This window comes from Bos javanicus, chromosome 18 (assembly GCF_032452875.1).
Source record: "Bos javanicus breed banteng chromosome 18, ARS-OSU_banteng_1.0, whole genome shotgun sequence".
Classification (NCBI taxonomy): domain Eukaryota; kingdom Metazoa; phylum Chordata; class Mammalia; order Artiodactyla; family Bovidae; genus Bos; species Bos javanicus.
The window spans coordinates 37,501,801-37,573,889 of record NC_083885.1 but is presented as its reverse complement, the minus strand read 5'-3'; the positions used below and the strand labels follow the sequence as shown (position 1 = coordinate 37,573,889).

At 39.8% G+C, this 72,089-nt stretch overlaps 1 long non-coding RNA gene across 2 annotated transcripts; it reads left to right on the top strand.

Moving 5' to 3' along the window:
- Positions 1 to 30,979: 30,979 nt before the first annotated feature.
- On the top strand, positions 30,980 to 44,428 carry LOC133230377 (uncharacterized). Of its 2 annotated transcripts, XR_009730833.1 has the most exons (3): positions 30,980 to 31,273; positions 38,008 to 38,099; positions 44,193 to 44,428. It is a non-coding gene; the product is annotated as an uncharacterized LOC133230377 (long non-coding RNA). The 2 variants fall into 2 exon arrangements; XR_009730834.1 differs by lacking the exon at positions 38,008 to 38,099.
- The last annotated feature ends 27,661 nt before the right edge of the window (positions 44,429 to 72,089 follow it).

The window sequence follows — 72,089 nt, the reverse complement described above, 5'->3', positions numbered from 1 at the left end:
CCTTTCTTACAGGCAGGAGACTACCTATCTCATAAAGACTCTGTTCATTCAATGCCTCTTTGGGGAGTTTAGGGCTTTACTACCAGATGGGAGCCCAAGTCCCAAGTCTCCCTTGATTCTAGCTGCCTTGGAACAATTCTAGCTAAGTGTTCCTATGTGTCAAGACTATGCTTAGGTTTTTATCTGCATTCCACCCTTGCAACAATTCATTGTTAACAGATGAGAAAGCTGAGGCACAAAGAGGTTAAATAAATCCCCCAAGGTCATATGATTACTAAGTGGTTGAGTCTGGAATTCTAACCTAGACAGGTTGATTGCAAGCCTATGGTAGTCTTCATCACCAAGGCAGTGGAGACACTTCCAAAGGGATGAGCTAAATTTCCCATCAGTGGAGGCATCCAAGCATAGGCCGTGTGCTGTGCTTAGTTGCTCAGTTGTGTCCGACTCTTTGCGACCCCATGAACTGTAGCCCACCAGGTTCCTCTGTCCATGGGATTCTCCAAGCGAAAATACTGGAGTGGGTTGCTGTGCCCGCCTCCAGGTGATCTTCCCAACCCAGTGTTTGAAACTAGGTCTCCCTGCATTGCGGGTAGATTCTTTACTGTCTGAGCCACCAGGGAAGCCCAGGCTGGGCCTCTAACTTGCCTTCAAACTTTAAGATATCATGGTTGTAAATCTCTTCAAAGCCCTCTCAGCTTCCCCTTGGGTGCCTGTATATCTATTCCTAACACCCTACCTGTGTCCTCCTGACATAATGAACTGTCCTCTCCATCTTCTCACGACACTGTTTATACTTCTATTAGAGTATTTGCCACACTGCACTATAGCAAATAATGTTCTTCCTCCTCAAGCTGGCTTCCTGTGAAGAATCCTAATGACTGGTGCATTTGTTTGGGGCAATTACCATGTTATAATAAACAGATGGAGTAGACACCTCCACTTTGCCAAAGTCCTCCTCACTCCCCACTGTCTTATCCACCTGCCCTCTGACAGGATTTAAGATTTAACACCTATAAGAATTATTCCTTTTTTGATAGTATAGACTATGCCTGTTCATTTTCAAATCCTCCATGCAGCCTACTGCAATACCATAAAACAGCTCAATAGGTGTGTGATGAATAAATAATTGAATAAACATATGGACATATGATGACTACCAATTAGCCTGAAGATCCACTGAGTGCAAGGGTGGCAGGAAAGGCGGAAACTCATTGGGTAAACTTCCGAAAGAGGAGCAACCTGTATCTCTTTATGCCTGTTAACTCCATTTATAATGCAGGTATGATAGTACCTACCTACTTCTTGGTACGGTGCCACATGAAATAATTAGTTAATGTCTGTAATGCATGATCTGCACTGCTGCTGCTGCTGCTGCTGCTGCTGTTGCTGCTGCTAAGTCGCTTCAGTCGTGTCTGACTCTGTGCGACCCCAGAGACGGCAGCCCACCAGGCTCCCCGTCCCTGGGATTCTCCAGGCAAGAACACTGGAGTGGGTTGCCATTTCCTTCTCCAATGCATGAAAGTGAAAAGTGAAAGTGAAGTCGCTCAGTCGTGTCCGACCCTCAGTGACCCCATGGACTGCAGCCTACCAGGCTCCTCTGTCCATGGGATTTTCCAGGCAAGAGTACTGCAGTGGGGTGCCATTGCCTTCTCCGTGATCTGCACTAAGTGGTAGATATTAGTCTGACTGTGCATGCTCAGCTTTGGGCCTCCAATGAATCTACTTTAAACAAACACCAGGAGTTTGAGTCTTTCCTTCTGGCTCTACAAACATCTAACTTCCAAGCTAGGAATTTGTAACAGCTTCCCTCAGAGCTAACCAATCTCTCTCTCTCCTTTCTGTTGTTTCTATTTTGTGGGTGTGTTTTACAGAGAGAGAGAGACACACACACACACACACCCCTCTGTCTCTATCCTATCTTCATCTTTGTCATTTTAGGCTAATATTTGAGTGGGAAACAAGATTCACTTGTAACTGAGCCAGGATTCTCAACCGGATAGACAGCAATGGCAGAGCAGCAAGGCAGTCCATGACATGGGGGTAGTTGGGACTCCCTCTACTGGGGTAATGCTCTCTTTCTTGATCTGGAAGTTGGTTGCACAGGTGAAAATCTTTTGAGTTTCACACTTATTTGTGTACTTTCTATATATGTGTTACATTTCAATTTTTTTTTTTTAAATTTAAGGAAAAAAAAGGCAAATCATGCAGTTCAAAAAGCAGTGAGCATGACACCTGTCTTCCCTTGTTAGAACCTAGAGCCTTTTCCTCCCACTCATTTCTGTACTTTTTAACAACCTCAAGCTCTTTGAGATAGACTCTCCTCACAAGCCCATTGTGTAATGGTTATGTAGGTATCCATGGCTCTTGCACTGAACCGGAAGTCTCCCTCATTAGCCATGCATGAGGTTCTCTGCACAACTTCCTTCCTTTTCCTGTATCCCATACCCATTGGTCTCCCACAGTCGGGGACTCCCTCCCAGAGCAAAGACATATCAAGGCTATCAGCTGGTTCCCTTGTCAGCTCAGCTCCAGGCAAGATTTGTTCCCTTGTTTGTCTGGAGCTTTGGTTTTAATTTGTAATATTTGCTTAATCTACTATTAGTTGTGCTGAATTTAATTTAACTCATTGCAGCAATTCATTTCTTTCAATCTTCTATTATCGGTTATCACGCTTAAGTTGTAAGTGATTTTGCCTTCTCTAATCATCAAGTAGGAGTCTTTTGACCCAGCTGGTTTTCCTTGTAAGTAATATATATAAATATAAATATATTTTACTGCAAAGGGGCAGGATGATGGCAAAGCTAATGGGATCTGTAGCCTCAATTTTTTCAATGGCTTCTATATTCAAAATGAAATCAGATCAAGTGATGATGAGGAGTTACTTCTTACCCCTACCATTGTCAACTGGCAGATACAGAAACAACAGTCGCCAGACAGATCTTCTGTCTATAAGTCTACAAAACCAATACCACACAGTAATTATTTTTAAAAATTAAAACCAAAAACAAACTATACCTCTAGCTTGCTTAAATACGTTGGATGAAGTAATCTTGGGATCTCCATGATTTAATGAAAAAGTTGCTCACCCTGTAGACTCTTGCAAAGATAGCTTTCTAAACAATTTTAAAAATAGTTAAAAATGTATGATGGGTGTATTTTTCAAATGAAACTTAACCCTTCTTTTTATGGAAGGTGTTTTGACTTTATGTAGTTCACAACCACTAGAAAGTATCAATCACATCCCACGTATATGTTCCTATTCTGTTGTAATCAATTCAGCTTATTCCAAAATCTCCACTAAAAAAATCATCATACTTAAAGGTATAGGGTGATAGACATCAATTTTATTTCTCTAATATAATGGGGAAATGCCAAAGAGTACATAACATGAGAATGAATGCAGCCCAATGCCTGGCCTATAGTAAGCACTCAACAAATACTAGAACAATGAAGACAACAGTGACCACAACATAATCTATTATTATCTGTAATATCCCATCAAGTTTGACTTCCTTTTCTCTGTGGTAAAACATGCCACCAGAATGTGTCTATCCGAAGCTCCCACTTCCAAGCAGAGTAAGTGATCCTTCTACTCTAGGTATACCAAAATGCTTTTCACCAGGATTGCTGACTTCTGGAGCCAAACTCAATCTTAGTGTAAACCTAAATTTAGCAACAGAAACCCCGTGCAGGAAGTGGCTTCTAGGAAATCCTTAAAAGCAGTCCTCACACATCCAAGGTACATAGGAAATGTTTCAACTAGTTCTCTCTCTAAAGAGAACATCCCACATTGTGTCAATTGTGCAGAATTTATCTGGAAGAACCTTACAAGGACCCAACTCCAATCTACTGTTTATCCATCTTTTAGTCCCCAAAGAAAACAATTGTCATCAGGTTTTCAGGTGTTTGGAGACTTAGGGAAAGCTACTACTTTTCAAGTAACTAAAATGTGTGACCCTAGCCTTTAATGGGCTCAATACCTATGTCTTCACATATAGAATAAAATGCTAAAGGACATGTTTGACAGGAGACACTCAGAATCTCGATCTACAAAATCAGTCAGCCCAAAAAGACAAAACAGAGAAAAAGAAGAAATAGTTACAGATGACCTAGGTGTAGAAGTAGATATAGATACTGACATAGACTTAGCCATGAAATGGTGGGACTAGATCTCTTCCAGCTCTGTTATTCTATGTTAAACTGTCAAGTTGATACTTGTAAAAGATATATTTAAAATCTAATTATGGAGATGACAGAGTCATGAAATATAAATAATCTAACATAATCTTCATATCAAAAGGAAGTATATGAGAAAGGTTTAAATGTGTCATGTGAGCTCACTGGAAAGTGGTTTCACCATGTATCTAAGTCAGGAGTCAGTGGCTGTGCTCTAGACCCACAAGCAAAGTCTATCCCATCCCCTCATTTTGTAAATAAAGTTTCCTGATACACAGCCACTCATTTATATACTGTCCTCAGCTGCTTTCACGGAGAAGGCAATGGCACCCCACTCCAGTACTCTTGCCTGGAAAATCCCATGGATGGAGGAGCCTGGTGGGCTGCAGTCCATGGGGTTGCAAAGAGTCGGACACGACTGAGCGACTTCACTTTCACTTTTCACTTTCATGCACTGGAGAAGGAAATGGCAACCCACTCTAGTGTTCTTGCCTGGAGAATCCCAGGGACAGGGGAGCCTGGTGGGCTGCTGTCTATGGGGTCACACAGAGTCAGACACGACTGAAGCGACTTAGCAGCAGCAGCAGCTGCTTTCATCATATAGTGGCTGAGTTGAGAAGTTGCAAAGAGAGTGTATGGCTCACAAAGCTGAAAATATTAACTACCTTGCCTTGTACTGAAAAATGTTTGCTGACCTCTGATCTTTTTAAAAAGGTGTCACAATGGATTTTTTAAAAAGAGCTGAGTCTTGAGGGATGAGTAGAAACTGAAGAGGCAAAGGACTCTCACAACCGGGAGGCTGATGAGGTGGGTGAGGTGAGGTGAGTGAGTGGAGGTGAGACTGGGCACTGCAGGGCATAGAAGATGCCACGGGCTGAGAGGCACATGCCAGATAACCATGGACATCCAGACAAAAAAGACTGCACCTGATTCTGCACACAGTCAGTCATTACTAAGCTTTCTGAGCAGAGAGTTGACAAAATGAAAGTGAAGATTTAAGAGAAAACCAATCAGATATGGATTGAGATGCCAGGCAAAAGACATTTAAGGCCTAAGCAATGCAGAAGCTGTGGCACGGGCTTGAAGGCATGAGTAAGGGAGACAGCAGGAAAATGACCTAGTGCCTGTTGGGTTTGGGGATGGGAAAGGAGGCAGGCATGATCAAGGCTGCTCCAGGGCTTCCAACCAAGGCAACCACACAGCTAACCAGCTTGCACGAGGGCACACACACATTCGTGCACACTATCTCTTGTGGTGACAGCAAAAAGCATATCTGAAAGCTTCATGCTATGAATCAAGCCCAAAGCAATTCTTAAGTACAGGGTCAATGATTTCAGTGATTTTTATTTTCTTTTTTCCCCCTTCTACTAATCAATGTAATACACTGACTCATTCATCGTATTGCAGGGAAGGAGAAAAGCATTTGCTGCTTCTCAAAGTTGCTCTGACAGGTCAATACTCTGTCATCACTAATCCTACAAACCACCACAGGCTCTCTTTTAAAGACCTCAAGCAAAGAGGTGACTATTATCATCTTTGGGGGGAGTTTCTCTACCTATTTTCCTTTTCACGTTACAGACCCCCTAACAGTAAGTCTTAAAATCTCAGTTTTGACAGGCAGATTGTGAAGTTCAAGTCGATTCCTCATTTTTCTGCTCTGGCTGCAAAGGAGGAGTTCCTACAGCTTGGGAACATTCATTTGGTTCTCTTGAAAACAGACAGGCTGGCTCCCCATGACTCCTATGTTACAAGGCCCTCCGCTCCCTGGTGACAAGCAGCATCTTCCATTGCAAAGTCCTGGACATCGTTCTGGGAACCCTTTGCCCAGATACTCATTAGTACTGCATTAGTCTGTAAACTCAGAGTGAAACGCCTAGTTCAACTCGCTCTTACTTGATGTACTTGAAAGGTCTGGTGAATTTATGGCAGGATAATGTGGAGCCCAGCACCTATTTATGAGTTGATCATTTGTACCGAACCCCCCTCAAAGTGCCGAAGGTTACCATTCAACCAGGCCCTGCACTAATGCCGCTCGAAGGCCAACAAAGCCAAGTGTATGAAAGTTAAAAGCATTAATAAAAGTGTGACTTATAAATTACTTCATCTTTGTCACCCTTTTTGAAATGGGGTGAGAGAGGCCAGGGTAAATTTATTTTTTAAGTGCTTTCCGAGACCCGAACGGGTCAGGCTTGAAATGCTGTAGTCTATAAATCATTCTTTGTAGATCTGAGGGATGCTGCTGCATCATAACATTAACAAATATTGATTTATTCTATCATTTGCAACTGTTTATGGAAAAACTGAGATCTGACTGAATGTGGGAAAAAAGCAAATACTTATTTAGGGGCAATGCAGCCAATTAACACCTCTAGTTGCAAGAGAGAAAAAGGAAAATGGCTTATAAGGAAGTTCATGGCAAGGTGATATTCATCAGGGTAGCTGACATTAATTCAGTCCCCACTCCAATACCATGGAGATGGATGGATTCCATGCTAAGCAATTTTAGGTACAAATTACATGTATAAGAGGTCTTCTCAACAACTCGGCATCATTATATGATACCAGCCAGAGCTCTTACAAGACTCAGAATCTCAGCTCTTTCAGGAAAGGTTCAGTAGGGGTTTCAGACATATGGCAACTGCCAAACTTTATATCAAAGCATTAAAGAATCAGACACCCACGTACAATTCAACTACAAGTTCTAAGGAGATTCTTTCTGGGTCCCTGCTAGTGCAATGAAGGACGACAAACACCAAATGGATTCAAGGAAAGGCAGGTAAAGATGCACACTGTAGTGGAGAGGGCTCATGCCTCTGAAACTGCATTCCAAATCTGTTTTCAAACTTTACTCGCTCACAGTTTGACCAGTAATGAGATGGACATCGACTATGCAGAGCAGTTCAGGAAGCTGCAGAGTTTCACAAACAATGACAAAAACACACGTGATGACTAAGAAGACCTGACTTGAACTCCTGACAGTGACTAATACATATGACATATGCAGGGATAGACTCTGAAATAACCATAAACTGGTAGATTGGTTCTGGGAATCTATGCAATGAACTCTATCTCCATGCCCAAGTAACTCTTCAAGTACCTCATGCATCTCCTTGTTTCTGGTGATAAAACCAGTTCCGTAGTACACCATGCAAGCAGCCGTTGCTCTGCAGTGAATTACCAATGGCATAGCATAAGTGAGACTCCCTCTTAACTATGTAGCCTAGGAAAATATTCTCCCAATGCCAACAGTAGCTGAGGTGAGATTGGAACAGAAGGTTGCTGTCAAATGTTACTCAAGGAACCCCATCAGATAACTCCATCCTGTGATCACAGATTTCCAGCATCATACAGTCAGTCACTGTTCTCCCCCCGGGCTCGTCTGTTCTGAGGTGTGGCCAGCAGCACACTCAGCAGGTGCATGGATCAGGAGCACTGATGATCAGAAATTCCCAAAAATCTTTCAAGAAATCAATCCTTACACTTCCCAATGTCTCTGTAGTTTAACTGTGTCTATTAACCTGTTAGATGGCCACAGGTAAATCACAAATCTCCTGAGCTTCAGAGTCCTAGCTGTAAGACGGGAACTACCTCCATTGTTCAGAATTATGACAATTTGAGATAACGTATTAAAGTGCCTGGCATAGTGCTGGCAATGTATGGGGCTCTTGAAAGTGATAGGCTGTCCAGGACCTATATCTGGTATGTGAGGTCTAAGGGATGAGGAGGCAAGATTACAATGTTTTCATTTAGCCTCTGTCTAAACTAATGCCTAGAAATTTAGAGGCATGTTGGGCATATACATCCCTTTTACTATCCACAGCCAACATAAAACTGAGGGAAGATATTTGTTAGAGTGCTGGGCTCAGTGGGAAGTCAAAAGTACTGTAGTGTGAAATGCGCGTTCGTGGGCTGACCTTTCCAAGTGCAGCACTCACACACTTCTGAGACGCCCATACATCCCAGGTCATGCACGTTAGAGTGGATGCAGCCCAAAGACCCCACAAGAAGGGATTCCTGATTCTTGGAGGCCCATTTCAAAGGGATCTGCCCTCTACGTATGCCTTTGAGCACAGCTAAGGTGCTGCCTCCTAAGGGAGTGCCACACCTGGCCCTTCATGAAATCTTGAGCCACAAAAAGGACCATCTCTGCTGGCATTGCCACTGACCAGCACAACGTGTAACCAAAATTTTCTAACAGGATCCAATGCCAACCTGGGTGAGATTTCTCTTTCCTGTCTGTGCCCCTCAAGCGTCTGTTTTCTCTTTCTCTTTGAAGCTCTCACACATCAGGGGAGGAGCTGGGAATGAGAACCCAGAAATGGGGCTCTGATCTCCATTCACTGCACCACCCCAGGCTGAAGGCTTTCTTCTCCAGAGGTCCAGGAAACACACTATAGTTCAGTCACATTAGGTTTCTGCCAGCTAACTTCCCTGAGTTTCAAAGGAAAAACACCTATTCATCCCAAATTCACCATGTTATGACTTTTGTAAAAGACCTATAACACAATTAATAACACAATTGCATCTTAACTCGAAATTTTCCACTTGGTAGCTTTTCTCAGGTCGGCTGTCATTGAAAAGGCACCCTTTACTATCTTTTTTTTTTAATTAAAAGAAATACTAAAGGATGCTATCATGCTTTATTCTTGGTTGCTAATGTCCAGTTGAGTTCTGCTCAGCACAGATATTAAAGGTTCCCCAAGTAGGAAGAAATCACTGTCATTTATTGTAAAGTTTGTGCCTGGCAGTTGATGCTGAGCTCAATTTTAAAAGAAATCAAATACTTGGATGAAAGTACCACAGTGTGGCATGTGGCATAACCTATAAATTTCTAACTAATGCCAGAGGGAGTCACAGCTGGAAGTCTATGTTACTTTCAGATATTGAGAGTAACAGTAGCCATTAATTTTTATTCCTTAAAATATTTATTAAGCATATATGTGCAAGCTCTTAGACAAAACACTGAATCTACCATAAGTGACTGAATGAGTCCAATCATTCAAGCACTGATTTGCTCATGCACTCATTTTCTTTTCCAGTACATTTTTCTTGAGCATTTACTATATGTCAGTTCTGGGCTACATGCTAGGGTTGTACACAGTGAGCAAAACCAAGCCTGATTTCTGCACTCATGGTCATTAGAGGCCGGTGAGAAAGACAGACATTAAATACCTAGTCATAAAAATTAATAGGAAATGGCATTTCAGCAAAGATCTATGAGGTGTGTGAAGGTTTCAGTTCTTATAATGGGGGAGTTTCACCAAGTCCATGAGATCAAGAAAAGCTTGTGTAGGCTAAGACCTTATGCCAAAGTAACAGCTAATCAGGAATGGAGAAACGGGGGAGGAACACTGCAAGCAGTGGGAACAGTATGCTCAAAGAGAGGGAGTGTAGTGTGTGTGAGGAACCAAAGGATGAAGAGATGAAGAGAGAGGCCACAGTGGAGGAGGGAGGGAAAGCCTGACAAGAATGATGAGACAGGGACACAAGGCCATCCCTGGGTCCCTCCATCCTTCGGGATAACATAACTGATTAGACAACAGATACCACAGCCAGATAAAGATTCCGACTAAGGTAGAAACAGTAGCTAGAACCTCAAGAAAGGCTCCAGAAGGGGTTCACCCCTCAAAAGAGTCTAGCATGAGAGCTGGCTAAATTCTGCCACTGCCTGTTTCAATAAGTAAAGTGGTTCTGGAACACAACCAGACCCCTTCGTTTATAGTGTTAAAGGCTGCTTTATCGGTATGATGGCAGAATTTGGCAGCTGCTACAAAAACCACCGGGCCCCCCAAACTGAAAATATTTACTCTCTGGCTCTTTACACATAAAATTTGCTGAGCTCTTTTGACTGAAAGGATGAGGAGGATTTGGAATCAAGGGATGAGAGCAAGTGTGTTAGTACCTATTGCTTCTGGCACCTGGAAGAAGGAAACTTGGCAAGCCCTTTTGTGGATGCTCTGATTGACTAAAAGAACCAGAGAGGGAAAAAAGCACATGGCGCGTATGTTTAAGGACACCTCAGAAATCACACAAAACAAGATTCATGCACTTAGGCTCATTTTGCTTCAAAAAAAAGTTATATTCCAGGAAAATTGACTGCACATTGGCATCTCTCAAAGTTTGTTCCCTGAAAAGAATCACACATAGACATGATCCAGAAAAGAAACAAATAAAAGCACTGTGCTCAAATAAGTTTGAAAAATGCTAAATAAACAAAATTGAACCAGCTTATTCATTGCAGGACTTATCAGAGCCTTTAGTTTACCATGTGCTTTGTAAATCTCCAGGAGAAAGAAAAATTTACGCTGTGTGTCTCAAGTTTATTTCATCACAGACTCCATTTTTCCAGCAATGTGTTATCAGGCCAGAGTTGCTCAAAGTATTCTTTGAGAAACACAGCTAAACTCTGAACTAAGCAAATCCTCTTAATTGTCTCTAAAACAGTTTCAGAAAGGTATTTCCTCTCAAATTAACCTCAAAACTGTCAGAAGAGGAAAGGAAAGGCAGCAACCTAAAAAACTGTGAGTATCCAGGAAGTTAAATCCCACTCCCTCAACCTCTACAATTCCTCCCACATGAACCCTTATATTTTGTTCCCATTTCCTGCTTTAAAAAAAATCTCCAATGTTCTGTGACTCAGTTTTTAACGCTACAAGAATTTGCTTCTTTTAACTTCTATAAATTGACAACATTAATAAGTTGTACTGGGCTCAAAACTTAATTCAAAGCATCAGTTTATGAGAAAAAACGAACATTTCTAATTTTTTTGAATAGACTGTCTCACTGCATTCTAAATTCTGTATTCCAAGTTACTTTTGAATACTATAAAAAATACTGTCCCTCCCCACCAACCCCTAATTATTCAATATGCAAGTGAACTATAGGCTGCAAGGCCCAAAGTCTGTAAGAAATCAGTCATGGGCAAGACAGCCAGCTGCACTCCCTGCTCTCAGGTCCACCGTCTCCACGCACTGGAGAAACAGATCCAGGCATTGGGCAGGCCAGTAACAAGCTCAAAGACTGACATTACCCTCAAGAATGCGAATGTTAGCTATTTCTCTTTTCTTTCAGTCACCTCCAGAAGACCCAATAAAAGGCCAATAAACATTTTCAAAGGCAACCATAAATATCTACAAACATTCTAGACCCTCTGCTGGCAAGCAACTCCCAGGGTATTCACAGCCCTGGAGAAATAGGCCAAATTTTCCATTCCCAAGGCTAAAGGGATTTGAAAAGGGCAGTGGAAAAATCACACCATTGATGGTGAGCATCCCTGAAGGCAAAGTCCTATTTCAGAGTCTGGTACTGACGTCCAGAAGCAGCAGGCCATGTGTCCACTCTGAGGTCATCACATATTGGCAGAGAATCCCTGCAGGGTTGGAGCAGCCCTGGGGGCTCTGATGAGAGGTGTTAAATAAATTAGTGCTATCGTTTATTAGAGCATAAGAAACAGATGGGAATGGGTGAAATGACAGCTGGAAGAGTGAGGCTTCAGCAGATGAGTGTGTGCAATGCTCGGAGATTCATCTACATGATGTCTATTAACGGTAACGGGAACTGCTTTCCTAGCAACGTATCTACATGCTACAACTTCTTGCAAATTCATTCCTTGACTTTCTCTCCTTCATACAGATGGTTAATCTAGTACCTAATTATAAAATAATTAGCAATCCCACAACTTTCTCTTGTAAAACTCTCCCACCAAGAATGATTATTTTCAACTCGCTGCTCCTTGAACCTGCAGGGGAGGGCAAATGAAGACAGAGGAGGAGGCAAAGGGGCAATGGATTGGGAAGAGGGAGGGAGGGAGGAAGTTTTCTTATTGTACACCTTCCTTCAGGGACAGGGACAAGCAGTTGGACATCCATTTTCTCCATCTGCCCAGCACTGACCCTCCCTGGTGGCAGTTTCAAGCTATATAGCATTCTGGAAGCCATTTGTTTTTGTTCCAGATGGCACCAAGCCTCTGGATCTCTGCTAGTTGTCCATGTTACTCCCCAGTTCTTAAAGAGTCAAATTTACTTGGGGCTGTTTGGACATAAGCCCCGATGCTCATGTCATAAAAAACACTAACCTAAGAGCCTAAGAAATGGGATAAAGAGCCCACAGTTGCCTATTCTTTAAAGACTAGGGTAACAGGCATACATAAACATAAGACACAATATATTCAATAAGCATATTTTGATATCTAATGTCTAATAAATGGAATTATTTTAAGCAATGTCCTTTTTAAGCTTTTAACCTATTTTGTTTTTACCATGTGTCCACATGCTGATGTGTGCATGCTGGTATTATACATTAAATATATATACATACACACATCTGTTGTTCCTTTGAGGAATGTTGCTAAACATGTTTTTTCCTCACAAATTCTCTCTGTTACAGTGTCTGATGATAAGTGTTAGATATTTTGGGAGAATTTCAAAATGAGAAGGCAGGCTGTCTGACACACACATTTATTATTTTACTACCATCTAAGTCAAGGTCTAAATGCAGACTTACACATAGAAAGTATAATGGAACAAAAGTAATTCCTGCCCAAACTAGATTTTTAGAAGTTCTCAAAAATAGGTTTAGATCAGTTTTATGTTGGCTCCAAGAAATGTTTTCAATAATTTATTTAGAATTGGTTACCAAATCCTTGCAAACTAGGAAAAGAAATATAAGGCATAGTTCTCAAGGAGCGCAGGATCTTAATCATTTGAGAAATAAAATTATGCAAAAATACAAAGACAATAAGAACAATATGTATTGAACACCTACCAAGTGTCAGGTAGCTTACTGTATGTGTTTGGTGATGTTTGTATGTGTATATATACATACATAGACATATAATATTTATTATGTACATATAATCTCAATTGCCTTACCCTAAAAATAAACTGTGAGGAAGCTACAACACTCTAAAATGAAGAAATGAACCTCAGAGAATTTTTTAAATTATGCCATAATATTCCATATAGTCTACTGATGCTCTGGAAAGTAGGAGGAAGGAACGATCAGTAATGAATCTGAGTCACAAAAGAAGTTTTCTGGAAAAACTGGCCTCTAGAAAATAAAGGAAACAGGGTTGATTCTGGAATGGCTGGATGGGTCCACTCGCTGCCTAAGGCACTATCTGTCTGGCCTTTAGTCATGAAATGCTTTTCTTAATCCCTTGGTGTGATGGGGTTCAATAAATAACACCCCTCTTTCTCACCTCACTCCTAAACAAAAAGATAAATAGTAGAATAACAGCGGAGAAGGCAATGGCACCCCACTCCAGTACTCTTGCCTGGAAAATCCCATGGACTGAGGAGCCTGGTGGGCTGCAGTCCATGGGGCGGCTGGGAGTCGGACACAACTGAGCAACTTCACTTTCACTTTTAACATTCATGCATTGGAGAAGGAAATGGCAACCTACTCCAGTGTTCTTGCCTGGAGAATCCCAGGGACAGGGAAACCTGGTGGGCTGCTGTCCATGGGGTCGCACAGAGTCGGACACGACTAAAGCGACTTAGCAGCAGAATAACAGATGAATGTCCAGACATCAACTTTACTAATGAAAAAGGCTAAGTTGGAGGACATACAGCCAAGCAAATCCCACAGTTAGGTGGACATCACAGACCCACAGAATGGTAGCATATCAAGTGCTCTTGGAGGGAAGGTGCATCCCAAGAGGAAAAACCATAGAGCCGAGTAAACGCCTTGCTCTTTCTTCCCAAATGTAACAATCAGCTAAATACCTGTCTACTGACTCAGAGTGAAGCCAGGAGTTACACTAGCAGAAACCTCTTCTCATGGAAGGAAACAGAGGAGTGGGGAAGAAAAGTTTCCCCCAATAAGCTCTGGTATTAATACTACATTTAACAATGAGCACATTACCTGTCTCCTTAGAAACCTGTATTCAGGTCAAGAAGCAACAGTTAGGACTAGACATGGAACAATGGATTGGTTTAAAATTGGGAAAGGAGTATGTCAAGACTGTATGTTGTCACCCTGCTTATTTAACTTATGTGCAGAGTATATCATGTGAAATACCGGGCTGGATGAAGCACAAGCTGGAATTAGGATTGCCGGGAGAAATATCAGCAACCTCAGATATGCAGATGATACCATACTAATGGCAGAAAGCAAAGATGAACTAAAGAGCCTCTTGATGAAGTTGAAGGACAAGAGTAAAAAATCTGGCTTAAAACTCAACATTCAAAAAACTAAGATCATGGCATCCAGTCCTATCACTTCATGCCAAGTATCTGGGGAACAAATGGAAGTAGTGACAGACTTCATTTTCTTAGGCTCCAAAATCACTGCAGATGGTGATTGCAGCCATGAAATTAAAAGATGCTTGCTCCTTAGAAGAAAAGTTATGACCAACCTAGACAGTATATTAAAAAGCAGAGATATCACTTTGCTGACAAAGGTCTGTCTAGTCAAAGCTATGGTTTTTCCAGTAGTCATGTATGGATGTGAAAGTTGGACCATAAATAAGGCTGAGCATTAAAGAACTAATGCTGTTGAACTGTGGTGCTGGAGAAGACTCTTGAGAGTCCCTTGGACAGCAAGGAGATCAAATCAGTCAATCCTAAAGGAAATCAACCTTGAATATTCATTGGAAGGACTGATGCTGAAGCTGAAGCTTCAATAATTTGGTCACCTGATGCAAAGAGCTGACTCATTTGAAAAGACCCTGATGCTGGGAAAAACTGAGGGCAGGAGAAGGAGGTGACAGGGGATGAGATGGTTGGAAGGCATCACTGACTCAGTGGACATGAGTTTGAGCAAAATATGGGAGATAGTAAAGGACAGGAAAGCCTGGTGTGCTGCAGTCCATGGGGTCACAAAGAGTTGGACATGATTTAGCAACTGAACAACAACAACAAATCTGACCTATGTTAGATTTTGCAGACAATTTTCAGAATAGGCAAAAACACAAAGACATACAACAGTGAATAAGGATCGCTCTGAGAAATTATCAAGAAAGGTGTTCTGGTTTCAAAATGGTGCTACTCCTTATTACAAAAGCCAAAATAGGAATGAAGGGAGGGACAGAAGGATTCAGGGAGAGAAGCAAGGAAAGGAAGGAAAGAAAGAAAGAAGTAAAAAGAAAGAAAGATCTTAAGCATCTTCTGAAGTACTGGAGAAGCCATAAGACAAAGTACACCAGAGATGATACCAGTGAGATGGGGAAGTAAGATGAGCTAAAGTTTCCTCGGTCTGGTTTGCCTGAGGAATCTAGAATGAAAACTGAAAGAATCAGGGTAACCTCAGTTCTAAACTGCATGAGAGCTGATTCCCCCAAGGAGTCAAGGAGACTATGTTTAATTTCCCAGTTTTCCCTTGAAGTAAACAAAGGTGTTTTCCAGTAAGCCTGGTCTTTGACCAAATGTGCCTTATTTCTGTCGTTTTCATCACTTTCCCCAAATCCGGGTTGGGAGCAAGGTAGAATTCAAAAAGGACACACGGGAAAAGAAAACTGATTCATGGAAATGAAAAGAACTGCACATACTTTGCATAGAGAAGATGATGCAGGACATTGGAATACTGTTTATTTCAAGGACATGAAAGCTTTCATTCAAAGATGTTAACAATTTTCAGTCCAGAATGAGAGGGAAGAGATACAAAGTATAGCTTAACGCACTTTCTCTCAATATAAGTAGACCGTCTTGAGTGTCCCAAGCAGACTGAGGAGCACTTCGCCATTAATCTCCTTCTACACTGAAGCCATCTGCAGAGGAAGAGTCTTCTACACTGCAAGGGTCATCTGTAATGTTCGTCACCCCATGAGGCAGTAAGCAATTACAGCAGAGCATTTAATATAATAAGTACATCAGAAAAAATGAACATTTGTAGGCTTAGTCAATTTAAAGTGAGATTCTTACATACAAAAATAAGTTACTAACTTGTTCACTTTTGGAGGAGGGGGAAAGATACTTTAAATGGAATAGATACTGGTATGAGAAGAGAAGAATAACTTCTTAATACAAAGATAAATAAATAACAAATGATTCTTAAGTCCCAAATATATATATATGTGTGTCTGTGTGTGTGTATATATATATATATAACTAAATTAATTTTCTGTACACCAGAAAACAACACAACCATGTAAATCAGCTATTTGTTGTTGCTATCGTTCAGTCACTAAGTCATGTCTGTCTCTTTGGGGCCCCATGGACTGTAGCATGCCAGGCTTCCCTGTCCTTCACTACCTACCAGAGTTTGCTTAAGTTCATGTCCATTGAGTCTGTGATGCCATCTAACCATCTCATCCTCGGCCACCCTCTTCTTTTGCCTTCAATCTTTCCCAGCATCAGGGTTTTTTTTCCAGTGAGTCAGTTCTTCACATCAGGTGGCCAAAGTACTGGAGCTTCAGCATCAGTCCTTCCAATGAATATTCAGGGTTTATCAACTATACTGTAACTAAAGATCAACTATATCAACTATATATACTCAACTAAATCAACTATACTCCAATTTAAAAAAAAAAAAAAAGATGGAGCTTCTGACAAATCAGGTCTAGCCGTGGCAACGATAATCAGAAGCTCACTGCTGTGTGGTGGACTGTGAGCACGATGGAATGAGTGTTTTGCCCCCTCATTCAAATGCTGAAGCTCTTGTCTCCAATGTGATGGTATTTGGAGGTGGAGCCTTGGGGAGGTAATTGGGTCACGAGGTTGGAGCCCTCATGAATGGGATTAGTGCCCTCATTAGGAGAGAAACAAGAAAAATAATCTCATTCTGTCATATGAGGAGGATACAGCAAGAAGACAGCTATATACAAACCAGAAAGAAGACGCTCATCAAAACGTGACCATGTACTTCCAACCTCTAGAACTGGGAGAAAATAAATTCCTATGTTTTAAGCCAACCAGCCTTTGTGTTTCTGTTGCTGTAGCAGCCTGAACTAAGACACTGAGTAAGCATGAGTTAGAACCGAACTTGTGTTATCTTTGGATGGGTTGTTTGGTCTAACCCAACCAGTTTGATACCATCTCCCCACAAATCAAACCACTCCTACTCAATTTCAACTCTTTGAGCTTCATCAGAACAACATGATGACTGCCTTTCTGGCTAACAGGTTGTGATCATCCATGACTGAGACCCATTCATCTACTCAAGTATAACCCTGGAATTACTGGAATAGCAGTGTAAAGACACTAACCACTTAAAATATTTCAATGGCCTTCTGCTTTTCAATCTCTGCAACTTCTCTCAAACAGCTAACACCCACACTCTAGAGTCACGATGAGCACAAGAATTTTCAGAAGTTTTTCTGTTTCCCCATTCCTGCTATTTCTGAAAGAAATTTCTCTTCTAGCAATGGCGGTATGACAGAAGACTGTCCGTAAAGCCTCAGTGTCACTGCCACGTGCGCTTGAACATGACCTCTCAGCTATTTAGCTTTTCCAGGTCTCATTTCAACTTGACCACTTGCCATCGAGTGTTTGTTTCACTAGACATTTTTGAGTGTTGTCAGGTTGTGATGAAATTTGGCAAATTTCTAATGTACATGGAGTACTCCAAATAAAGGCCCAGAAAGCCTTTCTTCCATTAGGACTTCTAGTCTTCTTTCCCTATTTTGGGGTGATCTGACCAGAGCTATCATCAATATATGGATTCACTGTGTTGTGCAGTTTTGTCTGTTCTCTTGGAAAAAAATGGCAGATAAAATATCTTCAATATGAGTATATTTTCTTTCATTTTTAGTAAATTTTCATAAAATGAGACACAGGGGCAAATCAAAGAGAAAACTGCTCAAAGCAAAATGCATGTTTCCAGTTTAATTTATACCAGGTGAAAATCAGGTACATGAGGCTTAATAATAAGGTCTGCAGCTCAGAGAACCCCCATGAATCCTAATATACCTTTCAGATAACTAAAAGGTCCAATGAATTTGAAAGAGTTTCGGAAAGCATACACTGATACATTATTGTCACTCAGTCATATCTGACTCTTAGCAGCCCCACGTACTATAGCCCTCCAGGCTCCTCTGTCAATGGAATTTTCCAGGCAAGAATGCTGGAGTGGGTTGCCATTTCCTTCTCCAGGGGATCTTCCAAATCAGGGATCAAACCTGAGTCTCCTGCATTGGCAGGCAAATTCTTTACCACTAGTGCCACCTGGAAAGCGTAAAGTGATACTTTAAAGGGAGATTTTCCTATTTTCATGTCAAGTGTCAACAACGGGGTTTTTTTTCCCTAGTCTGATTAACACAGATGTTTCCAAACATCAAGTTATACAGAAGGGCAGTAAGAGCAGAGTGTGTGCTTTAGTAAGGTCCTTCAGGCCAGCTTCTACTACTGTGTATGTGTATCTGTGTGGTATGTGGACAGGGTGTGTTTGTGGTTGCTGGCATGCATTAAGTGTATCATGTTATGTGTGGTATGCACTGGCAGGTCAGAAATTGAGTTCTGTCAAGACAGGGGTTTAGCAAGGAGCTTCCTACAATGTTTCACTGACCTGAAAGAGCAGCTCAGGTAAAAGTTCATGGGGAAAACCTAAAGCTAAAAGACCAAGGAAGGACTGGGGTCTCAGAGACCCCAGTTGAAGACACTGGGGCAAATCCTCTTAGGACCTCTCTACTAATGATCACTACTAACATCAGCAGAAAACTGCAGCTTCCTGCGCTAAGCTGGCTGATGTAGGGTATATTGGCTTCACTTTACAAAAGCAGAAAAAAGTTAGGTCTTCATGGACAATGAATCCAAAGTATGCTTTGGAGTATTTTGGGTAAATATTCTGAACCTTTCAGGGGACACAAGTGTATTCTTGCATGTCCGTACTAAAAATATCATTATAAATGCAAAAAACTAGCCTTGGTAAAATTCAGTTGAATGGAATACATATGCATAGTTGAACAGAATAAAATATTCAAGAACATTTTTAATGTCCATCCTTGTGAAGCTACCTTGAGTCCAGCATAATACATTTGCAGGATTAAATGTCTCTTCATGTCTCTGAGTTAGGAAAAAGAGGAAGCCCGCACCCACGAAGCTCAAATGCCCTGCAAGCACCAATGCAGGGTGCTAACCTCTCTTGGTGGGCTGGTCCCAAGAAGACACGCTGCCTCCGTTCTCACGTGGCAAATGAGCGCATGATTCCAGTCACTTCCATCACTTTAACCCTATCCTTGGGAACCATGGTCTAAACCAACCTTTAAGAGAGATGCTCAGCACTTCCTGCTAATTTTGCTAACAATATTTCCCCCATCCCGTCTCTTCACTGTTTCCCATGGCCACGGACTTTCCAGCATCCTCCCAAAGACATCTTCCCCCCACAGTCAACAACTCCCTCAAATCCCATTTTGTACAAGTCAGTTCTCTCGTCTAAGCCCTTAGGTTGAACAGAGACTTGATTTTTGTTTCTCTACCACCCAGCCCAGTATCTGACACACAGCTTCTATGTCAAAGGCAAGTTAAGTATGTGTTAGTTTCTGGGTGCCCTGTGGAAGGTCCCAGAAGATAGCTGATGGATTTATAAGGGAGAGGATGCTCACAGCAGAGACTGGGTGATTCTGAGAGTCATGGACTTCAGGAGAGACAGGCAGGGTTAGGCTTTAGGAGGGGCTGAGTCAGCTGGAAGGCCAAGCTGAGAGAGAAGGCACCATGATGTCAGAGATGTAAATTTCAGAACTAGAGCCAGGGGTTCAAAATCAGGCAGATTCAGAACATGGACATGGCCACAGAAGGGGACCTGCATGTGTAAGTGCGAGATGTTCCCTCACCATGAGCTGAGATACCTCCACCAGCCACCTAGGAGCTCTCTTGGAGAACAACAGAAACAGACGAAGAAATCAGAGAAACTAAACCTTTACCGCAAAGAGGCCTTTACCTAAGAAGCTATCTAAATAATTGAATCGGACCACATTTTAGTTTTACTTGAATCCCAGCAGTATGGGGGCTACCAGGGAAGAGTAGATCTCTTATGAAACATTAAAAATTACATTTTCTTTGCACATCAGTATACAGTGTGTAATTTTACAATCCAGCTTCATGAACTTTTTGTAATCTGTATGATAATAAATTATTACAAGCCATCCCAAATTGGCACTGTCTGCTGCTACCAAGACAAAAGGTGGCAGAGAGAGGTTAGGTCCTTGAAGAGCTACCAGTGCCGCCTGCGTAGGACCTTAGGGGAAAAAAGCATCCCTCTAACCTTAAGCTCCAAAAACCACAGCTGCAACAAGCTGACTTGAACAGCTAGACCACCCAAGTCAGAAGCGAGACATTGAGAGTCTGGCTTTTTCACTAGGGATGCAGTCTCCTGCCTGAGAAATGGAATATTTCCTGCCGAATCAGTAAACAAAGATGTCACAGTCATCAGAGATTCCAGCCCTCCAATGTGTGCCAAAGGGCACTCAGGAAGGAGAAGAATACCTGCCATCACACAGCCATCAGATTGTAGCCATTCCCTAAGGTGAGCTCAGGATGTGAAAAACACAAGATACTGGCCCTAGACAGCTGAGATGCATATGCAAGGAATGATTTCAGTGAGCCCAGACTTTTGCATCTTCCCATACATAGAAAAGCACTAAATTCCTTAACTTGAGATATCTCAGTTCAGTTCAGTTCAGTTCACTCAGTTGTGTCTAACTCTGCAAGCCCATGGACTGCAGCACAACAGGCTTCCCTGTCCATCACCAACTCCTGGAGCTTACTCAAACTCATGTCCATCGAGTTGGTGATGCCATTCGACCATTCTGATATTCTTTAATTAACAATATTCTTTTGATGTTCAGACTACCTGCCCTTTGTTACAAAACTTCTATATAACCTGGCTCCTCTCCTTTCCTCCTTCAAGCAGTTCTCTCAGGGTTACCTGAGATTCTGTCTCTTGGGCCTGAAGTCCTAAAAATTCCCACCAAATAAAACATAACTCTCACCTTTTAGGCTGTGACTATTTTTTAAGTCGACAAGCCTGCACCCCTTACTGGTCTCAAATCTGTCCCCTCCTACCTCACCAAGGTTCTCCCTTTGGGAAACCATCAGGCTTCACATGTGCATATCCTGGACCCAGACAGACAAGGCTCTGTACTGCTAGTAATATGATAGGAGAAATAAGAGGGGATAAAAGATACTTTTATCTCTGCTTTTATTCATGGACTCTAACACATCCATTTGTATAGGTTCCAGGTTAGGGGCCACCTAACTATCAACCACAAGGCTTCCCAGGTGGCTCAGTGGTAAATAATCCATCTGCCAACAAAGGAGATGCAGGTTCTACCCCTGAGTCAGGAAGATCACCTGGAGGAATAAACAGCAACCCACTCCAGTATTCTTGCCTGGGAAATCCCCTGGACAGAGGAGCCTGGTGGGCTACAGCCCATGGGGTCACATAGAGACGGGCATGACTAAACAACAGAGCAGACAACCATCAGCCTCAACAGGGGAGATGCTTGGCTCAGTTTCCTTAAAATCCAGCATGAGCTGTCACCTCGGTACCCAGTGCCACCTCTCATGCCCCTGCTCTCAGGACCCAAGGAAGGCATAATGTGCCCAATCAGCTTTGGGCCTCTTGTGACATTTAAAAAAAATTCTCCACAAATGGAGCCCCCACTGCACAACACAGGAATTGATTGCATAACTCTTGGACAAGTTTTCAGGAATACATTATGTAGAAAACAAAACAAAAAAAAACTGCATGATCTCTTTCTGCCTCGTTTTGTTATTTAGATTTCTCTCTTTGTTTTTGCAGAATTTTTCCAGAATAGGTGTCAATTTGCATTGTAAACATTGTGCTTAATTGTTTGCCAGACAACAGACTAACTAGCACAAACTCAAGTTATTTTAGACTCGAACAAAACAATTTTAATATGGCAGTTAGTGGGGAACTGAGAACAAAGGCTGTGGTTTTATTTAAAGAACAAGTCAATCACCCCAATAGAAAGACAATGGCAGGCGCTCCTTCTGCTTGCACGGCTGAAAAGCCTGGAGTTTCGCCGTTTTAAAAACGTGTGAAGATATTCGTGACAAAAGGCCGGCTTTTGAACATCAGTAGAAGAAATTCAAGGAGAGCCACCATAGTTCACAAAGAAACAAAGCTTTGGCCATTGAGGAAAGGGATTGTGTTCTGTGAAACCCAGTACTCAAAGATGACAGTGTCTGGTTTTACCGCCAGGCAGAGAATCAGGAAGCTGACTTGACCCAGAAGTTTTATGCAAACTGACTTAAAACACACACCCCATCAAATATGCTAAATGTGCCAGACAAGGAATAGGACATACTGAAAAAGCAGGACAACAACTACTCAAAGACAACTCCCCCTGAAGTAACCTGCTTTCAATCCCCTACTTCTCACATCAGGATATTCTCTTTTCTCACCATTATTCTACTTAGAACAAAATTCCAAGTCAGTAGTCAGCAAACATTTTTTACAAAGAGCCAGACAGTAAATATTTCAGGCTTTTGGGGGCTTTCTGTCTCTGTCGCAACTACTCAACTTTACCACTGCAGCGTGACAGCAGCCACAGGCAATTTGTAAATGAATGGGCGTGGCCGTGTCCAATAAAACTTTATGAACACTGAAATTTGAGCTTTACATAATCTTCACCTGTCATGAAATGTTTTCTTTTTTATTTCTTTCAACCATGTTAAAATATATAAACCATCCTTAGGTGACAGGCCATACGAAATTAGGTGGTGGTTGCAGATTGCCTGCTCTGGCTCCAAAACCAAGCCCTTCAATGACTGTGACCTAATATTACCTGGGCACTCAGAAGCATACTTCTGAACATGTGTTCTAGAAGAACAGACACCTGTGAGAATATAGAAACTGAATTGGTGGCCACATGAAACTGCAGTAGTTAAAAAAAGACGGGGATTGAAAAAAACCACAAATAGAAAAAAGTTATAAAATGTGGTGAAACATTTGCGTCAGTCATGATGATGAAGTAAGTTGAACAGAACTAAGTGTTTTATTATCAACATTTAAGTTTCAATGAAGGTAGGGTTTGCGGCCATGAAATTAAAAGACGCTTACTCCTTGGAAGAAAAGTTATGACCAACCTAAACAGCATATTAAAAAGCAGAGACATTACTTTGCCAACAAAGGTTCATCTAGTCAAGGCTATGGTTTTTCCAGTGGTCATGTATGGATGTGAGAGTTGGACTGTGAAGAAAGCTGAGCGCTGAAGAATTGATGCTTTTGAACTGTGGTGTTGGAGAAGACTCTTGAGAGTACCTTGGACTGCAAGGAGATCCAACCAATCCATCCTAAAGGAGATCAGTCCTGGGTGTTCTTTGGAAGGAATGATGCTGAAGCTGAAACTCCAGTACTTTGGCCACCTCATGCAAAGAGTTGATTCATTGGAAAAGACTCTGATGCTGGGAGGGATTGGGGTCAGGAGGAAAAGGGGACGACAGAGGATGAGATGGCTGGATGGCATCACCGACTCGTTGGATGTGAGTCTGAGTGAACTCCGGGAGTTGGTGATGGACAGGGAGGCCTGGCGTGCTGTAATTCATGGTGTCGCAAAGAGTTGGATATGACTGAATGACTGGACTGAACTGAACTGAACTGAGGGTTTGAGGAGAGTCACAAACGAGAAATCATGCCCTGCTTCTGGGAAGAGAATATGAGAGAAAAAGGAGAAAAGGAGGTCATGGAAATAATGCAGATGTTGAAGGCTAATTAAGAAGAGGTAGCAAGAATACACAGAAGAACTGTACAAAAAAGATCTTCACGACCAAGATAATCACAATGGTGTGATCACTCACCTAGAGCCAGACATCCTGGAATGTGAAGTCAAGTGGGCCTTAGAAAGCATCACTACAAACAAAGCTAGTGGAGGTGATGGCATTCCAGTTGAGCTCTTTCAAATCCTGAAAGATGATGCTGTGAAAGTGCTGCACTCAATATGCCAGCAAATTTCGAAAACTCAGCAGAGGCCATGGGACTGGAAAAGGTCAGTTTTCATTCCAATCCCAAAGAAAAGCAATGCCAAAGAATGCTCAAACTACCGCACAATTGCACTCATCTCACACACTAGTAAAGTAATCCTCAAAATTCTCCAAGCCAGGCTTCAGCAATATGTGAGCCAAGAACTTCAGATGTTCAAGCTGGTTTTAGAAAAAGCAGAGGAACCAGAGATCAAATTGCCAACATCCTCTGGATCATCGAAAAAGCAAGAGAGTTCCAGAAAAACATCTATTTCTGCTTTATTGACTAGGCCCAAGCCTTTGACTCTGTGGATCACAATAAACTGGAAAATTCTGAAAGAGATGGGAATACCAGATCACCTGACCTGCCTCTTGAGAAATCTGTATGCAAGTCAGGAAGCAACAGTTAGAACTGGACATGGAACAACAGACTGGTTCCAAATAGGAAAAGGAGCACGTCAAGGCTGTATATTGTCACCCTGCTTATTTAATTTATATGCAGAGTATAGCATGAGAAACGCTGGGCTGGATGAAGCACAAGCTGGATTCAAGATTGCTGGGAGAAATATCAATAACCTGAGATATGCAGATGACACCACCCTTATGGCAGAAAGTGAAGAGGAACTAAAAAGCCTCTTGATGAAAGTGAAAGTGGAGAGTGAAAAAGTTGGCTTAAAGCTCAACATTTAGAAAACGAAGATCATGGCATCCGGTCCCATCACTTCATGGGAAATAGATGGGGCAACAGTGGAAACAGTGTCAGACTTTATTTTTCTGGGCTCCAAAATCACTGCAGATGGTAACTGCAGCCATGAAATTAAAAGACACTTACTCCTTGGAAGAAAAGTTATGACCAATTTAGATAGCATATTGAAAAGCAGAGACATTACTTTGCCAACAAAGGTCCATCTAGTCAAGGCTATGGTTTTTCCAGTGGTCATGTATGAATGTAAGAGTTGGACTGTGAAGAAAGCTGAGCGCTGAAGAATTGATGCTTTTGAACTGTGGTGTTGGAGAAGACTCTTGAGAGTCCCTTGGACTGCAAGGAGATCCAACTAGTCCATTCTGAAGGAGATCAGCCCTGGGATTTCTTTGGAAGGAATGATGCTGAAGCTGAAACTCCAGTACTTTGGCCACCTCATGCAAAGAGTTGACTCATTGGAAAAGACTCTGATGCTGGGAGGGATTGGGGGCAGGAGGAGAAGGGGACGACAGAGGATGAGATGGCTGGAAGGCATCACTGACTCGATGGACGTGAGTCTGAGTGAACTCCGGGAGTTGGTGATGGACAGGGTGGCCTGGCGTGCTGTAATTCATGGGGTTGCAAAGAGTTGGACACAACTGAGTGACTGAACTGAATACTATCAAGCTAAATAATATTGTGTAATACTGTGGCTAATACTATGTAACAGAGATGATTTCAAATGCTATGTATACACTGTATCATTTAATCCTTATAACAGATCTCTGAAGCATTATTACTAACCCCATTTACAGATGAGGAAACTGAGGCTCTGAAAGGTAAAAAAAACATTCTCAAAGTTACAGATGAATGAATAAAAAGCCAGACACACGATTGATAGGTAAAGAAATGGCTAAACACTAATAGAAATGATATATAGATGGATGAAAGCATAGACAGATAGCAGACCAATTCCAAAAATGGAGCACTAAATACTGCACTATGCTGCCTCTGTTAGGGGAAGCACACTGATTGAAACTGCCCACCCTGGCCAGGCACAATAGTAACCATTTGCATGAGTTGTTTTATGACAGGAGGCCCTGGTAAGGAACAGGGAACTAATTAGCCTCCACCAACCAGAAAAGTTCGGGAAAGGTCAAAAGGAGAAACCACCTGTCTGACCACCTCCCAGAATCCTTCTCTCTGGCATCCATCTTGGCTGAACAAGGCATGCACCACCAGGAAGGACTCTGAGTCAGAATGATTGGCTAAGGACAACCTGGAAACTAATCCCATCACCATAAAACCCGAGACTGCAAGCCATGTGACAGAACTGTTCTCCTGGGTTCCCTTACCCTACTGCTCTCCACCCAGGTGCCCTTTCCCAATAAAATCTCTTGCTTTGTCAGCAGATGTGTCTCCTCGGACAATTCATTTCTGAGTGTTAGACAAGAGCCCAGTTTTGGGCCCTGGAAGGGGTCCCCTTTCCTGCAACACCTCCACATGGACAAAGGGATCATAAGTAAAAGGCTGCTGGAACGCACAACAGAGACTGAAGGGTGGGAGGAGGTGGGAACTTCTCTTTTTTTTTTTTTAATAAGCAGCCCTATACTGATAACCCCTAGTCTTCCAAGAGGTTAGTTTGGAAGGAGGTTTCCTGAAAGGAGGTGAGTTTGAAGTCCTTTTGAGTTGACTGAAGGAACTAAATATTGAAACATGCACACAACCACAGGAAGCATGCTCGTAGGGGACCTGGAACCAGGAAAAACAAAGATGCAGATGGGGTTTGAGAGTGAGATGATTTGAAGAGCTAGACGTTTTTCTCTCAGATCTAATGCAGGGACAGATTTTCAAAAACACAGGTTCTGCAAACTGCCTCCCTTTGATATCCAGGAGGGGGCTTATCTGGAATGCAAAGCTGCTCGCGCAAGGAACACCTTCCCCCATGGTGGGTCCAGCCTCAAGTGATTAGGGAGCTTGTTTTAAACACACAGAGAACCACACCCAAGGGGTCACAGGAATGATATTCACTTACACCAGGAAATGTTATCCTCATTTTATAGTTTAGGGGTTTTTTTTTAATGCTTTGGAAAACTAGATAACTTGCCCTAAATCAATTCTGAGTCCACAGAATTATGTACTCCCTTCTGAGGATGGAGTGTTCCACTGAGGCACGCTGGCTCCATCAGGATTTCCCCAAAAGTGGCTCCTGCAGCAGCCACCTGTGCTGTCATGAGTCAAAACATACCTGTCTTTCTAAAAAGAGTGTCTTTTCCTGCTCCATGAAATACGGCTAGTCTAGTTCAGATCTATTTGACTAATTTGGGGCGGGGGGCGGGGGGGAGATAAAGTACAAAAAAAGTCTTTACTTTTAAAACACATGGAAATTGTTCTGTACCATGCCATACTTATCAACTTTCATGGACCCGTATACCAAAAAGTAAATTTAAGTATAGCAAACTTTTTCTCAAGTTGAGTATGAGCTAATTTAAAAAAAAAAAAAAAAGGAACTATTCAAATCTCTCTCTGGATGTGGAAGGCTTTAAAAATAGAAATTTCTAGCATCCGTGAGTCTCTGCCTGACTTTTAGAGAAAAAACATGAATGAGCCAATTCAATACCTCATTTTGGGGGTGATTGACAAATCACATTTGAGTTACTAAGCTAGTTCTGGTTTTGGGACTAGTGTGTTCCACTAAATCCAGCTGTGATTCTGTTTAACCCAAGTGTTCCCCGGAGGCCCGCCACGGCTGTCTCTCTCTTCCAAGCCGCAATTGAGAGGCTTTGCGAGTGGCCCTATAAACACGCTAATGAATGAATGGACAACTAATTACCTTGTAAATATGCATGAATAAGCACAGATTCCTCAGCAGTAAGCCAAATGTCTGGGCGCCCTCTTGCTACCTACTTGTGCATGAGAAAATGTGACATTCCTACAGTGGAAGCTAGGCTTCTCATCCACGAAGGGAACCTCTCAATAGGGAGAGAAAACTAACTTCCCAGTGGCGGATACTTCAAAAGATACACTTTCAATAAAAATAAAACACAAGCTGAGTCATGAAAGGTGGCCTATCACAAGGTTTTAGACCACAACAAACAGTAAAGTGACGTCTTGGTTGAAACTTTCCAGCAAGATGCTTTTTTTTTTTTTTTTTTTATGTTTTTAAACACTTCTCCCTCCATTTTTCCATTATAAGTCATACTCATTACTCTGGTTCTCAAACATTGTAGAGATTTAACGGCGCTTATGATGATACTGCTCCCTGATCTAGGAATGCTAGTGTTGCACAAAACCTATATGAAAATGACATTCCTATCAGAGCCTTGGTGGAAAAAGGCTCCCTTTGAAGGCATCTGTGGTTATATCTTAGGGCTGTTGGAGTCACTCAGTGTGGTGAATTGAGGAGATGATTCTGTTCAGTCTGACCGGAGTCAGATAGAGTGAAATCTTGGATCTACCCTTCGGGAACTAAGTGATCTTCAGGAAGTTAGTTAGCCTCTGAAGTTCTCAATTTATCCATTTGTCTCATGGGATTAATGAAAGCTATCTTGCAGGGTTGTTGTGAATATTAAATTAGATAATGTGTATCAAGTGCCTTTTTCTCCATCTAGACCCAGGGATTGAACCTGCACTGCAGGCAGATTCTTTACCATCTGAGCCACTAGGGAAGCCCATCTGGCATATAGTATTTGATAAATAATATTTCTCATTAGGAGCATTAGTAAGACCCAGAGGAACAGTAAACCAATTTTGTTTTTATAGACTTAAATCCAGTCTAATCTAGAGGCAGGTTTATTAGAATGGAGGCAGCATTTCCCCAAATGCCAGCTGGAACACATCCTTATCCCAGAACTGAAGGAGCATGGACAGGATCACATCTGAGGCTGGACCAAAGATGGCCAAGAGAAGGGAGACTCTGCCAGGGTCATGCAGCAGTTCTGAACTTTTGGTCTTATTTTTCACAACTGGTCTATGGTCAAGCCTGAGCCCAATCACAAAGCTGTTGTGAACCTATGGCAATGATATTTGATCTCTGGTGGATAAAAAGAAGAGCTGGTCATAGCATGTTCCATAGAACACTGGCTCTGATAGCCAATATAAGAGTTCTTTCTGTTTGCATACCAGAAAAGTATAGTTTCTATGTTGTCATCTAAGTTATTGATTTAAATTTTTAAAAAAAGATAACAGGGCATCCAGTTTGGAAGTGGTTGTAATATAAGGGTAATTAGCTCTGGTTAGTAAAACATGCTGAGAATGTTTATTCAACTAACTATATACTCCACTGGTCAGTACACAATTCTCCATTTTGTCTTGAAAAACATGGAAGAGATTTTACCAGCATGCCTGCTTCAATTCAAGATGTCCCCTTTATGCACTGATATCATACTTGTTAAAAATAGTAAATATGATTAATTTGGCAACACTTACTTTTAGTAAAGCATGGTAACTCTTGAAAACCATGGCTTACTTTACTGAGGGCTCACTATTTCAGTGACTAGTAACTAGGGAGACAGAGAACACGGCACAGACCACAGCTTTGAAGTCACATCCCATCTCCGTCAATTACCAACCTGCCCGCTATTGAGCAAGTCAGTTAACATTTCTAAGTCCAGTTTCTCCAACTATAAAAGACACAGTGAGCGAAAGAGATAGTTTATATAAAGCACCTAGAGTGCTATGGACAGAGAAATGTTGAATAAAATGGTCTTTTTTTTTTTTTTTAAACAAGTCTTGCTGGACTTTGGTTGGCAATCAACGTGGCTTCCTTTTAAAAACTGGGTCTGTCTCAGGTCTGGTTCCACAGAAACAACCTTGAGATGGGCACAATGAGTTATCAAGCAAGAGCTCTCAGGAGGAGGGTAAAGGGAGCAGGATGGGCAGCGGCAGGAGGGAGCAAGAATACCGTTTTGGATCAAGTCTCACTTCAGTCCAATTCCACGAGGGTCTCTCAGACTTAACCTACCTGGCAGAGTCTGTCCTGCCCTGAAGAATGGGAACAAGGCTTTTGTCACCCCCCAATCCAAAGCCAGTTACTGACTACAGGATACCTAGGGCTGTGGATTGAGAGAAAGACTCCCAGAACTTCCTGGCATTCCATTCTTGGCCAAGGCCAATCTTCCAGGAAAGGTTGCAGATGTGAGCAGCAGCTGAGGGGTGGACACTCAAGCAGGGAAAGGGATCCCAGGAAATCCGGGTGACACAACATCACCAGCTTCTGCCATGGAGATGTGCCAATTACTCCACCAGAACCTGGGACCCACTAGCCAGGGTGACCGCTGGGGCAAAACGCACATAGCTCTATGCCACCTCCTCTATCTTATCCCATCTTCATTTTTTCTCCTGCTCCTAAACTTTTCTTTTGTTGAAATATATTGTGATTAAGCACAATTACAAAAGACCACAATATCTCCACTTCCAAGTTACAGTCTGTCTTATTGCTGTCAAAACATGGTTACAAACTAATTTTTTTCTACAAAGAGCTCGAACATAGATTAAAATATAGAACTCAATTCAGAGAGAGGAAAATTAACCACTAGAACATGGTGCATAATAAAGCCTTCAACAGGACACAGCAGGTAAAAGAATCCAGAGCCCAAAGGTAGGGCTACATTTTAGACACTCCTAAAGCATATTTAGGACAGTCTATAGGCAGAGGGGAAATCTATCAACTGTACCCTTCTGCGGTTACCTGTGTAGAAGTGCTTGTTGTATTACTTCCTTAGACATTGTCGTTGCTGTTTAGTCCCCAAATCATGTCAGACTCTTCCGTGACCTCGTGGACTGGAACTCTCCAGGCTCCTCTATCCATGGGATTTCCTAGGAGAATACTGGAGTGGGTTGCCATTTCCTTCTCCAGGGAATCTTCTTGACCCAGGGACCAAATTCACATCTCCTGTATTGCAGGTAGACTCTTTACTGCTGAACCACAGGAAAAGCCCTCCTTAGACATACTTGAGCTCAAATCTTACATTTGCTAGCTGGGTAAGTTTTGCTTCTGTTCTAACTTCAGCTTAAAATCTTCAAAAATTACAGGTGGGAGTTTAAATAAAATAATATGTACATACAGCTTAACACAGTGCTAGGCATATGTTAAGCTTTCAAATGTAGCATATACTTTTAATTTCTTCAAAAAACCCCTTTGGAGGGGACAAAGAATCTAAGAATTGAAGAATGCCTCCTGAAATCTTGGAATGATGACTCTTTACCATTGTAATCAAAATGTATTAATATGCACACTAAGCTGATATATTTTGTGCTTGAATTTGATATCACGGGGCTTTTTTTTTTCACATTGAGGAATTAGCATCTACAGATTTGTCTCTCTAAAAGTCCTTCCTTCATCCCATCTTCCACAGTAGTCTCACAATATGGAACTTTGTGGGGGCACTTTTGATTGTCACAATGATTATGAGGCAACAGAGACACTACTGACATGTACCAGGCAGATCCAAGGATCTTAAGCATCCAGCACAATCCAAAACCATCCCTCACAATGAAAAATTATCCTACTCACCTCCTGCGTGACTTCCCAACACCCCACTGGACATTCACCAAGGTAAACACTTGTTAATCATTATCTGAGCCTAGAACCTAAGTTCTCTCACATATAAACAAACCATCATTCAGTGTGAATATAAATGAATTTTCTAGGAATGCAACTGCAAGATAAACCAAGAGACAACTATATGTTATTTCATTCCAAACTCTACCAAGAGCTGTTCCCCACATCAGAAAGTCATAACAAAGCAACTCAATGAAACCAAGTTGCCAATGCAACACATTCTGTTGGTCTGCATTTGTCACTGACCCATGGTGCATCCACCAATGAGTATAGGTACCAACTTCTTCAGTATTTTTCCTAGTATGGTTATCCTGAATATTTTCATATACAATGTCTGTTTTATTATGAACTGCTTTCCTTTCAATTGTGTTTTTTATTGAGGTGTTTTTAACAGTCTTTTTTAAATTACATGAATAGTAGTCTATGTATTTATTGTCAGGCTAAGTAAAGAGGATATTACAAAATATTTGTTATTGAAATAGTAGCATTGGGTCTAATAGAACTACGAATGATGTTACATTCTCTTTGTTCCTAGTGATGAAATTGAAGATCATCACCACTCATACAATCACTGTTTCAGCCCTGAATCCTCTGTCAGACATATCTCCTAGAAAAGTCAGACCTGCTCACCCAGGCCTTAAAAAATGGCAAGAAGCTCAAAAGTCAAGGTCAAAGTTTCACCATCCTGTGAATGTGTTGACTGTAACTAGATCTTTGCACATTTCAAAGTTTGCTGATAAGCCTGAAAAAGTTTCCCCAAGTCTCTGAGGCTCTCCTATTGTCACATGTGTTAGACTGGGTCATTTGTCTCCATTCTGTACCTCAGTCAAGACCACAATAAAAAAGCCCATTTTTGATTTGGAACATTACACACCGTAGGACCTTTCAGCTGAACAAAAAGCAAGTACATACAAATACACACATACAATGCAAGTTCTTTTGCTTGTTGTTATATGTTTTGTGCATATGTTTTTGAGTAGAGGCAAAGTAAATATGTGAAGAGATAAAACAGATATTTTCCTGTATCCCCGCTGACAGACTCCTGAAACAAGATTGTATTAGGTCAAACCCACCTATAAACTCACTAGAATTTTTAGTATCGCAGATTCCTCTGGTGTGAACAGTTAAAGAGCACTCTAACATATACATTTGTTCCTATTTGAGATGAGTAATAAGAACGAATACATACATAGGATCGAGGTAGGAGCTGACTGTTACTTCCATGAAGCTGGGCATTTTTTCTGATCAAATAGAAAAGGCAAATACCAAGTTTGATGGAGCTGATGAGACAAAGAAATGTATCCCACTCTTCCAAAAAAAAAAGAGAGAGAGAGAATAAATTATTTTATTTCTAGAAGGCAACCTAAGACCCCAGATTGTTTGTCCAGAACATTAAAACACCTACCATGCTGCTCTGGTATCTGGATTTTTCAGAAAGAGTTTTTCTAAGAGGTTGACCACAGAGGTGAAACCACAAGGATCTGCAGTAAAAGGAGGATGCCCAGAGGCAGACTCAAGAGAACATGTAGGTTCTTACCTAAATCACAGCACAAGAGCCCTGATGAATAAGGACCCCAAATCCCCTAGTTTCTACAAGCCTCCAAAAGCCAGTATTTTTCCAAAGAAGGCATTGGTGTTTCCAATCCAGCGAGAAGCAGACTGGAAAACAAAACATAGCTTAAATTTTCTGAGAAATTAATAAGAACAGAAGGAAAACTAGCAATTGTCCCTATTGAAATAGCAACAACTCCTTGCCTCCAGCCATTTGAATCAGAGATTGTTTGCATTAATAAGGCATTAGCCTTGTTTTTTCCGTTGTTGTTTTTTTTTTATTGTCAATGCCAGTCATTCAAAGTCCCACATTTGCGCGTGAAATTCAGGGCAATGAAGCTGACAAAATGTAATTTACTTACATTGAAATGTGCCAGATCCATGATTTACTTTCTCAGCCTTTCAGGCAGGAGTCACGTTCAGTGGCCTTTCTGAACTATCAGAGAGCTGGCCAACTTGCATGGGCCACAACAGCCAGGGCACAGCAGGTGGGCAGCCACAGGAACAGCTGGCAAGGTCACTGATAACACAGTTTTCCAGAAGAAAAGGAAGTACACTGCTATAAACTCCAAACAGATGCCAAAGCTCTCGTGAGTTAAGTAGTAGTTCACCTTTCCCACATATACCTTAAAATTAATGCAAATTTATAGACAGGAATAAAATACACAGATTTAGTCATTTATGGAAAACTTAATAAGTTCAAAAAATATTTACTAGAGTGTAGAACTTAAAGAGCTAAAGTAAACTTCACAAATAACCTAAATATATAAAACATTTCTCATCATGTTGGAGAGTTTTTGAAATGGAAAAGAAGAAAAACAAGTCTGAGGCCACATAATAAACATATTGCAAAGTGTGAGTATTTGAACTGAGATTTTCCCTATATATATAATACTTGGAAATTTAGAAGAAAATACATACCCGATAACAGGGAATCAGTTAAACAGATTATGAGGCATCCATACTGTGCAACCATTAAAAAATAAAAATAAATTAATTTTAAAAAAATCAAGTGGAACACATGTATACCTGTGGTGGATTCATTTTGATATTTGGCAAAACTAATACAATTATGTAAAGTTTAAAAATAAAATAAAATTTAAAAATAAATAAAGATGAAAAAAAAGTATATTTAACAACATCTAGAAATGTATCCAATGTAACATTAAATTTTAAAAGGAGTTCACAAAGAAATATGTGCATTTTGATCCTGATTCCTTCACCTGTATACTCTTTAACATTAGCAGCCATTATAGGTAAGTAGTGAGATTACCTTTTTATTTTATGTGCTATACCATAGTTTTTTAAAAAGTGTTTATACTAAACGTCTATTCCTTGATAATAAGAAAAAAGAAACAGTAAAGATTTTGAATTGTCTCATTTTGAAAAATGAGGTAAGACAGTAGCTGCTGCTGCTAAGTCGTTTCAGTCGTGTCCGACTCTGTGCGACCCCATAGTAAGCAGCCCACCAGGCTCCCCGGTCCCTGGGATTCTCTAGGCAAAAACACTGGAGTGGGTTGCCATTTCCTTTTCCAATGCATGAAAGTGAAAAGTGAAAGTGAAGTCGCTCAGTCGTGTCCGACTCTAGCGACCCCATGGACTGTAGCCTACCAGGCTCCTCCGTCCATGGGATTTTCTAGGCAAAAGTACTGGAGTGGGGTGCCATTGCCTTCTCCGAAGACAGTAACAGGTCTATAGTGTTCACATTCAATTCCTTTAAACAAAATCCCTCTAGATTGACAGGGACAAAAAAAAGGGGGGTGGGGGGCGGTTTTCTTAGAGGATTTGGATCAAGGATGGGATGAAGAGGTACCCTCTGCTCCAAAAGAAAAATACACATTTGCCTGTGTTTTACATTTTTAATATATTTCCTATACCAAAACAAGCCAACATCTGATTTTTAAGGGATTTGGAGAAATCAATTTCCAATGCCTGTAACGTCTGGAATACAACATTTAACAGTTAGCAAGATTTTCATTTTCAGAAGGTATTAAAACTATTTAGAGGTGTCAGAGCATATTCAGAAATGTCCCTACCCTTTAGGAAGCTCCTGATCTTACCTTGATCAGCTTGCTTCCATCCCCGCCCCCCGACCCCAACCAAAACAGTAATGGTCTGTCATAAAGACTCAATATACAGTCTTAAAGGAAAACTGAAATAAACCCAGAAACTCCGTAAGGCATACAGAATAAAGGACTCCAGGACCACTGTTGCTTCAATAGAGCTGAATACAGTTGTGGTAAACCAGTCAGGAACAAACATCCAACTCCAACTTCCAAAGAACTCAAACCCAGAGCTCTTCAGCTGTGGCCAATCAGAGGGGCACGACAACAAAGGTGCGGAGGCAATTCCATCAGCAAAAGATAAAAAACTCAGCAAGGGCCTTTCCTACCAATTAAAGGCAGTCAATATTGATTATCTGAGGGATTTCCATGCTCAGGAAGCAAATTAGAAACTCAATACCTGAACTATTCCTAAATGCAGTTATCAACTTCAGAGTTTTATCTCATAAAACCAATTCAGCTTAGAGTTTAATTCTATTAAATTAGGGCTTAGAAATAAGATTTGCTCTAGAATGAATGCATCATTAGTTTTAAAATGCAATATACTAAAACCCAAAATGTGCTGTATTACAGTTTGAAGAATAAATGAGTAAAGATGGCATCTAAATGCACTTCTCCCTAAATATATTTACCAGTCAAAAAAGTGACTGCTCATGTAGACACTGAGTCCTCTGGTAGAATGGACATGACTCCTATCTTTACTATAAAATAACCCCACAGGTTCCACTCTTTTTTCAAGTTTTCTCTTTGTTCTTAGACTTCCTTATTCTAACCATCAACACATTTTTTTGAAAGGGAAGTGGGAGGGCAGAATAGTTTTCCTGATATGTTCTACAATGAAACCCCATGAAACTTGAGAAACACATCTCAAAATAAAAGATGTGAGTACAGGAACCCTAAACAGAACTGCCTGGTGCTGTGTAAGTTTTAATATAATGCACAAAGGTTTTTCTTCTGCAGTTTCTTAATAGATGGAGTCCATGAAGATTCTCCTTCCATGAGTGGTCAGGAACAGGGTTGCCTAACCCTGGAGTAGATGGTGGTTAGTTCAGTCGGGAAAAGCTGGGTCAAAATCAAGTTTCATCCTCCTTTTTTCCATCTTACCTGCGTTGTAACTTACTGAAAGTTGTGAATGATGATACTTTTGATACTTTGACACTTTTGATACTTTGCAACAATCAAAAATATATCCCTGATTAAGCCCAGCAGAAGGAGCCTGCCCTGCAATGCTTGCCACCCAACACACATGAAGATTTGGATGCTCTGCACAAGAAAAGTTCAGTAACAGTGATTTTAGAAGATTGAGAATGAGAAATAAAATAGAAAGAGGCTCAAACCTTTTAAAATAGCCCTGAGAAGGCCTAAGTATTGAAAGAAGAACCATTCTGGGGAGAACAGCTGCTTATCTTGATAGAGCCTTTGATGCTCTGATATCAACAGGCCATTTCCGTTGGCAAAAAAGACCAATGCTGGGTTCTATAGCAATGAAACCATGATTGCCATTTTGAAAGGAAATGACCAGGTTCTTGTGAATTGCACTGCATCACACTATATCTTAGGACTGTGCTATGCATTATTACACCTTCATGAAAACCTGCCATGCATTGTCTCATTTACTGTAAGGGATGACCAGAACCATAGTGTCTTGTAAACAGATGACATATAGGTTAATCTAGCATTGGGATTTGAGAGGAATAATTCCACATTAAAATTCTGATACAAAAAAATAATAAATAAATAAATAAAATAAAATTCTGATATACAAAAATACATGGGTATCACAAAAGATGTCTGGGGAACTTCAGCAAGTGGGAGGTGATCATAGCTTGGTCTGGATTTAATACAGCATTTTCAGATGGACTGAATCAAGGATGATGGGACTCTTAGTTTCATAATAATTCACAATTTCAGTAAGTTACAATGCAGGTAAGATGGAAAAAAGAAGGATGAAACTTGATTTTGACCCAGCTTTTCCCGACTGAACTAACCATCGACCATCATCTACTTCTCCCTTTCAGCTCTTTTGCTCTATTTGTGTAAATGTAATTCATCTATCGAAACACAAAACAAAACAATACCCACAGGAAGACAAGGAGAGCATGAATCCCCATCTTTTCCTTAGAGAAGAACACTTATAGAGCTAAACATGAGGAAGTATTTCCAAATTTCAGCCCAAGATGAGGAATCATGTTCAAAGGTTCCCTGAGGATCATTTGCAGGCCCAGGTGAGGACTGAAGTCCCCTGTTGCCTAAAATAAATTTCTGGAATGTCCTGAAGCTCCTACTTTATAAAATGATAAATACTACCCAGCAAAATAGTAAAAGAGTATTGATGGATTTAAATCTTATTATTATTACATTGCCACAATTGAGGAGTCAAAATTAATTTAATTCTGTAAACGAAAGCCTGACCATTTCAAACTTTTGATGTGCTCAGTAAAAGAAGCAGCCCTCTTCTGACTCAAGATCTTCTCTCTGCCTATCTCCCATGTGGCCCAGGGGAAAGAGATTCAGATGGAGAGTCTGTAGACCGTGAACTAGATGTGTGACCTTGAATGAGTCATTTCACTTCTCCAGCACCCCATTTCCTTCACTTTCAGAAGGCTCATAGTAGTGACTCTCCAGGTCTGGTCTTGTTCTTGTCATTGGACATTACAATTCCACTGACTATTGACAAAATAATACCCAAGAAGTCAAGAGAAAGGTAGCAACAAGAAAGCAAAAACATTACAACTAAAGCCAAACACCAAAGAAGAGAATCATGCTCTCTTCTAGCAAAGAGGGTGAGAAACACACAGAGAAGTTGCCCAGGAGCACTCAGACTTAACAACAAATGTGCTTCACATATTACTCAAGCCTCAAAGAAACTGCACACCATGTCAGCAAGTTGCACTCCAGTTCAGAGCATTTTCGAAGGTAGCCTCGTGCTGTTTATGTGGGAACGTGAAAGAAAGTAAAAGCATCCTGGCGCATGTCCTTTTCATGCGGCAGGAGCAGCCTGTAGACAAACACCAAGAGACAGGAATGGCTAATTTAAAAAAATAAAATGCAAAGTCCTGTGGCCTGGTTCAAATTGAGTCTGACAGTGAAGGTCACAATAACTTTTCACTTTAGTTTAACAGACGCTGCCTTGATCACCGCTGGACAAAAACACAACAGCCAAGAGAACCTGGTATTAGACTATCCTGAAGCAAGACCACCCTAAAGTGGGTTTTTCTTTCTGATAGCTTTCTTTTGTGTTTTGATTTTTAAAAATTGATGAATTATCAAATTACTAACATTTTGAAAAATGATAAAAGCTATTTTCCCCAAAGTACATTGCAAGTGACTATAACCAAAATTTCTCAAGCAACAGAATCACTGCCTTGCAAAGGCTCCCTGCACTCCTTAATTTCTGGTAACTTGCAACTTTTCAAACTGTTCTGTTCCATTTTTGCTCTTCTTGTCTTCTTTCCCTCCTTCATAATTTTTTGTTGTTGGTGGTGGGTTTTGGGAGGGGTGGTTTAGGGTGAGGTGTTTTTTTTTTGGGAGGGGGGGTGGTTCTTCTAGTTCTACCAATCACAAGGAGTGGTAAAACACTCAAGTTTTTAAAAATTGTTCAAACCAGTTGTAAGATTCATTGTCTGTAAAGAAAATTACTTTGGCCTCCAACATGTGTTTTCAATACAAACGCATCGCATAAAAAGTAAAAAGACCTCTCGTCTAATATGGCAATTCTCATGGAGCCATTTTGGTCTTTATAGAAAGATCTCACTTATATCTTGGTAGGGGAAAAAAAATGTGAAACAAAGCAGACTCTGCACCTTCCTCAGGCCTGTTTTCTATTTCTCCAATGCTGTCGCCCAAAGATACTAGCACTCGATAAAAGTTCGGGCCTTTTTGGTGCAGAACTCTGCCTGTCATTTCTTTGGAAGCGATTAAAGACATTAGCACAGCTTCACCATAAAAGCCTGAAAAGCAAGTGTCAGGACCAGCTCCCCAACCCCCACCTCACGCTGTCTCCACTTTGCACATTCCCAGCAGTTTTCTATGGAAAGAGGAGAAGCAGTGCTTTTTTAGTTTCCCTTTTCTAGACTTTCTGATAGAAATGATGCTGACAAATTTTCTCATATACTTCTAAAGAACTTCTACTTTTATAATCAAAGTCATTTGCTTAACAACAAAGTGCCTATATGATCACTGTTTTCTGAGATAATTCCAGAGGCCAGGGAAGAAAAACACTCTTCAATATAACCAAAAATGATGCCAAGGAAATCAGAAGGTTTTGAAGTCAGTACACTCTTGGTTTTCATCCCAATTCTATTCCAAACTATGTATAAATTATTTGGTTCTTTGTGCCTTTTTCCCTAATCTTAAAAGAAGAGGCATTAATCCCTGCTTGACAGAGTTCAGGTTAAATCATTCATATGGAAGCAAAATATTCAAAATGTGTGATTTGTATTTGTTGAGGGAACAACTGCAGTTGTCATTTCCCCAAATCTCTGGGCACTCCTTTCCACATTTTGACAGTTCCTTACAGTGTACTACTATCTCACTTTCCCAAAGAAAAGTCTAAAAGCTATATTTCCTGCCTCCTCTGACTTTTAGATCCTTCAAATGAGAAGCACCCACACAAGTTATGTGGAGGAAGAGGCCTGGGGCTGCCATACATTTTGTGTGTGCAGATCACTGCCCACCTCCTAATTCTGAACCCAAAACCCCAAGCCCCGGCTGCCTGAGGGGCTGTAGCTCCTGCCGTTGGTCTGTCCTGTGATGTGTCTCTAAGAGTCTTCCCTGGAAATTCAGCTTGGGGTCTTATCTTAGCCCTTCTCACTTAATTTATGAGGTATCTATATCACTTAAAATCTCCTGTGACTTTAACTACCTAGAGTGGGTTCTATGGTACAAAACTAAAAACCTCATCGGATACACATGTGGAAGTTCTTGGATTTGTGCTTAACATATAGTAAAATTTTGTACAGGTTAATTGCTTTTCTTTCACCCTCTGAGGTTCTGGAACCCCATCCTCACTAGCAAGATGAGAGAGAAACAGGTAAAAAGAAAACTACCCACACCAAAACCTCATAATACCTAAAGGTATTAGGTATTTACATAATACCTAAAGTCACATGACTTCATAGGAAGTTCTTATCTCCAAAAGATCTCTGGTTGGCAGAACCAGAACAGATTAATTAGTAGAGGCACTCCCTAGAGAAACACAGGATTTTGAAAGTTAAGCTTCAGTATGTAGGCAGTGGGCAAAAAGTGGGGATCATGAACAATGATCCCAGAGGGTAGACCTAGGTGGAAGGTATCTCAGAAGGAGTTGGGGCTGAAGAGTGTAAATGGTAGGACACCAAAAAAAGATGTACTTTCTTTGCCTAAGACTGTGAGATGACTTATAGAAACCAAAGTCATCCTATGTCTAAAAGGAGATTACTCCTCACAAGAAGAAGAATACATGTAAAGAGAGTTAGTTTTCAATCTCAGAAAAAAATAGGTGGAAAAAAAAGACATTCAGTGACCGGAAGTGAGCCCCAAGTTTTCTCTGAATTCACAAGATAAGTTTTACAGGCCTTCATTCCAACCTAGATCACTTTCCATATCATAAGACAGGCATTTGCACATATACCTTAGATCTCCACTTACCTTATAAATCATAGACCTTTCTTATGTCCCTTACCTCTTGCAAAACAGCTAGCCAAGTATACTGCTTTTAGGAGAAGCTCAAAAGATGTTTTGTGAAAGAGTGAATGAGTGTGTAAATGAAGCATATTCCAGCCAGCCTTTTTAGATTCTTAATTTCTTATTAGTTTCTGAACTCTGATTAATATGCATGTAGCCCAATTCTCTCGACAGAAAAATGATCATGCGGTATGTACTAATTCCAGCTTCAAATTATAAAAGCAGTTTTTTAAGTTACTCTTGCTTTGTGCTCTTGCCTTATCTAAGCTTTCCAAAAGAATTCCCTTTGTTTTGGTACGCATTATATATACTCTGATAGATCACTGGCATGCTTCACAATCCACTGCCGGAAATGCTGATTCTGTCTTCATAATTTACTCATAATTGATACCAGCATACACAATCAGAGTCTTCTTTCAACTTTCAAGCTGAATTTCTGTCACTTCCTCCTGAACAGCTTCTCTACCACCACACTCACTTTTATACTTGCTCCTCAAAACCATCATTCAGTCAAGGAACAGTTATTAACTATTTTGTGCCAAGCACTGTGCTAAATGACAAGGATACAATAAAAAACACAAAGATTAGAGTAGGGGGAGATATTAAAGGTATCATTCTACCAAGATTACAACTTCCCTAGTAGCTAGATCAGTAAAGAATCTGCCTGCAGCATAGGAGACCCAGGTTCGATCCCTGGGTCAGGAAGATCCCCTGGAGAAGGAAATGGCAACCCACTCCAGTATTCTTGCCTGGGAAATCCCACAGGCAGAGGAGCCTGGCAGACTACAGCCTATGGGGTCACAAGAGTTGGACATGACTTAGCAACTAAACCACCACCTACCATGATTAGCACATTTGGACAAGTACTAAAAAATGGGACAGAGTGCCATTAGAAAATGAAATAGGGGGACCTGGGATAGATAGCCTGGCAGGGGAGTTCTTAGGCATCCCTAAATTAGAAATGGTATTTGATTGGTATTACAGACTGGAAACAGCCACACACTCACTGCAGCTTCCCCCATGAAGAAGCAGTAACTATTTCCTCACTCTTTGCATCTAGACTGGAACTGACCAACAGAATCTGGAAGAAGTGTTCCCTATGTGAGTTCTGAGCCTAGCCCTCAAGGGACCCTGCAGCTTCTCCCCTCATGCTGCTGGAACATCTCCATGAGACAGGCCCAGGCAACCCAGCTGTCACAGCTGAGAGCCCAGACAAATGAGTCACCTCAGTCAACACTAGAGGTGAGTCATGCCAGGTGACCCCAGCTAAAACTGCTGACCCACAGAATCATGAGCAACTATATGACTGTTGTTTAGGAGCAGATTGTTATGCAACAAGGGCTTCCCTGGTGGCTCAGATGGTAAAGAATCTGGCACCAGATTCAACGCAGGACACCCAGGATATCCAATGCAGGACACCCAGGTTTGATCCCTGGGTCGGGAAGATCTCCTGGAGGAGGGAATGGCTATCCACTCCAGTAGTAGTTTCCTTTTCTTTTTTTTTTTTTTAATTATTTATTTTTTAACTGAAGGATAATTGCTTTACCGAATTTTGTTGTTTTCTGTCAAACCTCAACATGTTCTTGACTGGGAAATCCCATGGACAGAGGAGCCTGGTGGGCTACAGTCCACGGGGTCGCAGAGTCAGACACAACTGAGCAACTAACACTTGTCGCGAAACAAATGCTCATTGATCCAACTGGGATCTGAAAATAAGGAGTTGACATCAATGAAAGATCTGCAGGCAGTGTGTAAGAATAGTCCAGGTTGCGGAAACTGCGAGAGGAAGCCTCCTGAGGCAGTAACAACATCTGAGAAACTGAAAGACACCGAGTGAGAGCTCGGGAAGGATTACCTCGGTGCAGCTGGCCTACCTGCTACGTGCTCATTCAAGGAGCTCTTCATATCCAGTTTCCTGGGACTGAGACTATCCCACCTCCCAACTGTATGATGGTCTAGACAGTTTTTCAGCTTTGTTAATTAATTGCCCACATTACACTGTCGATTTCCTCCCTCCCACTCACCTCCCCATTCCTCACCTCTGGCAGAGTGTCCTGAGTCCTGATTTGGGAAGAATTTACACTATGATCAGAGAAGCATCCAGTTGTGCCTAAGAAGATGCTACTAAGAGCCAGTTTAAGCATCCTTTTCTTAGTCTGAACACTCAATTTTCTTCAAGTGATAACAAGTACTTGTCACTCCCTCCTCTCTCGAAACTTGCAAAAGTCCACCACTTTTCAGAGTTCTAGCCTCACATGACTTTTGTCTTTTTTCTCTCTCCTTATATACTCCAGGCATCAAAATAATGATAATAAAAAGGAAGTGGGGATGAGGAGGAGAAAAAGGAAAGGAAAGTATTTATCAAAAACAGATTTAACCTCAGGGCTGATCCTACCTTTGACAATATCTCAGTTGCCTATGATAGCTATTTGAATTAGAGTTCCCTCAAAAGCAGGCTTCAGTGCAAGGACTTGGGTGCAGGGAGTTTATTTAGGAGGTGAACTCAGGAAGGTTAAGTGAGGGAGCAGGCAAAGGAGAAAAAAATGGTAATGCTGCATTAGCCAGCCAATGAATACTAAGGGCACCTAGTGCTCAATCCTGCTGGGGAGTCTCTGATGTATCCATGGAGAATAGGCCTCAGAATTGTACCACCAAGGGCTGGAGATGCAGGGTGCTTACCCCCCAACTCCTTTTGTGTCTTTTCTTGGTTTGTATTGCCCCTTGAGGCATTAATTTCTGGTACTTCATGCTGCCCAGTGCTTGGGCTGGGCTAGTGTTCACAGCTCAGAAATAGCCCATAGACGAGGGGACAGAGACCTGAGAGGGGAGAAATTGTTTGGCAGCATGGAATAGTCCACCTCAACTAGAGGTGAGCACAGAGGTAGGCCCAGGGGCCTCATGGTGAGCACTGACAGCATCTAGTATACGTTTACTGAGAGTGCTCTATGAGCCAGTTCCGGCGTTAGATGCTCCACCTGAGTTATCTCAAGCAACGCTCAAACCAATGCTATGATGTTATTGTGAGCTCTGTTTTATAGATGGGGGAACCAAGGCCCCTGGCCTGAGTAAGTGGGGCATAGCCAGATCCTAAGCACAATTCTGCTTCACTCATCCATGCAGTTGAATAGCAAGCAGCTGGGTAGTAAGATTGCAAACCGCAAGCAAAGCAAACACTCCCTAGCATTGTGGAAACCATGAGGCTAACGGTAGATGTGACTCCACATGAAGCCATTCACAACTGCATACAAGGCCAGTGAAGAGTTTCTTCCCCACATTTTAGTTTTGTACTTCCAGCTTAGTCTATTCATCTAAAATTTTATGTGCCTAAAGACTGGTGTTTTCTAATATTCATATGCTACTTAACAGCTTCCAACTGTGCTATCTATTTACTACCATTTAATTAGAATGTGTAGCAGACACGTATTATCTTCTGGGCACCCAGTATCCATCCCACCCCTTGGGTGCATTTCCATGCGACCTGATTTCCACAGATAATTATCTCTCCTCCAGCAGTAAAGGTCTGCTGAGAAGATAAGCACGGGTGCTTGCTTCTCTTGTGAGAACCTACAGTGGACTGACCCTTCCCAGGGGTGAACCTGTGGTCCAAGCTTGAACAAACACACGTTCTCTCACAGGACTCTGCCTCTCGAGCCAATGGTGCAAGAACAGAGAGATGATGTGCAGCCTCCAGCAGAGCAGCAACAACAGCCAGCCCGCCAGCCCATTCTCACTAGAATGGGGTACTGCACTTCCTTTTCCATGCCTCCAGCCCTCCAAGCTCCCAGATCCTGCCCCTCCTCCAACTTGCTCCCCTGGTGTCTGGGGGTTATTCATTGTTCCCCTTCTTCCCAATAAATCCTCGTTTGCTTAACTGCTCAGAATAAGTTTCAAGATTTGTAACCAAAAATCATAAATGGTACAGACAGTAGACTTCTGACAGTGGAATCTGTAATGTCCATATCATCCATTGAAGGTGGTAAGATTTTTACACATGCAAAGGTTGACGAGTGGTACCTGCAGAAGCTTTCCTCTACCCACTCTGAAAGTGTGTGTGATTCTTCATTCCACCACATAAATGAAAAATCTACCTGGCAGAACAGGGACATGCTAATAAACCTACACATGTTAACCAAAGCCTATTCTGCAAAGCCTATTCAGAGGATGCAGAGGATGCCCCACCGCAGACGTTACTCAATGCACTCTGAAGGGTTTCTGTACAGTTTCGTTTTTTTTTTTTAAAGAGATGGCTTTCCCCTCTTGTTCCATCACGCACCCAGGCTCCATATTTTTATTTCAGTACTCTGCATTATCAGTTTATAATCTAAGGGCTGTAAGCCAGCTATTGATCTACTTTTTAAAGATCACTTTTATTCTTTTTCATGATTTCATAACCTTCTTTATTCCATTTTCCCTCCTTGGAAGTTCTACTCTTTGAAAATGGTGAACACTGTTCTATTAGATTTAAATTAGAATGAAATGCCCATTGTTCTCTAAAAGCCTGGACAGATTCATCCAGGTTAGTATTCTTCAAGACTATGTCTCATTAACCTCCCCAGTAGCTAGTAATGTTTACAACACTTTCTTAAAAACCTTATCATGGCCAAGGCACACATAAATTGTACAACTCTGGAAACACAGTTGGTAGCAGAGCTGCAAATTCATAGTGTAGCAACCTACAGGGTATTTTAGAAAAGACAGCATTTTAAATATGACTCATGAATAAGCAAACAGCCCCGACCACCCAAATCAACTCAACGAGTACGCACAGAGGGTATGTTTAGTTAAATTTTAGATGCCATTTGACTAGGGAAAAGGGCTAAAACTTATCAGCTGAGAATGAATTATGTCAATACCAAAAAAAAAAAAAAGCTAAGCATCTGCAGAGAACTGTCTTCAAGTAAAAGTTACACAGACAAAGGGCTAACTGTTTATGCACCACAGATAAAATACACTCTACTACAAAGAGCTTGCCTGTGCAAAAGATAACAGGAGAAATGCTTTAGAATGTGTGGGATATACATACATAACTTATTTGTATATTTGCATGACTATACTTAAGAATTATCATGGGAAATAAACAGGCACACACACATATACGTTGGGACAAGGAAACAGAGTCAAAACAGGCAGCTCTTAATGTGTTTCTATTTACAAATGCTGGCATGTGACCTATTGAAGCCCACTGCCATGATATGAGGCAGGAGTCTGTAGAGGCACATGTAGGCTTGGAGAGAAGCTGAGGTATCTCCCAGATTCTAACCCTGCTTCCTGTTTGTTTAGAGGAAGTGATCTTATGCATTAACAAGTTTTTTTTGCAGTCAGAGTTTGTGTCTTTTACCCTGGGCTGTTAGGGGCCTAAGACAGAGACTGAAACAAAGCAGATGTTCAATCAACACTGACTAAATTAAACCAAACATTCTTGTATCTTCTGTGTCCAGTCTTTAAGTGAGCATAAAGTAGCTCCAAGAAGTCCTTTGATTTGTTGGAAAAGAAACCATTTGACTCCTATTGAGCTGTTTCCAAATACTATGTGTAGGAAGGTAAAAAAATCTCATCTTTTTCAACTCCCTCACTATGCATCTCTTATACATCATATTTACAGATAAAAATAATCACTTTATATGCAATTGAGATTTGCTGCTTGAATTCCAAAGAATGCCAGGGCCTTGAGAGAATCCCCTCAGACCAGTGGGCATCACACACACCAGACAGTTTAGGTGCTCCCTCCCAGCTAGCAGGCTGAAGGCAGAGGCGGTCATGAGGCATTACCTCCAGCCAGTCCTTGAGCTGCAAAGCATCACCACCAGTACAACTGGTCATTTGTCTGTTCAGCGCCATGGAGTAGAGATAAGCTGTGAGGAAAAAGTAACCAAGGAAAGGATAGAAGGAGAAAAAAGTTAAAGAGCGATTCAAACTGATTCACCTCAATTCCCAAAACAATTCTTTTTCTAAGCACCAGAGGAGTGTCTATTATTATTCTCTGTATTTCTTGGATTTTGCCATGACTTGAAAAATGGCAATTATGAAGTATTTGAGAGTAAACTCTTGTTTTTCTTTGCTCATAAACTCACAACGAGGAAAATACATTCTGAGATATAGTCCCCAATTCAAATTAAGTTCAAAGTCAATTCAGAATTGCAAAAGTGTTGGAGTTTGCTATGAGGACTGGTGGGCAGTACCCACCCTCCCAATATCAGCTGGACCCGAACATGAACAGCAGAAGATGCTGGGCAGTAAACAGGTGTGGGAGGTGGAGAGACACATAAATACTTCACTGCTTTCTCCTTATAACTTTTACTTAAATTTTGCTCATCAAAAAACCAAGCACAACACACCAGCAAGGTTTAAAAAGGAAAAAAAAAAAAAAGCTTTCAATAATGCCTCCCATAGCCTCAACACTTCCTAGGCCAATCAAACAGATTATTGGTCTATACGTACTGGTGGGTTATAGATTCCAAGGAGGCCATCCAACAAAGACTTTTGTGGGTCAACTCGTTTTAGAATAAGTGGCCTAAATCAATATGGTTTACAAGTTCTAATTGTTTACTTATTGACACAAACTTACATAAACCCATTTAATGAGGAAAGGTTTGCACAACCCATGGTACTGTGTTATATCAGATTTTAGCCGTCATGTCATAGCCTGGCTCAAAAGGAAGAATTGCTGGTAACTCATGGGCCAGGAATGAGAAGCCTATTAAGATCTGAAAAGCTGTCATCTACCCTGAAAGGACTTGCGTCAGCCACTGAGGATATATTTTAAACCGCCTGTCCTCAAGAAAACTTTAATAACGCAGCCTTGCTCTAATGTCTTGTGAGAGGAGAGGCAATTTTACTTCTTCTATTAACCCAACGTGATTACAATGGCTTATTTCATGGAATATTAAGTTCAAATTCTGCTCCCTGGGAGGACAATAAAAAAAAAAAAAGAGTGTGCTTATGACTTTGCCCGAAATAGCCACAGGACCACAGCTCCTTGGTGCTTTTATCACATCCAAGCAATAATCTACTGTAATTCGCTAATGGTGAGATAAATTAGTGACCAAATAATAACCTGAAAAGATGACATCAAGATGGAAAGCAAATGTTTATCTTTTGCAAAAGACAGCATAACAAAGCTTATGGTAGTCTTCCACTAGTCTCTCTTTAAAAAGAAAAAAAAATCAAGTCCTTATTAGCTACCTCTGACAGTAGTTTAACAGTGAGACCACAGTTAGCTAACTAACAAAATAAAGAAGTATTTTGAAAAACAACATGCAGCTTCAGAGTCCCCTCAACTATACAAATGCTTAGAGAAATGAAAGTGGACTTCCTCTAAGAATTCCCAATAAGATCTACTCTTTGGAAATTATTTCAAAGAGTGATGGTGCTGATGAAAAAAGGCAGGTTTACCATAATCAAGGTCATCTAGGATTTTCCGTAGGTCCAAATGAAAAATTTTATAGTCAACTTTGAGACCCATATTCTCATTTTTAATTGTGGGTGAATAACTGGTTGAAATCAGAAGCATAATTAGTTACCCAATAATCCTAAAAGCCAATAGGCATCTCTTACCTGGTTCCCAAAAGCCATGACCAATACTTGCTCATAATGGCTTTTGTTTTCCAATATGGCTCCTGTCTAATCACTCTCCATGTAAATGGGAGGAGATCCTTTCTTAATAGCAGGAGAATGAAAGTTCATTTTCCTTGGCTCTGCATGACCTTTGAATACTGCATGAAGTGGTGAAGATTGGATAGCTACCTTGAATAAATTTAATTCACACAATTTATGGTATGAAATTCTCTCTCCATCTGGGGCTTCCATAAACAATGTTAATTTCATGGAATAGGAGCCACAGCTTGCTTATATACTCTGGTGGTGGTGGTGACCATATTATTCAGGCCTGCATGAGCATAGCTCATTTGAAAACAGACAAGTTCATCAGCTAGAAAACAAGATTCTTAGAGCTATAGAAAGCACAAGTAAAGAGAATCCTCATCTTCAATTTATATGGGTTTCTTTATCATAAGTGGCATATTCAGGTAAAACCAAGCATAGTGAACTCACACCAGTGGCTCAGAAATGACACCTTATGGATGTGATTTATCACTGTTTTTTCTTTTACAAAGGGAGAAAAAAAAGCATTCACCTTTAACATTTTTATTTGCAAAATGCAAATGGTAAATTGAATTATAAACATAAGCCGATGAACCTAAGGAATGCTTAAAATTAAGTATACCTAAAAAAAGGTGTTAACTCTTTAAAAAGGAAAAACTTGCATATAAATACAATCATGCTTACTTTTACTTTCTCTTTAGAGGAGTTCCCTGTTTGTGGCCCACAGGACAAAATGATCTGATAAGCAGAGCAAGGCTAAATGGCAAACGGCAAACATCCCAACCTGATGTATTTCCTCAGACCTGACCTTCAGATAAAAATCGTACAGAAATCTGCAAAACCTCCAAATATGCAGCACCACATGCTTCCAACATTTTCAGACACAACAGTGTTGGGGATGGGGTGGGGTGGGGAGGTGGGAATGGTAAAAGAGGAAAAAGAAACAAATGTATCGCTACTGAAAACAGTTGTTGTTTTCTCTTTAATATTTTAAGATTGGGGTCAGATGAATGCAGTGGCTGCCTGCGCCATTTCTCTCCCCATCTGTAATGTGCATGCATAGACACATGTGTAATATACATACGTGTGTGTCATTTTTATGTGTAGGTGTACCCAATATCAAGTGTGTGGGGAGTTCACATGAGATATATACATACTGTGTGCATATTAAAAAAAAAAGACTTCAAACGGTAAAAATTTATTGCACTGTGAAATTAGCTAAAATTATGACAACTGTAAGAAAAAAAATTATACGGGCAAAATTTGGGTCTGGTGGAAGAATTCTTTGATGTCTGGATTCCAATTTAACCCCCGACTGAGTTCTAAGAATCAAATGAACAAAGTATATCATACACCCCAAGTCTGCCTGTCAGCGCTAGCCATCATTTTTTATTTTATTCTTTCCAGCTGCATGTATTTACAAGACTCTGTTCTGACATTTCCTCCCCTCAAAATGTACACACTCACTGCTACGGGCAGTTGCCAAATACATTTGTAAAACAATTCAACCTTGTGTTTGTTTATTCATTAGGCATCTCTATCAGTCTCAATAAATATGTATCACTCTAATTTTTTACATTTGCTATTACGTCAAGCCTTTGTATATTTGACTTGTGTGTTTATGTATGAATATATACAACCCACATTTTAAAAATAGCTCCTCAAATACACATTGAAAATAAAAAAAGAGTATTCGCATACAAAAATTCACCTACACGTTGCCTTTCTGTCTAGGACAGGATTTTTAAAAATTAAGGATAAGAATTATAATTAAATAGATTTCAAACTATCCCTGCACATACAGAGAATATGGTATTCCAATCTGGATCTGTATCAGTGATACCAGGTAACTCTTAAGACATGCACAAATGGGTGTTTCATGTACATAAGTTTGGCACCAGAGAACAGTTAATGCAGGAACCACACTGGAGAACAGTGAAGTCTGAACTGCTGGTGTATACTGCATACAAAAATAACTTTACTCGGGTATATGGCTGTTCAGTGAGCTAAGTCTCCAAATATTTTAACGCAGTTATAAATGTTTAAAATGTTAATAATAAATCTAGGTTGTTTAAAGAATATTTCCAAATAACATAAAATATTTAGGTTCCCCCACCCAACCCATAAAATGATAAGATTTATCACAAAATGTTTGAGGAATAATCAGCCATTTTTGGCTAATATATTTTAATATTTATACACATGACACACGCTGAATATAAATGATACATCGTGATTTCCCATAGTGTATAGAATTTATACAATTAACTGCAAGGTCCAATGGCTTGAAGGCACATAAGGTGCAAACACAGTTACAAGGTTTTGTTGATTATTGTTATAAATCTTATAAAGCATAAAAGCATTAAAGTATATTCTGTTTACACCATTCATTTTAAAATGCAGCTTATAAAAATATTATTTATTAAAAGATTTATGGTTTTCTAGCTTTTTTCGTTTATAAGGTAAATTTATTTGCCGGTATGCAAAAAATACTTTCTATTTTCCACTTCCAAATATGTGTTTGAAATATACCCTGAGATTCAATATCAATTTTCAAGTTATTTCTCAAGGGTTATATTTTTTTCATAATAATAGCAGAAAACATTCAGGCATTATTTGTCTGGTTTCTCCTAAGTGTTTAAATTTATAAAGAATCAAATAACAAAAGCATGATGAACCAAATTGCTTATTTTATACACACATTATAGCCACATACATATGTATGCACTTATGCTTGTATATTTCAAGCACACCATTAATCATCAATGCCAAAATCATGTTATCAATCCACCTACCCTGAACATTAAGTGTTTTAATATTCATATAAATTATACCAAAGATATATATGTGACTTTGCTTTCAAATTAAGAAACTTTGGTTCTTAATGGAGATATTTTTCTTTAGGCCTCTCCATTCCTTCCTAGCCATATGTAATGTTTAAATACAGTTGGGAATAAAAATCTGCAGTAATTCTACAACACATCCCCAAACCATCCAGTGTGTGAATTTTTTAAAAGGAGCTAAAGCCATAGCATATGAAATGTGAAATGGAAACATCCCGATGTGTACATGCATGATCCTGGGTTGTCCACCCGTTAGTAAAAGGCATTGGATTCTGCAGCTGCTTATCAAATCAGCTTTATGTTTCTGGAATGAGTTCCTGCTGCTGAGCCTGACTTTGTAGACAGTCATGAAAAAAATACCCTATAAGATTGATCTCACTCAAAATAAAACCTCTGGAAAGACTCGTAAGTTTTATCAAGTCCATGTACACCTAGATAGCTTAAGGATAAATTAACAACATGGACATCTGTGTGCATAATACACACTAATGTATTTAATATGTTTACTTGTATTCAAACCACATACATATTATATGTCTTGCCTAGTGTCAGTGATAAGATTCATGTACAGGGTATATGTTTGTGTCATATCAGTAACATTTATTCAATAACTTGCATGTTTACATCAGCTAAAGTATATTATCACTTCCCTTTCTTTTTTGCTTTTTGCTCTAACAAGTCTGGCAATCAAAAAAGAAGAAAATAAGTACAAAACTAGCTCCTTTCATCAATTACCCAGCCAGATACTTGGGGTAGAAATTCATTAGCATGTAACCCCCATTCATTTGTTAAACCAGAGTACTGGGAAGAATTAGAAAATAACAGCGTTTCTCCTAGTTTTCTTTGCCATGAAAAACAAACCGCTAGAAAAGGTCCAGAATCAGCTTTGTTTCTTTTTTCAAATGGGCCTAATATCCTTTCTCAACCACCCGCGCACACCACACACATGCAAAACCCACTGGGTGCATCCATGGTCCACATGTGGCTCCAAAACAGAGCTGTGCGTTTGCAAGCATAACATCTTAAATATTGGAAACCAATTTGGACTACTAAAAATCGATGATCCGAGTGAGAAATCATGCTAAATATGAGCCCCGGTAACTTTATTTTTAATGATGAGTTTTTACAAAAAAAAAAAAAACAAGGTAGGGGAGAGAGATCAGCAGGGTGAATGTAAAAATTGTTCATCTTAAATTTCTACAAACCCAAGTGTCAGGGTAAGCATGTACAGTGCATCAAGCATAACAAAATGAAAACGAGGTGTTGGGGGGAGGGGGTCCCAGGCACTTGCTTCCTTGAATCCCTCTGAATACATTTCACAATTCATCAGTTTTTGTCTTTCCTGCCACGAATGAGGACAATCAGACCAGACACCCATTAGATTTTTCATGCAATTTTTTTTTCTTGTTCATGACATGTTGGCAGGGAGGATGGCAATTCTGAAATCTTACCAAATGAGAAAAATGTCAGAAGCTGAACTGACAGCTAGTGGTTACTATGGTGATAGGTGATATTGAAAAAAATAAAATAAAATAAGACTCAGTTAATTCAAAAGGAATCAAGTTGGTATTTTTAAGCCAGTTGATATAGATGAAAACTTAATCCTGATATTGGGACATTATCTTTTTGAGCTAACAGCCAAAGACACCATTTAGCTTAAATAATAACTAAATACATAGCTCATAATCTTGTGATTAAAAATAATGGAAAGAAACAGTATTGATAAATGGAAGTCAAATATTATTACCAAATGACTATCAGAGAAATACAGATTATATTCAGTAGAAAAAGGATTTTTATCTGGGGAAAAAAAGTTTACAGTTTCAGCAAAATATTTTTAAAAAGAGAACATAATAGCTTCACAGGAAAACAAGGACTCAAGGGAAAACCCAGATGCTGTTAAAACACACACAGAAAAGTACAAATATGTTTTTTTCATCTTGCAAGTTCATCTACAAAAATAGAAAATCCATTTTGATTGTAATTGTCAATACACTCAATCTCTATTTTTAAAAAGTATTTACATAGGCAAATCCTTATTATGAATTTTTAAACAAACAATGTATCTTTTTTCACCATATCATTATTTCTTTTATTGAAATTCAGTTTAATGTTCTGACCATTATTCAGGGCTCTTCATAATAAGCAAAACAATAATAAGAATGATGTAACAACCATTTTGTAACATCAAGGAATGACAACTTACCCTAGCTCAATCAATTACCACTGTTATTTATAGGTTTCATGGTTTAAAAGAAGAAAAAACTATCATGAAAATAATATTTATAATTAAATAAAAATATGCAACTATCCCACATGTAATGCACCTAGACAAGACAGTTTTTTTAAAAAAGAGTTTAAAAACAATGAGTTAATAAAGATGGGTTCAGTCAAGAAGAATACATTGTATCTGAAAATCTTTGACATGGAATAACTTTTTCAAGGCTTCTATTCACACTGACATCAAAATGCTGTAAATACAATGAATTAATATAGAAAAGTATACTTAGGAAGATCAGAGGCAGCTCTCGTTTTGAAACAGTGTATTCTGAGACTATTCCATGCTTGCATATTTTTTCTATATGCCGCACTCTCAGGTCTAGTCTTTATATTTTTTCATTTGATATAAGGATATTAAATTATCTACTGTATCTTTTTTTTTTAAATCAAATCTTTTGAGAGTTACAGGTAACTAGCAAAAACAAGATTCTTATTTATAACCTCAAGCTAGTATTTAATGCAAGAGGGAGGGGGTACATTATCAAGGAAGAAGCTCAGAGGAATAAAAAAAAATTAAAGTCCTGATGGTTAGGGGAAGCCCTTTTCCACTGAACAGACTACAATGCCATCTACTGGGAAAGTGAAGTTCAACTTCACTTAAAACAGTAAGGCTAGTTTAAAAGGCAAATAGATGTAATTGGAGAGATATCCAGTTCTATACCCTTCAGCATTCAAAACAGATAAGTGTGTATATACATACACACACACACACACACACACATGCACACACATATATAATGACAATATATGTTGTCATTAAAACAACAGTTCTTATCATAGACCATTATATTCTTACTCTGAGATCTCCTCCCAGCGTTTTGCTTCTTAATTTCCAGCTAAAGGCTCTCCTTTCATCTCCTTCCAACTACTATTTAGTAACAAGTTAACAACACCCAGAACAACCTTGGTGTCATTTCCTGTAATCTCTAGCTTGTGATTTTTCACAAGAATATGTGCCAATATCTTTCCTGCAAGAGATTTGTTTAACACCTAAAATCACAAAATGAAAAGCAAGGGTCCTGGTCATCTGGGGTGAAGAAGAGTGAAAATCTAGAGAAAACCCTTGACATCATATGCATAAAGTGTCTTTTTCTATCTCCTTATGCTGCTTGGGATGCAGAAGCTAAGGTTATCCTTCAAAAACCAAAAATCTGTCAAATTTTTGCAAGCTGGACTTACATTTCCACCAATGCATCCTTTGCTCATTTGTACACTTCTCTTTAATTTCAGCTGACTTGTTCTATGATCTTTAAAAGTGAGAAATGGAAATCAAGCAGAGCCATTTCCCCCTCTCTATATAAAACTAATCAAACTGAGGAAATTGATGTATAGAAGCAAGAAGGGACTATCACCCCCAATTAAGAATCTGTTTTATAAGCACTATCAAAAGAAAACAATTTCCTACCTAAAAGCTACTGCCTATATATTCCAAGTATAGGTTTGCTGCTAAGTCGCTTCAGTCGTGTCCGACTCTGTGCGACCCCATAGACGGCAGCCCACCAGGCTCCCCCGTCCCTGGGATTCTCCAGGCAAGAACACTGGAGTGGGTTGCCATTTCCTTCTCCAATGCATGAAAGTGAAAAGTAAGTAAACAGCAAAGATTCTCAATCTGCACACCATTCGCATTTGGGGGAGGTAGATAATTCCTTGTTACAGGGGGATTTCCTGTGCATTATAAGGTGGTAAACAGCATCCCCAACTCCTACCCAACAGATATCACTGGTAACCCTCTACATACACATAGCTGGGATAATCAACAAGGTCACCAGACATTATCAGATGTCTCCTCAGATCAAAATCAACCCCTCAAACTTTGATAACAACTGTTGTAGGATACTCTGGGCTTCCCTGGTGGCTAAGAGGTTAAAGTGTCTGCCTGGAATGCAGGAGACCTGGGTTTGATCCCTGGGTCAGGAAGATCCCCTGAAGAAGGAAATGGCAACCCACTCCAGTACTCTTGCCTGGAGAATCCCATAGGATACTAATCTCACGTAATTCTCTATGTGGTGATGATTCATGTTGATGCATAAAATAATATTTGTTAAAGATATAAGAATAAGGTAAAATAAGAAATCCAATGGGAATTTGCTGCATGACTCAGGGAACTCAAGCTGGGGCTCTTTAACCTAGAGGGGCGGGCATGGGCAGGAGGTGGGAGAGAGATATGAGAGCGAGAGGCCGTATGTACACCTACGGTTCATTCATGTTGATGTGTGACAGAAATTAAACCAAACCAATATTGTAAATCAGTCAATCAAAAATAAATAATTATAGAAAAGAATACGGTAAAATAGGTGTGAATGGGAGGATAGCAATCTACATTCAATAATTTCTTTAACCTCAAGGCTAATCAGGGCTCCTGACCTTTCCAAAGGACTCACTCACAAGTTCTAGGGAGAGAGCTAAAGGGGAAAGTTGGCTCATGGATGGCAGCTGTCTAAAGGATATTCCCCAAAAGCAAAGGGGAAAAATTGCCACTCTGCTGAGATCTTGGGGCAAGCAGGGGGCTGAGACAGAGAATGGGGAAAAGAATTGTTTTATTCAAAGTGTTTAAATTATAGAGCTTTACAGTTAAACAGCAAACTGAGAAATAGATGATCTTTAAAAAGGAAGTACTTCTCCTTCTGAAAAAAAAAAAAAAAAGAAAATGTTAACAGGGAAGGTGTAAAATTTTAATTTCTCAACAAGAAATATAATTTGAAACCTTGTTGTGGATCTTTAAAAATCACCCCTCTAGAAGAAAATATTAACAGGAGAAGGTAGTGGGGAGATACATAGGTTTAAATTCAAGAGAGCTAGTAAAGTTAGAATTATTGCCAAGTTCAGGGTTAAGACAGTGTAGCTCTGCATAGACCCAAAATACGACTAGGAGTAAAGTCTTAGCACTATCCCAGGGCATGTGTGCAAAATCTCCATTTAAATTTCTCCAACAGAACACCAAGTAATTCTGCAGTAACTAACAGACTGTATTAGATATGCATTGTCTATTTCCATTGCCCTTTACTATCTGCAGGATATCCAAGTTTGGTTGGTGGGAAGTTTTCGATAATTAGTCTTCTTTTTGTAGCACTCACTCTGAAAAACCGTAAATACCACCTGTCTCTGCCCCCCTCCTTTACCAACCGTTTGGTGATAACAGGCAAGAATGTAGATAAATTTTTAACATTTAACATTGCTTAATACTCTGAAATCTTGCTTTTCCTCATTGCAGGAAAGGGGTATGTGGGAATGAAAAGAAACTGAATGCAAAACAAAGTATATTCAATCTTCAAAACTGCAGTCACTGGTACCACATTCCCTAATACCGGTGGCTTTTGTGGAGTGTTTTTTTTCTTTAAATGAGCTGGACCACACATACTCACTCATTCAGCATAAGGCTATAGATGAACTGTCTCCGTATTTTTAAAGAAACTCAGCTTGTGCGGTCTGCTGATATCTCAGAGAAACAAGAACTATTTTCACATCTCATTCACATAATGGATGGGGCTACAGTGCAGAGCAGACAAGCCCCCTGGAAAGCATGCCGTTTGTCACGACATGTAGGAAAATTCTCTTATGCTCTTTCTACGCTGAGTTTCCCAAACTAAGCTAGATTTCCACGGTAGTATTCATGGAGTACATGGCACTGGACCCAGGGAGATAAAGATCATTAATGCACACACTTTTCATTCTGCCCATGGATAGTCATACTTGTAAATTTCAGCATACCTATATACTCTGGATATTTGTTAGGCTTCCTGCTACAAAGCTGCCTTTTTTAAAAAAACTGGTTTTTTTAAACCAAGAGAAAAAAAAAAAGCTGAATGTCAAGATTGTCCAGGAGTGTGTATCTAAAAGATTTTGTTTCAGTTCTCTTCAGATATTACCTGAGCAGTGTCCCCTATCGTTACCCACACCTGGTGGCCCGCCCCAGGGTTCCCTTCCAGACAAAGACCTTCCCTTTGACTCCAGAGAGAGGTCACTGTGCACAAAACGCTGGTAGAATCCAGCCTCTTTTAGTCCCTTAACTTTTATCGTCAGTTGCTAAATTAGCTAATGATTAATTAGTTAATGTTTTCAAAGCACTTTGAAGATGAAAAGCACCGCCTGAGTGCTAAGTGTAAAACAGCATTAGTTATTCGACTCTGCAAAGACTAATTAGCTTTTAAAAAAATGTTCCCCCCAAACTGATCAATAATGCTTCTGGTATTATAGTAGGAGTGTTTGTCCCACAGATCACTAAGACCCACCTCACGTTTTAAGGCTTTTATGCCCCGAGACACGCAGAAATCCTGACCGAGGTTTATTGCTTAGTAACCCCTTGGCTTTCAACGTGGCTGGAGTTGGGCTAGTGATGTCATCTATACAAAACACAGCATTTTTGCTGTCAAAAAAGCTTTAAAGGATTATTTAACAAAGCTAAAAGTAAAGAACTAAACTCTAGGAAAGTGGTACAGAAACATGATCAGTGAACTTATATTTAAGAAGAATTAAGCTTTTAAAGTTTTTTTTTCCCCCCTCTAAAAAGCTCTTTAACGGTGGTTCTCCAGGTGGCCTCTGAATTTATTGTGAGATTTCACTTTGATGGCTATGAGTCCTCATGGGGACTATTATGTCAATAATTTCAACAGCAACATTTTATTCCAGGTACAGAAATGACTTAGAAGATAGAGTTGGGGTCTGGAAATTCCAGGATCCTACTTTAAATTGCCCATACCAACCACTATAGAATGAAAAGAGGTAGCTTTTGCCATTTCTCCCCTCTCCAGCCTGAGTCTTAATGCACAGACTCTTTTGTCAGGTTCTTGCATGCTAAGTGTCCCAAAAACCATTTGAAAAAGTTCAGTATTTTATTTCTCTCATCCACTTTCAAATACTTCAATAATGTAAAGTTAATGGAAATTCTGAAGCTAAGATAAGCAACTCTGTAAACACAGTTTTGAGGATCATTTGTCCCCTTGGTACAAACACATACTTCTCCCCACTGTCTACCAGCAGGACTTGATCATAAACACTGAAATTTGAGAATTCTTTAAAATGCCTGTGCTTTTTACTTTTAGTCAAAGTGAAAAAATAATTGTCTTTAAGATTAAAAATACTAAATAATTTCTGTTAACGGTTGATTTTTGTTTTGAGTAATTTTTTTTTTGTTTTGAAGGAGGACAATTTCAAAATAATATGAAGATGTTGACTTTTAAGGACATCAAGCAAACACTATTAATATGAACTCTCAAAATATGCAGTATTAACAAAATTAAACCTTTATACAGATAACAAACCATAGAGACAACTGCTTAGAAAAATAAAAAGTTAATCTAAACAAAAGAAATTTCACATTTGGGAACATATGTTCCTTATGTATTTAGTTACTCCAAGAAAGAGTTTAGATGAACCACAAACATTATAGCATACATGTGTGTACAGATACATACATACACACATATATATAACATGTATGTGATATATACACATAATCACATACATTGCACACACATCAATCAAGCATTTGCTAAACAAAAGGAAAACAGTGACATGTGCACAAATTCCCAGAACTACAGGTTTGGTATCGATATCAGTGTCAGCCTTTCTTGTAGGCACTGAAATCTATCTGCCGCAAAAGCACAGTAAAATCACCTGAAAACGAAAAAAGAAATGGGCATAATGAAAAGTGTGGCCAGCTACTAGACGATTTCTTTGCAATTTCCTAAGTGAATACAAAAGAGCAGACACCTGAAATAATTTGCAAATCGCTGTAACCCAGACACTCAAAAAAACATAAAATATGAGCAGAATTTGGAAGAAGAAAGTGGTCCAGTCAAGGGCAGCTGTTACTTCCCAGGTCTCTAGAACTGGGCTGGACACTAAATACAGGGCTAGAGAAGAGAACAAAGTAGGAGGAAAGGTGAGATTTTGACTGGAAGAAGAAGTTACTTGGGAAATTTTAAGGATTACTTAAAATTCTTATCTAAATCAAGTTCCCTTCTGAATTTCTTTTTCTTATAATTGAACAAGTGTTAAACTGTATCAGGCTGTCACAGCTGTTCCAATACATGAACCGCACTTATAGTAACAGCTTTCGTTACACATTTTTTTGTGGAGTAGTTTCTAGCACACTGCGATCAGAGCTTGCATATTTTTACACTACTTGCATATTGAAAATAAACCCAACATTTCAGATTATTTTTCTCATACTGCATCTGGTATGTATGGTTTCTGAAAGACAAAGAGGCAATTGTGATTTCATACCTACTGATCTGAATACAACACCTTGTTTTATTTTTATAAATTATTCTCAGTATTTTAGTCAAAAAAACAAAAAAATAGAATACTTCTGTTCGGTCTAAGGAAGTCCTAAAAAACTGCAACTTAACCAGATCACTATCCATGAGCCAAATGCTAACGCAATTTTTTCACTTCAGAATATCTTTATGATGACATATCAAATATCCAAATATTATATGGGTACAGAGGCCATGAAATATTCCCCAGTCAAAGCTTTTAACAAAAGAAACATGGAAAAATCAACACACTCAAGACTCTTAATTCAACTGTTTGTTTTGTATTCAAAAGCACTTGTTCAGTCTGCCCTGAGTAACAGTAGTATTTCAACCACAGGTGACTGTTCCCAAAATGACCACGGTTCATGACTTCAATTGTTGCTCCCGGAAATATTCCAGTATTTGCAAAACACAGAAATTCTGAAATGCCTTTATTCAAACAGGAATACATAGGCTATGCTTTAGAAACACTATACAAATAATCATCTTTCTGCCGAAGTAAAAATAATTGTGTTTGTCTGAATAGTTTTTGAATTAAATACCCACATGCTATTGTTTCACAAGCTGTAAAAGAAATGATAGCCATCTGTTGCTTATTGTCCTTTCTCCAGAATTAGGACTTAATTAGCTGCAAATGCCTTATCTTCCCAATCACTGCAGCACATACGTTCTCTAAATTTTGCCTCTTGTTGTTCAAGCCCTCTAAATTAGTAGATTCAAAATTAGCCAGTTACAGCAATGCTTTTCACTTTAAATTTTAATAATAAACAGAGACATCTCCTTTCTTTTTTTTTCCCCTAGACCCTCCCTCTTTTCTGAAAACTGAAGGCTGCTGCTGAAAGGATTGAAAATCTGGAAAGAGTTTGGGGTGGACTGGCCAACCCCCTTTCATTTCCTTCAGATGTTTACAATCTAGCACCTTTCTGAAGACAAAGATGGGAAAAAAGCTATTTTTCCCTTTGACTGAAGGGTGAGACAGGGGGGTATTAAAAACTGATCAATGTAATTTTTTTCTCAGAAGTATTTGCACATCTGTGAAATTATGTAATTTATTAAAAAATTCTTTTTATATGACATTCATGATTATAGCCTGATCTGGAGAATTATTCAAATATAAAATTAAATGTTCAAAAACTTGCTGTGCTGTGGATGGCTGAGCTGATCCCAGTTGTGCATCAAACTTACATAATTCTATTAAAAGTATAAAAGTGAGCCTTTCTAGGTCTCATTGAGTTTCTGAAAAGGGGAAGTAGTATTTTAAAAGAAAGTGTGATGATCTTTTTTTGTTTGTTTGTTTCATTTACTTCTGAAAAGCCTTCCAGGGTCTAAGGATGCCCTACTACACTGTTCAAAAACAGTTAATGACAATAACAGCAAAAAGGGTGATGGGGTAGGGCTACTGGGTGTAATGAAAAGCTTCTGTAAAACAGCATGTATTTTGTTATCACAGAAAATCTGTGACTTAAAGGAAAGTTACAAAGCTGTAACGTAAATTCTTCTGTCTGGGTGAAGTTGCTTAAGATATAACATGAGCTGTCTGTAATTTACCTGGTCTCTCTCTTAAGCAGGGCAAGCTACTTTCACTTTCAAAGTAGCCTGCATTCACCCACCATCATCCAAAAACAGCAAGCGCTCGGAACTGACTAAGGGAGATTTGCCCTCCAAATGCATAGCTTATAAAAACAAACTTTCCTTAGCCAAGTGTTAGAGCTAAGTTTTCATTCCCATTTACATGCCTTTGCATTGTCAATTTTGAATACTTCTGCCTCTAAGGGAGAAATTCTATGAAATATTTGTCAAATTCAAATTTATCCTATTTCTTGCACAATCAATTCAAGGTAACAAATAGTCAGTGCTATTTAAAATAACTGGAGCCCAGAAAATAAAAGACTATGAAATCTTTTTGAAGTTACAGACTGAAACCCACACCCCAGATCCTAGTATGTTCTGTATGTCCTTTTTTTTAAAAAAAAAAAAAAAATGCAATTCTAAAGCATTTATTATGAATTAAAGGTTTAGAAATAAACCAGAATTTGTTTATGGATTAGCATTACCAGATTTTAAATAGAAAGAAAAATACAATTCTTAATCATTTTATGGCACAAATCGGTAGTCAAATGATTTCCCCAAAAGCTCACATTAGGAAGAAAGGGATCTGCAGTTACCATCTTTAAAAACGCAAGCAAAATAAGGGCAAAGATATTGTTTCTGCTGCCTAAGACAGACGGACTTTAATAACACTTAACAGAATGATGCACATAATGATCTCAGAAAGCACTTCTTATGCCTCATCCATCATGCCGAGGAGAAAATGAAGCCTTCGACAGCATTAGGAATTATTCTAGATCTTGTCAGTAATTCGCAGCTCCTCCGTAGGATCACAACACAAATGTGCGTGTGTGAGACACTGACCATTAATCTGGGAGTTTTTTTTCTACTCACAACAGCGCGCACTGAGAATGTATCAATTGTTTCATGGAGAAATGCGATATATGAAGCCACACTAAATAAAACAAGAAAAAACAGGGAGATATATGGATAGATAAACAAACAGTGTGTTATGGAATGAAAATATTTTCTATCACTGTAAGAGAAATAAAAGTAATGTCCCTCATACCCAGGCTAGATGAATTGGAAACTATAAATGTCCTGGCTAAAGAACCAGACTCTCATTGATTAAAAGTTTCTATAAAGTTGCAACATACTATCAACATCCCTAAGTAATAAGCCCTTAGGAGATGAGAAAATGAAGGGTTTCCTTTCTCTACTAAAGTGAAATGCAAAAAGGTCCACTTTCTGTCCTTCAGGCAGAAAATCAAAGTGAGCACCTGGGTTGTATGTTTCACTCATTTGAAAGTTCTCATAGGGTTCAAAAAAATGGAAGAGGGAGGATCCTGAGGATGAATAAAATAACCGGCTTATTCACCGATATCTCTGGTTTTGACAGTGGCCAAACAAATGTGAACTCCCAACCCTCATGATAAAACAAACAGCAGATTTTGGCAGCATCTTCCTCAAAATAAGCTCTGTTCTTAATAGTATAGTGACCATACTGAAACAGACTCTGCTCCAGAGAAAACAGTTTACAAATATTTGCAAAACAAACTCTTAAAACATTCCTCTGAGTCCACTCCAAATCGATTTCTATACATGCACTGTAAAGATGAAAGCTGACTGGCTGTCTGGTTTATGATAAATTAAGGTGGTTTAACTTCCAACAATCATACACCCCACACAGATGTATTTCTGTGAAGTTCTGTGAGCTACTCCACAACCAAAAAAAAGCAGGGCGCTTGTCAAGTGGATTGAAATGAATGCTCCTTAGAGTGGATGCACTGGAACAGGATCAGGGAGGAACAAAAAAAAAGAAACAGATAAATAGGCAGCTGAGGACAATGTAAATACAAGCTATAAACAGTAATAATCACTAAGTTTAAAGTTTTCTAAAGTAAAATGCAGGTTTTTCTCTTTAGTTATCTAAAAAGTATGTTAGGCAAGTAAAAGCAGGCCAAAACTGCTTGCAAATTGGTATCTAGTGTAAACGGAGTTCCATTGTATTTTCAATACTCAAAACATGAAAGGTTATATTAAACACACACACACACACTTTTTTGCCCATGTGGAATGATGAACAGATTTTCAAGGACAGAAGTGCTAAGTACACAACTCAGGTTGGGCTACTTTGCCCACCTACCGCAGGCTGGACTCTGAGTAACAGTTTATTATTCACAGGTAACAAACTCAAGAGTGAGATACAAACAGAACTCCCAGGAAGTGGGCACTGCCCGGGTTCCCTCCCTCCCTGTCTGAATCAGCTCACCTTCCCTTGCCTCTCTTCCTCCCAACACAGAAAGCTATAAAGCAGAAATGTCACTGAGAACATCACCATGGTCTGGCAATGGTCAGATATTTATACTGAATAATGCTCATGTCAGGAATGAGTAAAACCAGCCTTAAAATTGAGATTTTCACAAAATAATGAAGAGGAAATGTCATCCTTGCAGCAGTAAAATGGCATAAATTGTGCTTATTCATTCATTATCCTGTTCCCCTCCCCTTCCCCCACAGAAACATAATTTTTATTTTTCAAATCTACACGCACACAAGAGAACTGGGCTTCTGCCATAGTTGTTGCTCTTTCAAAGCCCAACACTAGAGACAAGGATGGTTTTTAAAGATTTTTTTTTTAATTACAAAGATGGCAATGAGAACACATTTCCTTCTAGATTTCAATTCAAAGAGAAAAGGTAAATAGAATTCCCCAAACAAAATTACCTGGAGCTTTAACTTTTACTTTCTCTAATTGAACTACAGAGAAAATCGCAGCTCAGTGTCACCTGCTCGACAGTAAATACACTGCTCCTGGTAGCAAAGGAGCTGGAGGAAGGAAAAGAAAAAGTGCCTACATTCCAGTGATGCCGGTCCGGTCCCTGAAAGGATTACAAAAGAATACTCAAGAAGATATTTCTGTGGACAGCTTTCCAGGAAGATGTCAGGGCTCGGGGAGGCAAAGTCGGGGCTAGTTCTAACCAGAGACGATCGGATCGGTGAGGGTGGGGTGGGTCCACTATGGAAGCCCAGTTAATGTGCAGACAGATTTCAGGCTGAAAAGCAATACTCATAAGGATCCCTGTCCCTGCTACCAAAATATCCTGTAAACTTCTGCTGTCTGGCAGCAAGCCTGCATACTCTCCAGTGCTGAGATAAAGACCCAATCTGCTCATCAAACACCTCCAGGCTCCACCATCTAATAGGAACAAATTGGCAATGACTGCCCAAGCTAGTAACACAGGCCCACTGATTTGTGGATTGATACGGATGCCTAATGATCCCCTTGGGCAGATCAATAGGAACAATCCTCATCCCTGCCTTTCTTCTTTATTGGCCTAGAAGACTAAGGCAAGGAGAAAGCAGGGTGCGGAAGAGGCCACGGTACCACCTGGGGACAGGTGGAGAATAGGGATACAGGTACTGAGGTGTGTGGAGGAAAGCCAGTCCAGACCAGTACTCAAGAACTTTTCTCTGTCTTGATTCCCTTTCCCAGTGTTTGGCAGGCAAAGGGTGTAAGAATAGAACACAAGATGCTTTTCTATTAATAGTAGCCCTGCACAGCATTCAGTGAAATCCAGGTTATTGTAAGCATAGCTGCCTTCATCTAGGAGAAGGAAGAGACACAATGCAAGCCCCAGTGCCACTCCAAGAAGATGAACATGGTAGAGAGAAAATGCTGAAGATGCGAATGAGAAAGAGGGCAAGAGGGCAAAGATGTGATGCTCCGTCTTAGGAAAACTTGGGATAGAATGAATCTGAAGTGCCTGTGACCAAAGAGGGGCGACAATCATGGACACTGTTTTAAATAACAAAAAGGAGGCAAGGGGATTTATCTCCCATGTTGCCTGAACATACTTAAAGCACCCTGGCCCCTCCACCCCTGTTTGACTGCTCGTTCTCACACATGGGTGCTTTTCTCACACATGGGTGCTTTCCTCGGAATCCTGCACCTTTCCCTTCAGTGTGCTATCCGAGCAAGTGTCCTACAAGTTGACAGGGGTTTGCTCTTACCCTGACTCTTCCTCCTTCTACAGACCACCCCCTCCTCCCCAAGGGTTAGGGCTCGTTTTCCATTTGTGTATTATTCTTGTGAATAAAATTATCCAATTAGGAAATCCATTTAAAGTCCTTAACAATAACAGGGAAAAACTAATGGAGTTGCTTTGGATTTTCTTTTTCAATAAATTAATGTTAGTGATGTTCTGTGGATTCTTAAGTGCTCATTTATATCATCAGGGTTATTGCACACATAACAATTAGACCTAAATTTCTATACTGATTTGTCTATACTGTAGGAAGTTCATCCTCCCAAAGAAGCAATAGATGAGACTAATCAGAGGAAAACTTACTGGCAGACAGAATGAATTTGACTTCTACAACAAATAAATCGACGAAGTCTACAAACCCTTCTAGTGTGTTTATATTCTTTTTCTTCTTTTAATTATCAGAAAGTTTAAATTAAAACCTCCCCTTCTCCTTTCCCATGAATCCTTTTACAACTACCTCCTGCATATTTACAGGTGTTGCATACAAAATAGCCAAAAGCAAGGGGGAAAATGTTCAGTTTTTACTCCTGCATTCAGACCTGCAACTAGCCGCCTGAGAATTTGCTTTGTTCAGTAATCAGTCCGGTTTGGTTTTGTTATTAAAGGAAGATAACGCTGAATGCCAGAGATGAAATTGCATTTTCTTGATTGTCAACGGTTGAAACCCCTGCCACCCTGCTGATCCGTAAAAGATTTTTTTGGTAATAATAAAAATGTTTTTAATCTCACCCCCCCTCTTTTTTTTGTTTGCATACACAAAATAGAGCTGAAGAAACATGAAAACCCTGGTATCCCAGCTCAGTGTGTAACATCAGAAATTAGTCATCTCTTTCCTGTATGTTGCATTCTCCTTTTTAAATAAAAGCAAACATGGAGCGGCGTTAAATTTTGACAGTAAAGGGTTTGCAATGATGGACCAAACAATCACGTGCACTGGAGCTCCTGCACTGACCACTTAAAATTCAAATTTCACACTAACGATAAGTGTAATCATGGCAATCAGCATCACCACCACCACCATCACCATCATCACAATAAAAAGATGCATTCTGTTCGCTGGTGACATCAATCAACTGTGTGGTGAAGATCAGAAGCAGCGCTCCCCTCTTGCTCTCTCACTCCGTCTGTCTTGCTGACTACCCCCCTCCCCACTCACTGCTCCCCCCTACCTCACCCCCGCTCTGAGAAGTGATCACATTTAATTCATTGCATCATTATGTCATCTCCATACTAATCTCTGCCCTCACACCTCCGCCACTTTGACATGCAAATGAGCTAGAAAAAAAGCCACACATTAATATAAAAAAGTCACAGCAATCATGTCTGATTTCCTGCCTTCCAGCCCCACAACACTCCCTCCAATCCCCACCTCTCCCCCCATCTCTCTTTCCAGCACGCTGTGCTGGTGATCACAAGAAACAACAGCAATCTGTTGAAGATCAGACGCTAAGACAGGGAGGTGGGGAGAAGGATACAACACATACACGTGTCAGCAACGCGGCCCAGGCAGTCCTATTTGCATATTCACATGAGTTCCATTCTCAGATTGCTTAAGCAGGGAAGAAGTTAGGTAGCTCCCCCACCCACCTGCCCTCCCAGATCCATAAAGAAACAGCTCTTGAGGAGAGGGGGAGAGAGAGGGAGAAAGAGGATGAGAGAGGGAGGGAGAGAGAGAGAAATGAATGTAAAGGGAGAGAGAGACAGAATATGAGGAGAGAGAGAGGAAATGGAGAGAGAGATACACAGAAAAAGACAGAGGAAAGGAAAGAAAAGAGAAGAAAAGAAAGGCTGTCCACATCTGCCTTACCTCAGCTAGCTTGCTTTCTGTTGCTCTTAAAAGGAATTCCCTGTGGTTCCTTTAGAATTTTTGAGAACCATCCTTCAGGGTTTTTACTTCTCTCTCTCCCTCTCCCTCTCTCTCCCTCTCTCTCTCTCTCCCCTCCTCCTCCTCTTTCTGTGTTGTGACTGGGTTTATAAAAAAAATAAATAAAAAGACAACTCCATGTTCAGCTAGCAGTCAAGAAGGCATCATGAAGTCCAGGGCTACAGGGGGAGGGAAGGGAGGAGGGGAGGGTCACAGCTTAATGCTTTACAAAGGAGAACCTGAAGTCTCTGTTTTTAAAACATCCCTCTCACATACAATGACTAACCAAGACAAAAATATACATACTCTATGTATACACAGAGACATATGTACGTTTTCACCAGTAACCCAGATGTCAGAAATGTTAAGACTGTGATGCAAACAAATGTAGGAAAATTATGAGTCATCGTGAAAAAAAACCCTATTGCAGATCCACTTTGCTGCTCTCTGATTGCAGAGGGGGCCCGGCAGCTAGGGGTTTTATTTGCTGAATCACATTTGTACCAATACCGATGCAATAAGGGACTGGCTTGAGAAGGGGTTTCAGCGACTGCAATGAATTTCCCAGCTTTGATCAGTTTTCATCAGTACTTTTGTGGCAATGAAAATGTGTGAACATGTCCACAAATTCTCTTGCTTTCGTTTTCTTGCAACAACTAAAGGGAAAAAGGGAAAAGGAAAATAGTGTTTAAATATATATATGATATACATATCATATATATATATATATCTCTCTCTCCAAGCTGATGCAACTAATAACAATAGCTGTCTTTAAATATTCCTTATGAAGTGTAAAACTGTATGAATTAAAAACATAGAACGATTCGTGCAAAGTGCACCTACTTATCCAGTGGCCTACTGTATAACATTATCCTAATTGACTTTATTAGCTCTGGTGAAATGTTACTGTCCCTCCAAGGAACCTGCTTTCCAAGACAAGTGAACCGCTGCAGTACTGATGAACAGCAGCTGATTCACAGACATTAAGTGCTAGTCTGTTAAGTGAAAGGAATAAAAACATTTTCAAAATACAACGAATGGTGTCCAGTTTAATTCCATTTCTCAACCTGCTCATTTCAACTAGCAAAGACAAAAAGGCATCCAATATTATGAGAAACATTAATAGAAATGTAATTCTAAAAACTGACCAGAAGGATGCTTTTGCAAATTGGTTTTGATCATTAATCCTAAATTTAAATTGTATGAACAATGTTTCACTGTAAAAAGGAAAAAAAATGATGCATGGTCAAGTTATAGGTCTCTTAAAATTTATTCAACTGACTAGTAACTAATTAGGGGAATTATAAAAAATAGGATAATAATAAAAGCAATGTAAAAATTTGTATTACAGCATTAATATATGTACCATGGGACAATGACCCAAATGTGGGTCACTATCTAGATCATGACTCATATGTATGAGAGAATACCATTATATATGTGTAACTGACTTTGCAGGGGGAGCAAGGAAAGAAAGAGGGATAGAAGGGAGGGAGGCACTGAATGAGTTTAAAAGATGTTAGTATTCACACTAATAAAGAACTTCAGGATCTTGATGATGGTTAAGAAAACATCAAAATTAAAACTTTCTTCATTTGAAACAGAACTCTTAACAGACACATCAGAAAAAAATTAATTCCTCTGTTCCTCCCAGAGAAGCTCTGGAGAGATGTTTTGTATTTGTGACCTGAATCCTAAAAGGAGGGGGTGGAAAGGTAATTTTAAGAATCTGACCCTAATTCATGAGTCACAGTTTCTACCCCAAATTGATGAAAAACGTCTATGACAAGACTCATCAATGAGTTCCTGAAATAAAGAGAAAATAACCAAAACATGGGACCCAGGAACGTTATATTTCAATATTATCATATGAATTAAATGTAATCCTTGAAGCGACTAGTCCCTGGGGTCACATATTAGGCCTCCCCCCCCCAACTCTCAACCCCCCCCCTTTTTTATTTAATAGAGGTCATCCAGGCTGAAAAGCAAAACCCAAATGAAAAGCATCTTCAGTGTGCTTATAACATGAGCTGCAAGGGGTCAGGCAGCGTCTTGTATGGCCTCATAAAAAATACATAACCAGACAGCCTAATAGTATTTCTTTGCATTCATTTTTGGATGGAGGATGGGGGCTGGGGAGGAGAAAGACCTGATGTTCATAGCTACGATGAAAAAAAAAGTCGAAGATGACAAAAAAAATACATTTTTAAAAAGAGGATAATCTTTTTCTTTTGTAAAAACATATTAAGTGCAACCCTAAATGTGACTGATTTATAAAATATACTGACTTCCATTTTTTAAGACAGTAAAAGGTATATAAATGCATATCTATATTTCCTTTTTTTTTTTTTTTTGGTTTTTCATGTTAATTGGGCCCTTCTTCTGGTTAATGTTTTCAACACAGTAAACACTCGCTTAAATATAGATTTATAAACTACGTTTATTTCTGGTGATTTCTAAAAATGAAACAATGATGAGAAAAAAACACAACACTGTGTTTTTGCCTTAACACAGAGAATGTATGCAGACATATGATGAGAGGAGAAGAGTGGGCAGTGAGGGAAAGAGGAGAATCACACAGTTGGACAACAAATAAAAATAAACAGCTCTCAAAGCTGGGGAGATGAGAGAAGCTCTAAATATATTCTTTCCCCTCCCCCTCACTTCTCCCCTCCCAAATATAACCCAGAGATGAGTGACCCTGCTGGGGAAGATGGAGGCAGAGAGGTGACCCGGCGCTAACCAGCCTGTTAGAACTAATAAGGTGTTCTCCTAAGGCACTCCACTGACATCAGGGCAGCGTGGAGATCACTCTCCTTGTTATTGCCCATCCTCAGCTTGAAATTTACTACTCTTTTGCATTATTAAAGAGACAGCTCTCATCCTCTGTGGGACAGAGAAGATTTGGTGAAGATAAATACTCTGAATTATTTTTATTTAAATGTTATGTTTGTACTCAGTAGTCCAGACATTAAAAACTTATGATTTTACAGCATAGCCATGTGAATAATCTGCCACTGGTATTTCCTACTGAGATAGTCAAAAGGGAAGAAAAGAAACCTAATCTTATAATTTATAATCCCCTCCCAAGCACCCATCTGCATGTGCGCACACACACACATACACACTTTCATCCTTCCCTATATACTCCATTTGGGAATCAAAGAATAGGAAATATTATTCAAAGGTGCCTAATTTTCATTGTACATTCAGCACAGCATTGTGATCCATGGTGAAGAGTCACCTATAAAGTTCTACAGAAATCAGATTTTACTCCTAACCCAATTTCCCACTTAGAACTTCATGATTCTTAATTGAGGCAAGTAGGTAAACTTATAAGATTTTACATAATATTTTTAATAAATGTGTTTTAATGTTCCCATAAGAACATAGCTTGCTTGAAAGTGAAGTTGTTCAGTCGTGTCCGACTCTTTGTGACCCCATGGACACATGTAGCCTACCAGGCTCCTCAGTCAGGAGTATTCCAGGCAGGAATACTGGAGTGGGTTGCCATTTCCTTCTCCAGCTTACTTGAAGAGTTAGCATTATTGAACCTTAAAGGCATGTGGCAACCTGGAGATATCATCTGCCATCCAGTCCAGCTACCCCCACTTGGAGTGCAGACCTACTTCGTCCACAACATAACCCAAGAGCATAACTGTTTAATTAGGATTTTATGAAGAAGTCTTAAACCGTTTTCTTCCAAGCTATCACTCTGCCAAGGTTAGAAATTTTAGTTTTCTAAAATATAATCACTATAAACAATTGATTATAGAGAATTAAACAACTGGCCAATAGGCATAGAGACTGTTTTATTAAGTGAAATCTTGGATGTCTTGAACATTGGTGTCAATAAATACAGGTTTTATTGAACAAAGGTTTAATGGTAGACAGAATATTTTTCAAAATCTTCCAGAGAGTTAGCTTGTTAGGAATGAGCACAGGTAAGTGATTCTGTCAAGAACAAATGTAGCCAGCAGTTATGATTAGAAAAAATACTGAACAGTAGAACACTTGCTGATTCGTTAACCAGTTAGTTAAGATCTTGTTTTCCTTATAATCCTAAAATGTTGCTTGAAAAATATGAACCTCTAAATACAGACACCCAGGATATATTCCCATTTCATAAAAATATGTATTGGGTTGGCCAAAGAGTTCATTCAAGTTTTTCTGTAATATCTTAGGGAAACCTGAATGAACATTTTGGCCAACCCATACTTAAATCAGACTAAACTTCTAAATGCTCTGTGATCCTCTCATAGGCTAACATTTTACCTTCACTACAGGCTAGTCACTAAACATATTACCTTACAAACAGAAAACTTTCCACTCCTAATGGTAATAACAGATTGGTTTAAAATAATCTCCAACAAAATGACAGCATAGTATTAAACTGGATGATAATGTAATATGATAAATTTAACAATGGAGAGGAGGAACTACAAATCAAGAAATATATGCTGAATTATAGAACAGTCAACAATCAATCAGTCGAAGACAACCAAGTATCCCTTTATTATAATCAGTAGGAAAAACAGTCATGACCAAATCAAGTTTACAAATGGACACATACCTTGAATGGGATTCTACTGGACTGACCAATAGAGATCACATGCTACAACAGACTGTACTTAATCTTCAGTCTGAATTTATAGCAATGATTTAAACCAATTATTCCATACTGTTTTTGACAAATTTTGTTTATGCTGAAAATCTATTGCACTAGGGTATCCTTCAAATTTTTCATCTCTGTAAAGTCATTCAGCCAATGACTTGATTCCAATAGATGAGTCATTAGTTCAGGTTCAGTACCCTTTGTTACAAAGTGATTTCTATGGAATAGGTATTTGCTGTGACTAGACTTACAAATAATTTCCATCAGAATACTGGTGTATCTATTATAAAGGAAGACACATTAAGAATCAACATCCTCAAATGAGACACCTAAGAAATAACTGACAGGCTTCCTCTGCTGAATAACAGCTTTAGAACACAATATATGATTGGGGATGAACTAACTGATAGCATTAGTCACTCACTCGTGTCTGACTCTGCGACTCTATGGACTGTAGCCTGCTAGGCTCCTCTGTCC